This window comes from Bufo gargarizans, chromosome 4 (genome assembly GCF_014858855.1).
Source record: "Bufo gargarizans isolate SCDJY-AF-19 chromosome 4, ASM1485885v1, whole genome shotgun sequence".
NCBI lineage: Eukaryota > Metazoa > Chordata > Amphibia > Anura > Bufonidae > Bufo > Bufo gargarizans.
The window spans coordinates 314,095,294-314,167,382 of NC_058083.1; the positions used below are offsets into that span (position 1 = coordinate 314,095,294).

The following is a 72,089-nucleotide window of genomic DNA, read 5'->3' on the forward strand; positions in this document are numbered from 1 at the left end:
TATAATACTGCCTCCAATGTACAAGAATATAACTACTATAATGCTGCCTCCTATGTACAATAATATAACTACTATAATACTGCCTCCTAAGTACAAGAATATAACTACTATAATACTGCTCCTATGTACAGGAATATAACTACTATAATACTGCTCCTATGTACAAGAATATAACTACTATAATACTGCTCCTATGTACAAGAATATAACTACTATAATACTACCTCCTATGTACAAGGATATAATTACTATAATACTGCCTCCTATGTACAAGATTATAACTACTATAATACTGTTCCTATGTACAAGAATATAACTACTATAATACTGCTCCTATGTACAAGAATATAACTACTATAATACTGCTCCTATGTACAAGAATATAACTACTATAATACTGCTCCTATGTACAAGAATATAACTACTATAATACTGCTCCTATGTACAAGAATATAACTACTATAATACTGCTCCTATGTACAAGAATATAACTACTATAATACTGCTCCTATGTACAAGAATATAACTACTATAATACTGCTCCTATGTACAAGAATATAACTACTATAATACTGCTCCTATGTACAAGAATATAACTACTATAATACTGCTCCTATGTACAAGAATATAACTACTATAATACTGCTCCTATGTACAAGAATATAACTACTATAATACTGCTCCTATGTACAAGAATATAACTACTATAATACTGCTCCTATGTACAAGAATATAACTACTATAATACTGCTCCTATGTACAAGAATATAACTACTATAATACTGCTCCTATGTACAAGAATATAACTACTATAATACTGCTCCTATGTACAAGAATATAACTACTATAATACTGCTCCTATGTACAAGAATATAACTACTATAATACTGCTCCTATGTACAAGAATATAACTACTATAATACTGCTCCTATGTACAAGAATATAACTACTATAATACTGCTCCTATGTACAAGAATATAACTACTATAATACTGCTCCTATGTACAAGAATATAACTACTATAATACTGCTCCTATGTACAAGAATATAACTACTATAATACTGCTCCTATGTACAAGAATATAACTACTATAATACTGCTCCTATGTACAAGAATATAACTACTATAATACTGCTCCTATGTACAAGAATATAACTACTATAATACTGCTCCTATGTACAAGAATATAACTACTATAATACTGCTCCTATGTACAAGAATATAACTACTATAATACTGCTCCTATGTACAAGAATATAACTACTATAATACTGCTCCTATGTACAAGAATATAACTACTATAATACTGCTCCTATGTACAAGAATATAACTACTATAATACTGCTCCTATGTACAAGAATATAACTACTATAATACTGCTCCTATGTACAAGAATATAACTACTATAATACTGCTCCTATGTACAAGAATATAACTACTATAATACTGCTCCTATGTACAAGAATATAACTACTATAATACTGCTCCTATGTACAAGAATATAACTACTATAATACTGCTCCTATGTACAAGAATATAACTACTATAATACTGCTCCTATGTACAAGAATATAACTACTATAATACTGCTCCTATGTACAAGAATATAACTACTATAATACTGCTCCTATGTACAAGAATATAACTACTATAATACTGCTCCTATGTACAAGAATATAACTACTATAATACTGCTCCTATGTACAAGAATATAACTACTATAATACTGCTCCTATGTACAAGAATATAACTACTATAATACTGCTCCTATGTACAAGAATATAACTACTATAATACTGCTCCTATGTACAAGAATATAACTACTATAATACTGCTCCTATGTACAAGAATATAACTACTATAATACTGCTCCTATGTACAAGAATATAACTACTATAATACTGCTCCTATGTACAAGAATATAACTACTATAATACTGCCTCCTAGCTGTGAGGACGTGTGTAGGTGGTTCTCCTCATGTCTGGAGCTAGCCCAGGGAAGGGCCTCCCTGGGCGGGGAACTTCCCCAAGCAAGGCCCAGGCTTCCAGGCCTCCACTGGGAGGAAACTCCCAGGCTCTTTCCAGTATGGATACAAGTCCAAAAGTGAATCCTGTGACAAGGAATGGCCAGAATGGAGGAAACACCAGTGCATTAAGTGCAAGTAAGAAAGATGGAGTAACAGTTGTGGTTCCAGAAGAAAGAAGGATTCAGCCGCAGTGAGTACAGCTAAGAGATGTGATGTGAAGCAGACCTCCAGCCCAGGCCTGCAGCGTCCAGTGCAGTATAGTGACCCCCAAAAGGTATCTTCTGTGAGTGGCAATCCCAACCTGCAGGCTGCACAGGAGGTGAGACAGGGCGCAGCACATGCATCAGGTGTGCAGCTCACCCCTCCAGCACACAGGCAGCGGAGGACATCTCTGGAGAGGCTGACATTACAGCAGAACCTGCAGCAGTGTGAGGTGGTGACCATGGCACGCTTAGGCCGCACCAGGTCTCAGTCTGGAGGTGGCAGCAGCAAAAATGCTGAAAGATCTGTGGCTGTGGCACAAGAGAGGTCTGCAGAGAAATCTGATGGAGGCTCCAGGTCTGCTGAGTTCAAACAGCCTGAGAAGCTGCCCAAGACTGGATCCCAAACGAGAGAGACCCGTGCACCTGAGCTGCAGCTAGCAGAGGAGATCCCTGCCCTGGTGAGGAACATGGAGGAGCTGAAGGGACACAAACAAATGCTGCAAATGGAGATTGACTGTGTATACAAGCTAAAGACTGCAAATCCAAACTGTGCAGCCGTGTACGACCGTAAGCTACACTCACTCAGCTTGGAACTTGGTGACCTGGTGAAGCAGATGGACATTGTACTGGACAGGATGGGACCACTTGCTGAGTCCTATAGGCACCAGGAGCGTTTTGCCAGCCAAGGCCTGAACCTTGAATCTGGATTTTCTGATGCTGAACTGGATTCCAGTGTTACCCCTGAGGAGGCCCAGCAAGCGACAAGACCTGTGCTGCAAGCCGCAAAGTTTTCCTTTCAAAAAGGAGAGATTTATAAACAGGACAGTTTGCAACAGCGGCCACAAGGATCTGCAGCTATCCCTGAGGAGACACATGGACCTCAGACACCAGCACTACAAGTCCCAGGAGGCACAGTGCAGCAGGACAATGGACATCTACCTGTACATCCAGGTGATGGGGTGGCAGAGCAGATCTCTACTGCTGGGGCAGAGACTGGGGGTGATGGTGGACATGTACCTGAGGGGTCAGTGTCTGGGGGGAATGTACAGTCTGTATGGGAGATATCTGATGATGGCATAGAGGTGGACGGGCTGGAGGAATCTCCACAGAGTAATGAGGGCGATTTTCCACCTTTACCCTCGAGCACAGAAGGTGTGAGTAACCCCCCTAGTGCAGACACCCCCCCAATAAGTCAGGGCCCTGAACCCCGCCAGGTCCCCCCAGTAATGCCTGGAGCCGTGGTGCTCCATCTTTTTCCTCCGGCGCTCACTATACAGGTCAGGCCTTTAAAAGGAGAAATGTAGTGAGGTTTAAACATCGAGGCGCCAAAGAAGACCTCCCAGATCGGAGGCTTGTGGTCCGAGAACTCCTGTGTCGCCAGATGGGGTTTGTGCCAGCGGACATCTTGGCAGTCATTAATCTACCAGATAGACAAGGCTATGACGTCAGCTTCAAGGTCATGTCTAATCTGGATAGATTTTGGGCTAATTTCCCTAGGTTCAGAGGACACTGACGATTGGAGTAAATTTATTTTTATTCCAATATCCAAGCCAGATACCGTCACTGTTAATATCCTCTTCTGGAATGAAGCCGTCCCTCCCCAGGACATTGTTGTGTGGCTCAGGAGGCACTGTGACATGGTCTCTGATCTCACCAAGAACCGAGATGATGATGGTATCTGGACTGGAGGGTGGAAGGTTTTGGTGAAGCTGCGCCAGCATAATAATGTCACGTGGCATCTACCAAACTCCTTCTTCATTGGGAGAGAGAAAGGCGTCTGCTTCTACCCAGGTCAGCCCAGGAAGTGTTTTAAATGTGGCAGAGCCGGTCATGTCGCGAGTGTGTGCACTGTGGTCAAGTGCAATCTGTGCGGTGAGGTTGGCCACATAAGTGCAAATTGTCAGAACATCAGATGTAATCTATGTGGTGCGATGGGTCACCCTCACAGAGATTGTCCGGACGCATGGCACAATGTCTGTAAGGAGCTTCCTGATGAGGAATTGTTAGAGGCAGATGCTGTAGAGGAGGAGGCCTTAATGTCAGGGTCCATTCTGACCAGACAAGAAGTCCAGCAGGGATCAGGTACTGCAGCTCCAGAACATGAGGTCCCAGATACTGCACAGGGGAGTATGGAGGTTGTCCCTGAGGGCCAGCAACAGTCAGAGGTAGCCTCTTCTTCATCGCCAGCAGTATTTGAGGAAAGTAAGAGCAACAAGAGGAGGAAAAAAGACAAGTCCTCCCGTAAGCCTGAGGGTGAGTACAGCATGGCCGAGAGTGTCAGGAAGAAAGTCCATAAGGGGTCAGAGGTTATGGCCATATCCAACAGGTATGAAGTACTGTCAGAATCTGAGGGAGATTATGAGAGAGAACTGAAGAAAATAGATGATGAATGTGAAGGGGACACTGAGGATCCTCCGACCAAAAGGAAACCCTATGCTGTAGAGTCCCAGGTAGAATCAGACATGGAGACAGGTGGTAAGCAGGGCAACTCCGACTCTGACCTATGATGATGGGTATTACCTCGCTGCTCTTCCTTTTGTGTTGTGTAATAATGGCCGGGTTCTCTTTAAAAGTGCTTTCCAGCAATGTGAACAGCATTAAAGTAAGAAAGACAAGGCACATAGTGTATGACCACCTGAGATATATCGATGCAGATGTCATCTTCTTACAGGAGACGCGTCTGACCACATCAGGACTTCTACGTGAGGCTGAGAGGGAATGGAGGTCTGGTCCTTCTTTCTGGTCACTGGCTGTGGAGCCTTATGCCGGGGTTGCTATATTGTTCACCACCAATGATGTGACTGTACATAGACTGACAGAAGTTATTATGGGTCGATGTCTGGTCCTGGAGGTCACAATCCATGGTAGACGACTCCGGCTCATTAATATCTATGGTCCACAGTCAGTGGCGGAAAGGGTCCAGTTATTTAACGAGGTTAAGCCGTATCTTTTTACCTCTGTCCCAGTGGTGTTGGCTGGAGATTTCAATGTCACTAGGACATCGGGTGACAGATCCTCTGGCCGAGCAGTGACCAGGGACTCCAAGGTCCTAAATAGCATGATCCAGCAGGCAGGCCTCAGCGATGTGTTCACACAGGGTGGTAGGAAGCCAAAATTTACATACTCCTGTGCTGACAGAAGTAGTCGCATCGATATGGCTTTTGTAAACCCTACAGAAGTGGTTAGTGGGATGTGTGAGAAAATTGTCCCTTTCTCTGATCACTTGGCCTTGTCATTCTGTTTGGGATCCATGAAGCGTCCAGATGTTGGTAGAGGGCTATGGAGACTTAACTCCAGTCTCCTGGAGGATCCTTATGCCCAGGATTGTGTCCACTTTCTTTTTCAGCAACAACTAGAGAGAGTGGACTTTTATGATAGCATGGCTGACTGGTGGGAGGACGTCAAGGAGGAGATCAGATCCCTCTTGAGGAGACTGTCATTTAAGAAGGGGAAGAGTAAGTACAGCCAGTATCTCAAGCTGCGGAAAGAATTGGAGTCACTGTATTCGGCAGATGGGGGGGACCAACAAAAGATAAACCGACTGAAATCTGAGATAAGGCAGTATCAGTACAGCAGGTACACCTCCCTGGTTCTGGAACGAGATTATGGTTCCTTAGGGTCACCTGATCCCTTTGAGAACTGCCGGGAGCGTGTAGTAAACAAGGTGGTCACAGGTCTCACTGACTCCCAGGGTGTTTTGCAGGAATCTCGGGAGGGTATCCTGGGGGTGGTGAGATCTTACTATACTGACTTATTTCAGAAGAAGGTTTTGGATAAAGAGAAGATGACACAATTCTTGGAGGCAACTCCAGGCCCTGATACTCATGATTTGGACTTCTCTCCTTTAACAGCAGAATTAACGGTGGAGGAAGGTTAAAGTGGCCATTGATAAATTACATCTGAAGAAGGCACCAGGTCCGGACGGTATTACCGCAGAATTCTATAAGAAATTCAGAGACCACTTGGCTCCAATCCTCGTGGACGTGTATAAAAATTGTCTAGAAAATCACCTGATGCCTCCGTCCATGAGGGTGTCATCGCTAATTCTGCTTTCTAAAGGTAAGGAGCCTAGCGACATCAAGAACTGGAGGCCGATTGCCCTCTTGAATGTCGACAGGAAAATTCTGGCAAAAATCCTTTTCTCTAGATTAGTCTGTTTGTCCCGGGCACTGTTGGCAGGCTGTCAGTTCGGCACAGTGAAAGGGCGGAACATCTCTGGAGCAGTCATCTCGATAAGGGAGATGTTTGAGAGATGTAAAGCTCTGAGGTGTGGGAGATATGTTGTTGGTCTTGACCAGGCTAAAGCCTTCGACAGAGTAGACCACGAGTATCTATGGGCCACTTTGTCAAAGTACGGTATTCCGGGACAATTTATTGATTGGCTGAAAACCTTGTACAGAGAGGCAGAGAGCTTTCCTCTGGTCAATGGTTGGCAGGGTGGCACGTTCAGGGTTGCGGCAGGGGTGAGACAGGGTTGCCCGTTGAGTCCACTGCTGTATGTGTTTGCCTTAGACCCGTTCCTGAGGTCGCTGCAGGAGTGTGATTTTCAGGGGGGTACCGGTCCCCCACTGCTTGCCTCTGAGTGTTGTCGCCTACGCGGATGATGTGACTGTGGTGATATCTGAGCCTCGTGAGGTGCAGATGTTGTCGGCAGCCATCAGAAGCTACTCGGAGGCCTCAGGGTCTCTGGTCAACCTTGAGAAGAGTCAAGCTTTCTGGACACTGGATTCTGATCCAGACTTTGACCTGCCACAATTTGCGAAAGCCTCCACCTATATTAAGATCTTAGGGGTTAAATTTGGGAGGGACGATAACGCCAGGATAAATTGGGAGGAGAAGTTGGAAACCGGAAATGCAAAGGTTCAGCGATGGAAGAACTGGAGGCTGACCTATAGAGAAAGGGTTAAAATGCTGAAGACTTACCTGGTCCCTGTCTTCTTGTATATCTCTGTCGTTTTTCCTTTGCCAGAATCTTTCTCGGCTAGGCTCTTTAGCCTGTTCTTCCAGCTTCTTTGGGGGAACAGGTTAAACCCAGTAAAAAGAGGGATCACCTACCTGCAGAGGAGAGAGGGTGGGCTGGATATGTTAAATCCAAGGGTGTTCTTTGACTCCTTGTTCCTAAAAGTCAATTTTGGTGACCTGGACTCAGAGAACAGCTCCCTGTGGGTGAACAGTGTCAGGGACTGGATATTGCCTTTTGCAGAGTCTTGGGTGCGAGGCGGCAGTCTCAAGAGGGGTCGGTTGACTCGTGGCTTCCTCCCCCAGTACCTGAACTATGGTCTCCGATGCTTGAGAAACTGGCGGATTGATAAAGGGTGTATTGAGAGTAAGACCAGGAAAGAGCTGTACCTGACCATATGTAGGACTTTCTTTTATATACAGCCAGCATTAAAAGACTGTACAACCGTAACCTTAAAAGAAAGTCTGAGGTTTCTTAATGGAGTCAGGCTCCCTGCAAAATTTTTTGACATTGCCTGGCTGTCCTTGCAGGGAAAGCTTTATGTTAAGGGGAATCTAAAACATCTGAGTGTCTCAGAGCGTAAGTGTCCCTTAGGATGTCAACAGGAGGAGACAATGGCACATTTTATATCTGAGTGCGAGGAGGGGCAGAAAATATGGCAGGAGGTATCCTCCAGGTTAAAGATCCCTAGACTGCGGCGTCTTACATACCCAGACATCATCTATGGGGTACCAGCCAGTATACCTGACATTGACCAGGGGACCATGTACCTGATTATTACAGTCATCAAATACTACCACTGGCATACTAGAACGAAAGTGTCCGTACATAGCGAGCCGTTCCATCACAGGCAAGCGGTGACCCTGATCCTGTCAGAGCTGAGGTGGATAAAGAACTTAGAATGTAGGAAAAAGGAGAGAAACAGGATGTTATGGAGGAATGTACATATGGTGGATGTGGACTGATCCTCATAATGGAATTGTGTTTATTACTGATTTATTTACTTTATTTTCCTTTAACAGCAATGGACTATTGTTAAGTTAAAGTTATCATCATTATTATTATTTATACTGTTGGATATGTATGATTTCTGGTAAATGACCATTGTTTCTGTTCATTCAGATTGAATGTTTTGTTATGTTTGTTTATACTAATAAAAATTGCCTCCTATGTACAAGGATATAACTACTATAATACTGCTCCTATGTACAAGAATATAACTACTATAATACTGCCTCCTATGTACAAGAATATAACTACTATAATACTGCCTCCTATGTACAAGAATATAACTACTATAATACTGCTCCTATGTACAAGAATATATCTACTATAATACTGCTCCTATGTACAAGAATATAACTACTATAATACTGCTCCTATGTACAGGAATATAACTACTATAATACTGCTCCTATGTACAAGAATATAACTACTATAATACTGCTCCTATGTACAAGAATATAACTACTATAATACTGCTCCTATGTACAAGAATATAACTACTATAATACTGCTCCTATGTACAAGAATATAACTACTATAATGCTGCCTCCTATGTACAAGAATATAACTGCTATAATACTGCCTCCTATGTACAAGAATATAACTACTATAATACTGCTCCTATGTACAAGAATATAACTACTATAATGCTGCCTCCTATGTACAAGAATATAACTGCTATAATACTGCCTCCTATGTACAAGAATATAACTACTATAATACTGCTCCTATGTACAAGAATATAACTACTATAATACTGCTCCTATGTACAAGAATATAACTACTATAATACTGCTCCTATGTACAGGAATATAACTACTATAATACTGCTCCTATGTACAAGAATATAACTACTATAATACTGCTCCTATGTACAAGAATATAACTACTATAATACTGCTCCTATGTACAAGAATATAACTACTATAATACTGCCTCCTAGCTGTGAGGACGTGTGTAGGTGGTTCTCCTCATGTCTGGAGCTAGCCCAGGGAAGGGCCTCCCTGGGCGGGGAACTTCCCCAAGCAAGGCCCAGGCTTCCAGGCCTCCACTGGGAGGGAACTCCCAGGCTCTTTCCAGTATGGGTACAAGTCCAAAAGTGAATCCTGTGACAAGAAATGACCAGAATGGAGGAAACACCAGTGCATTAAGTGCAAGTAAGAAAGATGGAGTAACAGTTGTGGTTCCAGAAGGAAAGAAGGATTCAGCCGCAGTGAGTACACCTAAGAATGGTGCAGAGAAGCAGACCTCCAGCCCAGGCCTGCAGCGTCCAGTGCAGTATAGTGATCCCCAAAAGGTATCTTCTGTGAGTGGCAATCCCAACCTGCAGGCTGCACAGGAGGTGAGACAGGGTGCAGCACATGCATCAGGTGTGCAGCTCACCCCTCCAGCACACAGGCAGCGGAGGACATCTCTGGAGAGGCTGACATTACAGCAGAACCTGCAGCAGTGTGAGGTGGTGACCATGGCATGCTTAGGCCGCACCAGGTCTCAGTCTGGAGGTGGCAGCAGCAAAAATGCTGAAAGATCTGTGGCTGTGGCACAAGAGAGGTCTGCAGAGAAATCTGATGGAGGCTCCAGGTCTGCTGAGTTCAAACAGCCTGAGAAGCTGCCCAAGACTGGATCCCAAACGAGAGAGACCCGTGCACCTGAGCTGCAGCTAGCAGAGGAGATCCCTGCCCTGGTGAGGAACATGGAGGAGCTGAAGGGACACAAACAAATGCTGCAAATGGAGATTGACTGTGTGTACAAGCTAAAGACTGCAAATCCAAACTGTGCAGCCGTGTACGACCGTAAGCTACACTCACTCAGCTTGGAACTTGGTGACCTGGTGAAGCAGATGGACATTGTACTGGACAGGATGGGACCACTTGCTGAGTCCTATAGGAACCAGGAGCATTTTGCCGGCCAAGGCCTGAACCTTGAATCTGGATTTTCTGATGTGGAACTGGATTCCAGTGTTACCCCTGAGGAGGCCCAGCAAGCGACAAGACCTGTGCTGCAAGCTGCAAAGTTTTCCTTTCAAAAAGGAGAGATTTATAAACAGGACAGTTTGCAACAGCGGCCACAAGGATCTGCAGCTTTCCCTGAGGAGACACATGGACCTCAGACACCAGCACTACAAGTCCCAGGAGGCACAGTGCAGCAGGACAATGGACATCTACCCGTACATCCAGGTGATGGGGTGGCAGAGCAGATCTCTACTGCTGGGGCAGAGACTGGGGGTGATGGTGGACATGTACCTGAGGGGTCAGTGTCTGGGGGGAATGTACAGTCTGTATGGGAGATATCTGATGATGGCATAGAGGTGGACGGGCTGGAGGAATCTCCACAGAGTAATGAGGGGGATTTTCCACCTTTACCCTCGAGCACAGAAGGTGTGAGTAACCCCCCTAGTGCAGACACCCCCCCAATAAGTCAGGGCCCTGAACCCCGCCAGGTCCCCCCCAGTAATGCCTGGAGCCGTGGTGCTCCATCTTTGTCCTCCGGCGCTCACTATACAGGTCAGGCCTTTAAAAGGAGAAATGTAGTCAGGTTTAAACATCGAGGCGCCAAAGAAGACCTCCCAGATCGGAGGCTTGTGGTCCGAGAACTCCTGTGTCGCCAGATGGGGTTTATGCCAGCGGACATCTTGGCAGTCATTAATCTACCAGATAGACAAGGCTATGACGTCAGCTTCAAGGTCATGTCTAATCTGGATAGATTTTGGGCTAATTTCCCTAGGTTCAGGGACACTGACGATTGGAGTAAATTTATTTTTATTCCAATATCCAAGCCAGATACCGTCACTGTTAATATCCTCTTCTGGAATGAAGCCGTCCCTCCCCAGGACATTGTTGTGTGGCTCAGGAGGCACTGTGACATGGTCTCTGATCTCACCAAGAACCGAGATGATGATGGTATCTGGACTGGAGGGTGGAAGGTTTTGGTGAAGCTGCGCCAGCATAATAATGTCACGTGGCATCTACCAAACTCCTTCTTTATTGGGAGAGAGAAAGGCGTCTGCTTCTACCCAGGTCAGCCCAGAAAGTGCTTTAAATGTGGCAGAGCCGGTCATGTCGCGAGTGTGTGCACTGTGGTCAAGTGCAATCTGTGCGGTGAGGTTGGCCACATAAGTGCAAATTGTCAGAACATCAGATGTAATCTATGTGGTGCGATGGGTCACCCTCACAGAGATTGTCCGGACGCATGGCACAATATCTGTAAGGAGCTTCCTGATGAGGAATTGTTGGAGGCAGATGTTGTAGAGGAGGAGGCCTTAATGTCAGGGTCAATTCTGACCAGACAAGAAGTCCAGCAGGGATCAGGTACTGCAGCTCCAGAACATGAGGTCCCAGATACTGCACAGGGGAGTATGGAGGTTGTCCCTGAGGGCCAGCAACAGTCAGAGGAAGCCTCTTCTTCATCACCAGCAGTATTTGAGGAAAGTAAGAGCAACAAGAGGAGGAAAAAAGACAAGTCCTCCCGTAAGCCTGAGGGTGAGTGCAGCATGGCCGAGAGTGTCAGGAAGAAAGTCCATAAGGGGTCAGAGGTTATGGCCATATCCAACAGGTATGAAGTACTGTCAGAATCTGAGGGAGATTATGAGAGAGAACTGAAGAAAATAGATGATGAATGTGAAGGGGACACTGAGGATCCTCCGACCAAAAGGAAACCCTATGCTGTAGAGTCCCAGGTAGAATCGGACATGGAGACAGGTGGTAAGCAGGGCAACTCCGACTCTGACCTATGATGATGGGTATTACCTCGCTGCTCTTCCTTTTATGTTGTTTAATAATGGCCGGGTTCTCTTTAAAAGTGCTTTCCAGCAATGTGAACAGCATTAAAGTAAGAAAGACAAGGCACATAGTGTATGACCACCTGAGATATATCGATGCAGATGTCATCTTATTACAGGAGACGCGTCTGACCACATCAGGACTTCTACGTGAGGCTGAGAGGGAATGGAGGTCTGGTCCTTCTTTCTGGTCGCTGGCTGTGGAGCCTTATGCCGGGGTTGCTATATTGTTTTCCACCAATGATGTGACTGTACATAGACTGACAGAAGTTACTATGGGTCGGTGTCTGGTCCTGGAGGTCACAATCCATGGTAGACGACTCCGGCTCATTAATATCTATGGTCCACAGTCAGTGGCGGAAAGGGTCCAGTTATTTAATGAGGTTAAGCCGTATCTTTTTACCTCTGTCCCAGTGGTGTTGGCTGGAGATTTCAATGTCACTAGGACATCGGGTGACAGATCCTCTGGCCGAGCAGTGACCAGGGACTCCAAGGTCCTAAATAGCATGATCCAGCAGGCAGGCCTCAGCGATGTGTTCATACAGGGTGGTAGGAAGCCAAAATTTACATACTCCTGTGCTAACAGAAGTAGTCGCATCGATATGGCTTTTGTAAACCCTACAGAAGTGGTTAGTGGGATGTGTGAGAAAATTGTCCCTTTCTCTGATCACTTGGCCTTGTCATTCTGTTTGGGATCCATGAAGCGTCCAGATGTTGGTAGAGGGCTATGGAGACTTAACTCCAGTCTCCTGGAGGATCCTTATGCCCAGGATTGTGTCCACTTTCTTTTTCAGACACAACTAGAGAGAGTGGACTTTTATGATAGCATGGCTGACTGGTGGGAGGACGTCAAGGAGGAGATCAGATCCCTCTTGAGGAGACTGTCATTTAAGAAGGGGAAGAGTAAGTACAGCCAGTATCTCAAGCTGCGGAAAGAATTGGAGTCACTGTATTCGGCAGATGGGGGGGACCAGCAAAAGATAAACCGACTGAAATCTGAGATAAGGCAGTATCAGTACAGCAGGTACACCTCCCTGGTTCTGGAACGAGATTATGGTTCCTTAGGGTCACCTGATCCCTTTGAGAACTGCCGGGAGCGTGTAGTAAACAAGGTGGTCACAGGTCTTACTGACTCCCAGGGTGTTTTGCAGGAATCTCGGGAGGGTATCCTGGGGGTGGTGAGATCTTACTATACTGACTTATTTCAGAAGAAGGTTTTGGATAAAGAGAAGATGACACAATTCTTGGAGGCAACTCCAGGCCCTGATACTAATGATTTGGACTTTTCTCCTTTAACAGCAGAATTAACGGTGGAGGAGGTTAAAGTGGCCATTGATAAATTACATCTAAAGAAGGCACCAGGTCCGGACGGTATTACCGCAGAATTCTATAAGAAATTCAGAGACCACTTGGCTCCAATCCTCGTGGACGTGTATAAAAATTGTCTAGAAAATCACCTGATGCCTCCGTCCATGAGGGTGTCATCGCTAATTCTGCTCTCTAAAGGTAAGGAGCCTAGCGACATCAAGAACTGGAGGCCGATTGCCCTCTTGAATGTCGACAGGAAAATTCTGGCAAAAATCCTTTTCTCTAGATTAGTCTGTTTGTCCCGGGCGCTGTTGGCAGGCTGTCAGTTCGGCACAGTGAAAGGGCGGAACGTCTCTGGAGCAGTCATCTCGATAAGGGAGATGTTTGAGAGATGTAAAGCCCTGAGGTGTGGGAGATATGTTGTTGGTCTTGACCAGGCTAAAGCCTTCGACAGAGTAGACCATGAGTATCTATGGGCCACTTTGTCAAAGTACGGTATTCCGGGACAATTTATTGATTGGCTGAAAACCTTGTACAGAGAGGCAGAGAGCTTTCCTCTGGTCAATGGTTGGCAGGGTGGCACGTTCAGGGTTGAGGCAGGGGTGAGACAGGGTTGCCCGTTGAGTCCACTGCTGTATGTGTTTGCCTTAGACCCGTTCCTGAGGTCGCTGCAGGAGTGTGATTTTCGGGGGGTACCGGTCCCCCACTGCTTGCCTCTGACTGTTGTTGCCTACGCGGATGATGTCACTGTGGTGATATCTGAGCCTCGTGAGGTGCAGCTGTTATCGGCAGCCATCAGAAGCTACTCGGAGGCCTCAGGGTCTCTGGTCAACCTTGAGAAGAGTCAAACTTTCTGGACACTGGATTCTGATCCAGACTTTGATCTGCCACAATTTGCGAAGGCCTCCACCTATATTAAGATCTTAGGGGTTAAATTTGGGAGGGACGATAACGCCAGGATAAATTGGGAGGAGAAGTTGGAAGCCGGAAATGCAAAGGTTCAGCGATGGAAGAACTGGAGGCTGACCTATAGAGAAAGGGTTAAAATGCTGAAGACTTACCTGGTCCCTGTCTTCTTGTATATCTCTGTCGTTTTTCCTTTGCCAGAATCTTTCTCGGCTAGGCTCTTTAGCCTGTTCTTCCAGCTTCTTTGGGGGAACAGGTTAAACCCAGTAAAAAGGGGGATCACCTACCTGCAGAGGAGAGAGGGTGGGCTGGATATGTTAAATCCAAGGGTGTTCTTTGACTCCTTGTTCCTAAAAGTCAATTTTGGTTGCCTGGACTCAGAGAACAGCTCCCTGTGGGTGAACAGTGTCAGGGACTGGATATTGCCTTTTGCAGAGTCTTGGGTGCGAGGCGGCAGTCTCAAGAGGGGTCGGTTTACTCGTGGCTTCCTCCCCCAGTACCTGAACTATGGTCTCCGATGCTTGAGAAACTGGCGGATTGATAAAGGGTGCATTGAGAGTAAGACCAGGAAAGAGCTGTACCTGACCATATGTAGGACTTTCTTTTATATACAGCCCGCATTAAAAGACTGTACAACAGTAACCTTAAAAGAAAGTCTGAGGTTTCTTAATGGAGTCAGGCTCCCCGCAAAATTTTTTGACATAGCCTGGCTGTCCTTGCATGGAAAGCTTTATGTTAAGGGCAATCTAAAACATCTGAGTGTGTCAGAGCGTAAGTGTCCCTTAGGATGTCAACAGGAGGAGACAATGGCACATTTTATATCTGAGTGCGAGGAGGGGCAGAAAATATGGCAGGAGGTATCATCTAGGTTAAAGATCCCTAGACTGCGGCGTCTTACATACCCAGATATCATCTATGGGGTACCAGCCAGTATACCTGACATTGACCGAGGGACCATGTACCTGATTATTACAGTCATTAAATACTACCACTGGCATACTAGAACGAAAGTGTCCGTACATAGCGAGCCGTTCCATCACAGGCAAGCGGTGACCCTGATCCTGTCAGAGCTGAGGTGGATAAAGAGCTTAGAATGTAGGAAAAAGGAGAGAAACAGGATGTTATGGAGGAAGGTACATATGGTGGATGTGGACTGATCCTCATAATGGAATTGTGTTTATTACTGATTTATTTACTTTATTCTCCTTTAACAGCAATGGACTATTGTTAGGTTAAAGTTATCATTATTATTATTATTTATACTGTTGGATATGTATGATTTCTGGTAAATGACCATTGTTTCTGTTCATTCAGATTGAATGTATTGTTATGTTTGTTTATACTAATAAAAATTGCCTCCTATGTACAAGAATATAACTGCTATAATACTGCCTCCTATGTACAAGAATATAACTACTATAATACTGCTCCTATGTACAAGAATATAACTACTATAATACTGCTCCTATGTACAAGAATATAACTGCAATAATGCTGCTCCTATGTACAAGGATATAACTACTATAATACTGCCTCCTATGTACAAGGATATAACTACTATAATACTGCCTCCTATGTTGTCTGTATTGGCAGAATTGTTTTAGGTTAGCAAGAAGAGGAGACAGACAGAGTAACTTATCGCGGGATCAGACTGTACAGGGCTTGTTTGCACAGTAGTCTGTAACCATGGAGACACATAGGTCTGTATCGGAGCCTTATGCAGAAAGCCATAGATTTTAATCTAAACTATTAGAAAAGTTTCCTCATTTGTCTTTAAATTCATTAAAGCAATACAGATTCCTTTGCTCGCTCACAGTCTGCAGCACTGCTTTGTATCCCACATCCTTGTGCACCATTTTCTGATTTGCTTTAATCCTTTTGTTCACATTTTCTTCTAATCTTTTTAACCTTTCATCTCCTGCATCACCGCAATACACTTGCCTGACAACCGCTTATACCCACCTATGATACATGTCCCTATGTCGCATCCTCCCAAAGTGATACACTTCGTGGAAGGGAACAATTCTAAAGCAGTTCAATCACAGAATTTCTCATCAGTTGTGTTCTATTTTCTAGAAGGAGCTTCATCTTTTCTTCTTTTTCATAGATATTTTTCCAAACCGCTGGTTTTCTTGGTAACATCTATTAATTACCCCTCCCCTTAAATAAAAATCAATTTTCCACTCTATTCGTCCGGATAATGGAATTATAGGACGAATTGGAAAAAAAGCACTTGTACAAACATTAAGACATTCTATTCAGGGCGGCTTGAAGAACTAATTTCTGTAAATGTACATATTTCTTTATAGCAAGCACCATGAAAGACACAGAATGATGATGATCTGTGCAATGGGGAGGATTGTCTGGTGACAGAAACCAGTCTCTAAAGAGTCTGCAAACAGAGAAAACAGAGCTCTGGTTATACCAGCTGTACATATATAATTATATACAGGAGATGCCCAGGTTATACCAGCATGTTCCATATCACTATATACAAGAAGATGTATAACTTATAGCAGCTGTACATATATAATTATATACAGGAGATGCCCAGGTTATACCAGCATGGTCCATATCACTGTATACAAGAAGATGTATAACTTATACCAGCTGTACATATATAATTATATACAGGAGATGCCCAGGTTATACCAGCATGCTCCATATCACTATATACAAGAAGATGTATAACTTATAGCAGCTGTACATATATAATTATATACAGGAGATGCCCAGGTTATACCAGCTGTACATATATAATTATATACAGGAGATGCCCAGGTTATACCAGCATGCTCCATATCACTATATACAAGAAGATGTATAACTTATACCAGCTGTACATATATAATTATATACAGGAGATGCCCAGGTTATACCAGCATGCTCCATATCACTATATACAAGAAGATGTATAACTTATAGCAGCTGTACATATATAATTATATACAGGAGATGCCCAGGTTATACCAGCATGCTCCATATCACTATATACAAGAAGATGTATAACTTATACCAGCTGTACATATATAATTATATACAGGAGATGCCCAGGTTATACCAGCATGCTCCATATCACTATATACAAGAAGATGTATAACTTATACCAGCTGTACATATATAATTATATACAGGAGATGCCCAGGTTATACCAGCACGCTCCATATCACTATATACAAGAAGATGTATAACTTATACCAGCTGTACATATATAATTATATACAGGAGATGCCCAGGTTATACCAGCATGCTCCATATCACTATATACAGGAAGATGTATAACTTATACCAGCTGTACATATATAATTATATACCGGAGATGCCCAGGTTATACCAGCATGCTCCATATCACTATATACAAGAAGATGTATAACTTATACCAGCTGCACATATATAATTATATACAGGAGATACCCAGGTTATACCAGCATGGTCCATATCACTATATACAAGAAGATGTATAACTTACACCAGCTGTACATATATAATTATATACAGGAGATGCCCAGGTTATACCAGCATGGTCCATATCACTATATACAAGAAGATGTATAACTTATACCAGCTGTACATATATAATTATATACAGGAGATGCCCAGGTTATACCAGCATGGTCCATATCACTATATACAAGAAGATATATAACTTATACAGCTGTACATATATAATTATATACAGGAGATACCCAGGTTATACCAGCACGCTCCATATCACTATATACAAGAAGATGTATAACTTATACCAGCTGTACATATATAATTATATACAGGAGATGCCCAGGTTATACCAGCATGCTCCATATCACTATATACAAGAAGACGTATAACTTACACCAGATGTACATATATAATTATATACCGGAGATGCCCAGGTTATACCAGCATGCTCCATATCACTATATACAAGAAGATGTATAACTTACACCAGATGTACATATATAATTATATACCGGATATACCCAGGTTATACCAGCATGCTCTAAATCACTATATACAAGAAGATGTATAACTTATACCAGCTGTACATATATAATTATATACAGGAGATACCCAGGTTATACCAGCACGCTCCATATCACTATATACAAGAAGATGTATAACTTATACCAGCTGTACATATATAATTATATACAGGAGATACCCAGGTTATACCAGCACGCTCCATATCACTATATACAAGAAGATGTATAACTTATACCAGCTGTACATATATAATTATATACAGGAGATACCCAGGTTATACCAGCATGCTCCATATCACTATATACAAGAAGATGTATAACTTATACCAGCTGCACATATATAATTATATACAGGAGATACCCAGGTTATACCAGCATGGTCCATATCACTATATACAAGAAGATGTATAACTTACACCAGCTGTACATATATAATTATATACAGGAGATGCCCAGGTTATACCAGCATGGTCCATATCACTATATACAAGAAGATGTATAACTTATACCAGCTGTACATATATAATTATATACAGGAGATACCCAGGTTATACCAGCATGGTCCATATCACTATATACAAGAAGATATATAACTTATACAGCTGTACATATATAATTATATACAGGAGATACCCAGGTTATACTAGCACGCTCCATATCACTATATACAAGAAGATGTATAACTTATACCAGCTGTACATATATAATTATATACAGGAGATGCCCAGGTTATACCAGCATGCTCCATATCACTATATACAAGAAGACGTATAACTTACACCAGATGTACATATATAATTATATACCGGAGATGCCCAGGTTATACCAGCACGGTCCATATCACTATATACAAGAAGATGTATAACTTATACCAGCTGTACATATATAATTATATAGAGGAGATGCCCAGGTTATACCAGCATGGCCCATATCACTATATACAAGAAGATGTATAACTTATACCAGCTGTACATATATAATTATATACAGGAGATACCCAGGTTATACCAGCATGCTCCATATCACTATATACAAGAAGATGTATATCTTATACCAGCTGTACATATATAATTATATACAGGAGATGCCCAGGTTATACCAGCATGGTCCATATCACTATATACAAGAAGACGTATAACTTATACCAGCTGTACATATATAATTATATACAGGAGATGCCCAGGTTATACCAGCTGTACATATATAATTATATACAGAAGATACCCAGGTTATACCAGCTGTATCCAAAGGTGGAAAGCAATAGTGGAACCGCTTGTCTGGCGCTGCTTGGTACAATTCAAATTGGCATCAAGGATGAGGTTGGAAAAAAGCTTTATCTACATTTGTCAATAGTAATGGAAATAGTAAATGTTCGCGGCGGGCCCCATTCCCTTTAATGGCAGGTGAACCTGAAAAACCTTCAGGTCATATTTGCAGCCACCAAATACTTACTAGAAGCGCACAAATAGTCCCACAACATGGACAGTGATATACCAGAGGGCGATCAATGGCAAAAAATCCCACAAAAATGATGTATTTTAATCAGGGGCCATTGTTATGCGTCTTAAAGGGAAACTCTCAAAAATGTGCCCTGCTGGAGCCTAGAAAAAAATTATTTTAGGCCACGGGAGTATGATTATGTGGCTAGAGGTACATTAGGCGGTCAGTGGATAACAATTTTACTGCACGCCATTGGAGTACAGGCCCCCCAAATTATGCATTCACCTGACAGAAAAGAACTTGTGATGATGCGGCTGAAGGTACAATAGGCGATCACGGCTACAAATGTTACTGTAGGCCAGTACAGGCCCCAAAAATAAGGGATTCACCTGACAGAAAAGGAGTTTTATGCCACTGTATATACATAAGACAAGGACCATTCCTTGTTCTGGGTGGTGGCGGATATGTGTGGGCTGGCATGAGGAAATTCAATTACACATGGTCGTCACAGGTGTTGAATTCCTCCGAGATGCATGCCTCATTCATTTTTAGAAATGTGAGGTAGTCCAGACTGTCCTTAGCTAGGTGTCATGCCCCACTCTGACCATGTGCGGAGGTCAGCCAGGAAGCACGAGTTTAGTGGTTGCTTTGGAGCCATGCTGGATCCGCCTCTCTCAGGTGCACTGGGTGGGGTCTTTAGGTTAAATAGCACACTGCCCAGTGTCCTGAGCGGATTATACTGTTCATTCTGTCTGGGAAGTTTGGAGGGAAGGTTGGCTGTCAGTTCCTGCTCTCAGAGATAAGTGTCATTGCTTGTTCGGTTGTTTGTGTCTTCTTGTCCATCCAGGTTCTGTGCGAGCAGACTGCTCCTATCTCCCCACTTCACCATCTTAGGGAGTTCAGGGTTTTTGTTAGCCCAGGCTGGAGGACACTAGCACACCTACCTTCAAGGTCTGCTGTGGGCTGAGCAGTGCAGGGAAAGAGGTCAGGGATAAGCTAGGAGGTGACCCTTCCCCTGTCTCTCGTACAGAGCCTGGTTGGTGTGTTGTCTTTGATACTGGGTGTACGTCCGCCGTGACACTAGGCGAGTGCACTTATCGGTCACGATCCCCCCTGCTGCGCTGAACGTCCTTTTGGACAGGACACTCGACGAGGGGCAAGCCAAGAGTTCCATGGCAAATTGTGCCAGCTCTGGCCACAGGTCAAGCCTGCACACCCAGTAGTCCAGGGGTTCCTCGCTTCCCAGAATGTCCACATCGGTCGTTAACCCGATGTAGTCGGACACCTGTCGGTCTAGGCGTTCCCTGAGGCGGGATCCGGAGGACGGCTGTCGATGGGTTGGCTGCAAGAATGATCTCATATCCGAAGTGACCAACACATCTTAAAACCGCCCACTTCTTGCAGGCGCTGTAGGATTTGTACCCACACTTGTTTCTCTGTGGGTGGAAATTCAACTGCCAGCGCCCGCAACAGCAGAATGCAGCATCTCTCGCAGCAGGGCCTGGAAATGCTGCATTCTGACAGCCCTCTGTGATGCTGGTAACATGTCCGCCATTTTGTGTTTGTATCGGGGGTCTAAGTACGTTGCCACCCAGTACTGGTCCTTGCCCTTTATGCTTTTTATACAGGGGTCCCTCTTCAAACACTGGAGCATAAAGGCCCCCATTTGTACTAAATTGGAAGCGGTGGAGCGCCCTGGCTCCTGCTCATCGCTCAGGAGAATGTTGTCCTCCGTCTCCTCCCCCAGCCACCCCTAGCCACCATCCTCTGACCACTCCTGTTGTTGACTTGTCTCAGATGCAGTAGCCCCCCCCCCCCCCTGGGAATTCATTCAGCATCGCGACTTCCTCATCTTCCAGCTCCTGCTCCTCGACGGCTTGATCAATGACACGATGCAATGCACGCTCCATAAAGAAGGCATAAGGTACGATGTCACTGATGGCGCCCTGGCTGCGACTGACCAGTTTGGTGATCTCATCAAATGGCCGCAGAAGTCTGCATGCGTCACGCATGAGCAGCCACTGGCGCGGTAAAAAAAAAAAAGAAGCTCCCCAGAACCTGTCCTGCTGCAGAGTTCGTACAGGTAGTCGTTAACTGCACGTTGCTGCTGGAGCAGCCTATCAAGCATATACAAGGTGGAGTTCCAGCGTGTCGGGCAGTCACAAATCAGACGTCTGACGGGCAGGTGGTGTCGCCGCTGAATGTCAGCAAGGCGAGCCATGGCCGTGTAAGATCTTCTAAAATGGCCAGAGATTTCCCTGGCCGGCTGCAAGACATCCTGGACCCCGGGGTATTTGGCAACTAATTGCTGCACGACTAAGTTCAGGACGTGTGCCTTTTTGCCCTGTTTACGCACACTCAGCAGATTGGCACACTCCGCACTGCTGAGCCATGTGCAAGCGTCCTGGGAGCGCCAGATGTGACCGTGCATGGTGGATGGTTTGCTCCAGATACATTTGCAGTCTGATTTTTGCCTGTACACTGCGAGTTCTGCCTGCTTCTCCTGCTTCTCCTCCCTATCTGCTGCTCCATCTCTCCCTCTTAACTCCCCTCCTCTTCCTCTCTTGTTGGCACCCACGTGACGTCCATCGACACTTCATCATCGTCACCTTCACCACCACTGACATTAGAGATCTTGGAGTAGGCAGCAACAGCGGGGACCACCCTCCTTGGACTGATCTGGGTACTGTCGTCAGACCGCTGGGTGGCGGCCGTTGCTACCTCCTCTTCCTCATCCGATGCCTAGAATGGCTGCGCATCAGTAAGGTCTGGGAATGGATAGGAAAATAATTCCTCTGACTCGAGTGGAGGGGCTATGGTGGTGGTGGTGGTGGTGGTGTCTTTGGGGGTGCACACAGCAGAGAGAGAGGAGGGTGGAGAAACAAAAGGCTGAGTGAGCCACTCAACCAACTCTGGTGTGTCCTTTGACGTAATCGCATGCACCTTCTCCAACTTCCCACTTAGGCTCCGGCCTGGTGCACCTGCCCGACCCCTACCACCCCCGCGGAACGGCCTGCCTCTTCCTCTGCCTGTCATTTTCAAAATGACCCTGTGCCAAAGTCCCTAGAGAAGAGCAGTATTTGTGGAAGCAGGTATATCGCAGGCCTCAAACAGTATTTGGTGGAAGCAGGTATATCGCAGGCCTGAATCAATATTTGGTGGAAGCAGGTATATCACACCCCTCAATCTGTATTTTGTGGAAACAGGTATAAAAAAAACATATGAATCAATATTTGGTGGAAGCAGGTATATCGCACCCCTCAATCTGTATTTTGTGGAAGCAGGTATATCAAACCCCTTTAATCATAGTATATAATAGTATTTTGTGGAAGCAGGTATCGCAGCAGAACCGCACACAACTGCTGCACAATACAAATGCGCTATTATATACTTTCTATGTTATAAAGTATATTATAATAAGTATATCGCACCCCTCTGTGTATCACACATATCGATAGCACACCGATACCAGTCCTTAAAGGGACTTTTGTGGCCCTATTAGCTAGCGTTTGGTGTCCCTAACAGCCTGTCCCTGCTCCACACAGCAACCTCTCCCTACACTGGCAAAACACAGAATGTAAAATGGCGGCCAGCTCGGGTTCTGTTATAGGGTGGGGGTGTTTCCATGTGCTGAATTGTCTCAATTGGCTGTCCTGTCCCACCTGATGGATGTCATGGGTCAAAGTTCCACGCAATGCAAAAGAATATGGCGCATGCGAACATCGCCATATGTTCGTATGTTTGGCGAATTGCGAACAAAGTTCGCCGCGAAACGACCACCAGGCGAACCGCAAGGCTATGTCTATTTGTGAACGTGTTTCGAGGGTAGGAAAACCCTCTTCTACATATGATGCTGACCCTATTTGCGGTCACCCAGCTTTCCCAAAAGGAGGTAGAACCAGGTAGCCGTTTGATCACATTTGTGGTGCAGCAGCGGCTTTTATTAAAGGGGTTCTCCGGGAATTAAGAAAATGAAAATTCCTAAATATTACTTTGCTATAAAAATATTCCCAAATACCCTTAATTAGTTATAATGGCTCATTTTATCTAGGGAGCAATCATTAGGAGAAAAAAAACGTCCGCCGTCCTATTAGCGCACACAAAACCTGTCCTAATAACACAGCAGGACAAGTTACTTCACAACACTGAGCTAAAGAGCTGCCTCATCCTCCTCTCTGAACTATTTGATCCTGAATACAGTTGATATGATCTTCAGCTGAATCTCTGTAGGAATGGAGTTTATGAGGAGACATAAAGTACAGAGAGGAGGTGGGGATGTGAGTAATGAGCAGCAGCACTTGCAGTCTCCATTACCACAGTCTGATGAGGCAGCTCTTTAGCTCAGTGTTGTGAAGTAACTTGTCCTGCTGTGTGATTTGGACAGGTTTTGTGTGCACTAATAGGACAGAGGCCATTTTATTTCTCCTAATGATTGCTCCCTAGAAAAAACGAGCCATTATCACTAATGAAAGGTATTTGGGAATATATTTATTATAAAGTAATATTTCAGTATTTTCTTAATTCCCGGAGAATCCCTTTAAGTACACACGACTTTTCATAGAATCCCCCACTCGCACCTGTGATATTTTATGGGGCCATAAAACCGCATGTCGGATCTCGCCCAAGACGCTAGAATTTATTGGCTTCAGTAATTGAATTCACTTCTTAAAATTTTGGCAACGTCATCGGCAGAGAAGGGACCTCAATACTGCGAGACACCGGGGCCATAATTTAATGAGTGGGATTCATTGGGGGGGGGTGGCGAGGTGTGGCGGGAGAGGGGTCATGCGACCCTCAGAGGAGCTGTTTCGGATTTTAATATAGAAGGAAGACGTTGCTCTGATGGAAGGAGGTGCTAAGTCTTGGTCGCTGGGGCGTGCGGCACATTAAGTACATGCTGAACGAAGGTTTTGTGCCTCTCTGGGGGGGAGCCTGGATCCTGTCTCTAAACTTTATATGATTCGCAGCAATCGGGGGGAGCACTGAGTGTCAGGGTATTTTATGTGCGGCAAGAAGGAGGTGACGGTTTATTAAGGAACGTTAAAAAGAAAAATGACCGGAAAGGAAACTACTACTACCAGGTGAGAACATGGAGGATGAGGGTAGGTGTCACGGTAAGTGCACCTCCTGGCTAAATAACCCCTACCCTATCAGACTGGCTGCTCAGTGGTATGCAGGCTTTGGCTCTCCAGCTTTTGTCAAACTACAACTCCCAGCATGCTGTAGCCGTTGTATCAGCTTGAGGGCCACAGGTTAGGCATCGCTGGTATAGAGTTATCATCTGTTCATTCAAACTTGATATTTCATGAGGCTGCAGTCTAGTCTCCTGGTCTACTTCTTAGCTTACAAGCTTGTACCTGCAGCTGCATGTTCCCTGAGGTCTCTTTCCCCTAGTCTGCAGCTGTCAGGACATGCTTGGAGCAGTGGCATCAATTGGAGGGTATTCCATAACATCTGTTCATTCATGACCAGAATGAGTTCTTCAAACTTAATATTTCTTGAGGCTGCAGTCTAGTCTCCTGGTCTACTTCTTAACTTACAAGCTTGTACCTGCAGCTGCATGTTCTCTGAGCTCTCGATCCTCTAGACTGCAGCTGTCAGGACATGCATCGATTGGAGGGCATTCCATAACATCTGTTCATTCATGACCAGAATGAGTTCTTCAAACTTAATATTTCTTGAGGCTGCAGTCTAGTCTCCTGGTCTACTTCTTAGCTTACAAGCTTGTACCTGCAGCTGCATGTTCCCTGAGGTCTCTTTTCCCTAGTCTGCGGCTGTCAGGACATGCTTGGAGCGGTGGAATCAATTGGAGGGTATTCCATAACATCTGTTCATTCATGACCAGAATGAGTTCATCAAACTTGATATTTCATGAGGCTGCAGTCTAGTCTCCTGGTCTACCTCTTAGCTTACAAGCTTGTACCTGCAGCTGCATGTTCTCTGAGCTCTCGATCGTCTAGACTGCAGCTCTCAGGACATGCATCAATTGGAGGGCATTCCATAACATCTGTTCATTCATGGCCAGAAGGAGTTCATCAAACCTGATATTTCAGGAGGCTGCAGTCTAGTCTCCTGGTCTACTTCTTAACTTACAAGCTTGTACCTGCAGCTGCATGTTCTCTGAGCTCTCGATCGTCTAGACTGCAGCTCTCAGGACATGCATCAATTGGAGGGCATTCCATAACATCTGTTCATTCTTGACCAGAATGAGTTCATCAAACTTGATGCATCATGGGGCTGCAGTCAAGTCTTCCGGTGTGTTTCTTAGCTTACAAACTTGTATCGGCAGCTGCCTGTTCCCTAAGGTCTATTTCCTTTCGACTGCAGCTGTCGGGGAATGCTGGTGTGGTAGCATCGATTGGAGGGCATGCTTTAAACATCTACATCTGTTCATTCATGGCCATAAAGAGTTCTTCAAACTTCATACATCATGGGACGGGACTTCTGGTCTTCTACATATCTTACAAGCTTGCATCTGCTTATGCATGTTTTCTGACCTCTCTGCTCTCCTAATCTGTGGCTGTCAGGGTATGCTGGGAGTGGTAGCATCAATTGGAGGGCATGCTATAACATCTGTTCAATCAAGAGTTCCTCAAACTTGATATTTCATGAGGCTCCTGGTCTCCTTCTTAGCCTACGAGCCTGTATCTGCAGCTGCATGTCCCCGAAGGTCTCTTCCCACCTCCTCGTTTTCCCTCAAGTCCTACCAGTGTGTGAGTATTGAAACCCACAGTCATGCGTGAAGGTATGGCGGGCGGGGATGGGGGGGTTGTTCGACCTCCAGGATCGGTGGTGGTCCCAATGGTCAGATCCCTAACTATCAGAAACTTGCATGAGGCCTTATCCACACGTTGATCATTCTCTGTTGTTACTGGCTGCATTATAACATTTGCCTCTAGAGGGAGTCAGAACACCCCAGGAGCGGGACAAGCATAGCCTCTGCCAGACCTGCAGTTATCAGCAAGCTTCGGCACTCCAGCTGTTGTGAAACTACAACTCCCAGCATGCTCTTTCTACTTGTGGGAGTTTAGAGAGCAGCCAAGCAAGTGTGCATGATGGGAGGTGTAGTTTCACAACACCTGGAGTGCCGGAGGTTTCTGACCCCTGAGCTATAACAATACCTCCCCTTCTTCCTCCTTTCATCAGACTCTGCTGGGACTTGTAGTTCCACCGGGGCTAGAATGAGCAATAATGTGAACATGTAGAAGAGGTGAAACCCAATAACTATTACCTTTACAAATCACAATTTTGGGACTGTCCTGTTATGCTTATTGCTTGTTTGCAGGCAGCCCTTGGGCACTCTACTCAGCTGCTCTGCCTGAGTATCTTCTATGCTTCAATATAGCTCTGTTATTATATGCATGCACCAGAAGGCTCAGGATGAGCACATCTACTGTCCCTCCCATAGAAGAGGGAACTGCAGCATATCGTGTTGTGGGAATTCAGGGTACTATGGCTGAGGTTAAAGGTATAAGTGCCCTTAGGGCAGAAACGGGGGCAGCTCCTGGTTTGTGGGGCCCCTGGGTGTCAGATTCACATGGGCCCCCTGTTTAGCCCATACTCATGTACAGAAAATTTCAATGGGCCCTCCAAGCCCATGTATTCTTGCAGCTCATCCCAGGCGTGAGCAGAACTGTCCACACAGACTTACACGTGTGGATATATTTTACGCCACAGATTTTTATGCGCATTTAATCGTTAATTTCTAACGATAATTTGTTTTCCCTTAGTCCTAACAGCAGCACAGATGGGGTTAACTGCCCCTGTGGACTGGTAGGACCGGCGGAATTTTAATGAGCCCAAGAACCAATAAACGATCTTCAGCTCCCTGAAAGGGAGGAGATCACCCCCCAGCCCACCGTGTCTTTAACAAGTATGATGTAAGTTAGGGAGGGATATTTGTGTGCTGCTGTTAGGACTAAGGGAAAACAAATTATCGTTAGAAATTAACGATTCCCTTACGTCCTACCAGCAGCACAGATGGGGAGATAGCAAGATAAAACCCCTAGGGAGGGTCCTCATGCCTGGCAGAAGTAAGAACTGTCTGCCCGAAAGCCGAAAACTCTGCCATCCTAGCATCTATCCTATAATGGGAGATGAAGGTTGACTCAGAGCTCCAGGAGGCCGCCTTACAGATCAACTCTAAGGGGAGAAGGCTTCTTTCCGCAACCGAGGTGGAGACCGCCCTAGTAGAATGGGCTCTCACAAACTCGGGAGGATCTAAGGTTTGGGAGACAAAGGCTTCCTTAATGGCCTCCTTGATCCAGCGACTAATGGTGGCTTTAGACGCTTTACGGCCTTTAGACTTACCGGCAAACAGGATAAGGAGATTCTCATCTATCCTGAACTCTCTGGATCTATCCACATAGATCTGGAGGCATCTAGAAATGTCCAGCGGATCTCTGGCTGGAGTATCAGAGGAGGAGGCTGTAAACAAAACTGGTAAGGAGATTACCTGGTTGATATTTTGAAAAGTAGGCACCTTAGGTCTGAAGTATGGTAAAAACTTCAGGAGTACTCTGTCCTGTAAGAAAATAATATATGGATGAATTGCAGAGAAAGCCTGCAATTCAGAGACTCTTTTGGCTGAGGCTATAGCCAGAAGAAAGACCATCTTTAGAGTTAAATATTTGAAATCAACCTCCTCCAAAGGCTCAAAGGGGGGAGATGCTAGACCCCTGAGCACTACTGAAAGATCCCACTGGGGAATGGGTTTCAGTATAGTAGGCTTTAGTCTTTCCGCTCCCTTCAAGAAGCGTCTGATGAGTGGGTCCCGAGAGTATGGCCTGTTGAGACAGGCCGAGATGGCACACATTTGTACCTTCAAGGTAGCTGGAGATAGGCCTCTATCTAATCCGTCCTGAAGGAAATGTAGTATCGCAGGAAGGGGCGGATCTGCAGACGCCACCTGTTTGGAATCACACCATGCCACGAAGATTCTCATGATCCTGGAGTAGGCCTTGTTTGTAGACTCTGCTCGGGAATGCGACAAAGTTCTCAGGACCGACTCGGAAAGCCCTTCTATGTTGGGAAGGGGCTGATTAACCTCCAGGCTGTCAGGTTGAACCTGTGCAGATCTGGGCAGAGGTGAGTGTCCCACGACACCAGGGTCTGCTCCGGGGGGAGTCTCCAGTATTGTCCCCGACTCATCTGAATGAGCTGGGTAAACCAGGATCTTTTGGGCCAAAACGGTATGATGGCTATTACCGAGGCCTGATCCTGACGGATTTTCATCAATACCCTCGGTATCATGGAAAAGGGAGGGAAGATGTAAGCCAGCCTGAACCTCCACGGTATCGACAGAGCATCTATCGCCAGGGGGTTGTCTTCCCGGTACAGGGAACAGAACCTCAGCACCTTGGCGTTGAACCTGGTTGCCATGAGGTCCACCTCTGGCATACCCCAACTGTGAACTAGCTGCCTGAAGACCTCCGGATGCAGAGACCACTCCATGGTCGGTAATCCTCGACTTAAGCGGTCTGCTATCATATTGAGGGAACCTCGGATATGAACGGCAGATAGATGGGAAAGGTTCAGCTCTGCCCACCGAAGGATCACCCCGATCTCTGATAGAAGGGGTAATGACCTTGTGCCTCCCTGCTTGTTTATATAGAGAACCGCAGTCATATTGTCTGACTGGACTTTCACCGCTTTGCCCCGAATCTGAGGGGCGAAGTGAAGGAGGGCTAGCCGGATAGCTCGCATCTCGCGAAGATTGGAGGAAAGATGCCGCTCCAGGGGGGACCAAGATCCCTGCACTTGGGATCCGTCCAGGTGAGCGCCCCAGCCTACAAGGGACGCGTCTGTAGTCAATATGACCCAAACTGGTTGGGTCATAGACTTCCCTGCTGGCAGTCGAAACCACCATCTGAGGGAATTCCGGGTTTGACCGGACAGGGAGCACAGGGAATCTAGCCCCGCAGGGCTGCCGTTCCATAAGTGTAAGACCTCCGACTGAAGAGGACGGAGGTGCCATAGCGCCCAAGGGACTGCGTCCGCAGCCGCTGACATGAGCCCCACCATCTTCATGAGAGTCCGAATAGAGACTCGACGAGGGACATGAAGGACCTTTGCCAGGTCCTGAATCCGTGCTTTCCTTTCTTGAGTCAACCGGAGGGACATCTCCACAGAGTCGACCACGAATCCTAAATATTGGATTGAAGATGATGGGCTCACATTCGACTTCTGCCAGTTGATGATCCAGCCTAGGCGGAGAAGAAAGGAGATTGCGATCTGAAGATGGTGGGTAAGGATCGGAACTGAAGAGGCTATGAAAAGCCAATCGTCCAGATAAGGAATGATAGTCAGCCCTTGGAGTCTCAATGCTGCCACCACCGATACCACCACCTTGGTGAAGATAAGGGGGGCAGAAGAGATTCCGAAGGGGAGCGCGGTGAACTGAAAGTGCCTGCGAACCCCTGAAATCTGGACCGCGATCCTGAGAAATTTCCGGAAGGCGGAATGGATCGGAATGTGAAGATAAGCATCTTTGAGGTCCAGAGTAGCCATGACATCCCCGAGGTTGAGGATATGGGTGACTGACCTTATGGTTTCCATGCGAAACCTTGTTTTCCTTATAAATCGATTGAGAAATCTCAAATCGATGATAATCCGGAGGTCTCCCGTCTTTTTGGGAACCAGGAACACTGGTGAGTAAATGCCTAGGCCTCTCTCCCCTGCCGGCACCTCCTCTAGGGCTCCCTTGGAGATATAATCCTGGATGTAAGATTCCAGGACCATTTGTTTGGCCGGCCCGAAGTTTCGTGTAGCGACGAATCTTTCTGGGGGGAGAGAGAGAAAGTCTACCCGGTACCCGACGGAGATTAAGTTCAGAACCCAAGGGTCTGCGATCAACTGACTCCAGGAGTCTTTGAAATGGGAGAGACGGCCCCCCACGGGCGTTTGGGGGAGTGGTGTGGGAAAGTCTAGAGGAGACACTGCAGGGACAGCAGGGCTTATCCAAGAGCCTCGAAGAGGCCCATAGTCAGGAGGGATTTGCCTCCTTAGCGGGTTTACGGGAGCGCCTCGAATACTTACGAGACGGTCCCCCCCAATCTCTGCGCCTAGATTGCTGCCCCGGACGTCCTTCGCGCTTCTTTCCCTGCCTGGGGCGTCCCCGAAAGGGCTGCTGGGGGAGGCTCTTCCCCTTTTTGTCGGAGAGCCCCTCCATGATTTTATCCAATTCGGACCCAAACAGCCTGTCTGGTTCGAAGGGGAGCCCACAAAGATTAAACTTGGACGCGTTGTCCGCGACCCAAGGTTTCAGCCAGAGTGGTCTGCGGGCAGCCGAAACTAAGGCCATGGTTTTGGCGGCCAGCTTCAACTGCATCTGGGTGGAGTCGACTAAGAAATCCATAGCCAGGTTGGCTGACTTGAAAGCTGCTAAGATGTCATCCCTGGATACGCTCTGGTCCACATCTGTCTGGATCTGATTGAGCCTAGAGCGTAGATAGGTGGCCACTTCAGTGGCCGCAATTGAAGTTGATGCGGAGGCAGCGGCCGCCGCATAACTCCTTCTGAGGGTGCACTCTGCCCTCCGATCTAGAGGGTCCTGCAGGCTAGACCCATCATCTGCAGGGACTAGAGTGCGCCGGGACAACTTGGCTATCGCCATGTCCACCTTGGGAATGGAACCCCACGATTCCACCAAGGGTTTAGCCATCGGGTACATGAGCTTGAACTTCCTAGTGAGAACTGGGCCTTTCTCAGGCTTTCGCCATTCTGTGCGCATCACAGAAAGAAGGGTCTCATCCGCTCTGAAGACACGCTGTGTCCGTACGGCGGGATCGGAGGACTCCCCAATGTCAACATCATGGTCCCCCGACCTGATGGACTTAAGTAACTTCTGCGTCTTTTCTGGAGGGAAAAAGCAAGAAGTGATCTCTTCTTCCTCAGAAGAAGACCCCACCGAACAGGGGGTGGGTCTTTCGGGTGGTGCGGCTGAAGCGGCCACATCCATGGGAGTCTGAGAGGGTCCTGGTAACCTCTCATTCAATAAGCGCACCACTCCCTTAATGGAATCATCCACATATGTCTTCGTCCACTGAAACATCTCCTGCATCGTGGGATCCGTGGACGCCGTGCGACAACTCTCACACCTAGAATAGGGACAGCCGTCGTCTAAGGGCGTGTTACAATCAAAGCACGCCAAATGCTTCCTCTTGGTCCCGGATTTTCGCTGATCCGGATCGTTGGGGGAAGCCATAGTCTGTAATTGGAAACAAAAAAGACAGGTCATAACACCAACAAAAAAATTGGAGGTGGAGAAAACGAGACCTTAAGGGGGCCCACCAGCACTAGAGAAATATAGAGCTGCAGAAGGAACACACAAACCCACGGTCAAGTAATATATAAGGATATTACAAGGCACAGGGAACTCTGGAGCTAGTTTGTCAAAGCAATGCAACCAGAGCACTGAATGACAGGCTCTGGGCGCTTAAAAGGAAGAAGCCCCGCCCCCTGGGCGGGTCCCAAATCGTAAATATCCTAAGATATAAGAGGGCTAACAAAACCAGCTCAGCCTGCTTTGGATAGCTGCCCCGGGTCATCCTGGATCACAGGATATCTATCGGTAAATAATTCTTAAAAAAGGGGGGAGGATAGGACCTCAGCCGCTGCGGAAAAAAAACGGAAGTGACGTAGCGCAGCTAGTGCGCGTCACTTCCAGAAGATGGCGGCGCCCATAGCGCCACGTGTGTGTGGCGATGGGGGAACGGGAGACCAGGAGAAAACTGAGAAGAAGAGGGGAGGGGGACACCCCGCTCCCCGCGGTCCCCAGGTATAGCAAATCGCCGCGATCCGCCTGAAAATAAAGGCAAAAGAGAGAGCCATGTAAAAAATCGGGGTGATCCTTTACATTAGAAAGAAAAAAGGATCCCCTAACTCTCAGCTCCAAAAGGGAGCGATACGCCAGTCCAACCTGTCCAAAGGACAGAAAAAAACACGGTGGGCTGGGGGGTGATCTCCTCCCTTTCAGGGAGCTGAAGATCGTTTATTGGTTCTTGGGCTCATTAAAATTCCGCCGGTCCTACCAGTCCACAGGGGCAGTTAACCCCATCTGTGCTGCTGGTAGGACGTAAGGGAATGCAAGATTTGCAATAAATTTGTAAAAATCTGCATAAAACATTTTGCTTGGAGTCAAATTTCACACGTGAGCCCTAGTGGGCAGGGTCCTCTCTCCTTCTCATCTTGTTGCAATAGTTTTTTCTTATTATGTACGTATACTCCTTATCATATGTACATGGAATGAATGGCGCTTTAATAATAGATAACAGGAGCCAAATGAGTGATGTCTGCTGCCACCCACAGGCCATTTGTAGGTACTGCACCCTATACAACTTGCACCCAACTGTTTATTTTCAGTCACTTTTGACCAAAGCATTTTCCAATAATTAACCCCCATCCAGACCTTAACCTATCAGATGTAACCTGCAGGAATCCTGCCTAAGGGGGCGACACTGAGGTCTCAGGGGGGAAAGAACTCAATCTGCAGTCTCAGCCATCGCTCCTTCGCAAGACGAGCAAAAGATTTTGGTGTCTCTTTAGGCTGAGCGATTCACAGAAGCGGTAATTTATCACGCCGCTCTCCACCTCCTATCATCTTAAGGAGCTGGAGGTGTGTAAGTGCTTTAACTAAACGGTGACAAGTAATTCGGATGCGGCGCCCTCCTTCCTTCTGCCGCGCCATCTGTTCGCTTGCACACACATCTTTTTTGACAAATGATTTTTGTCAGCTGCAAATTTGAAGTTTTCAAGCCAGACGCTCACGTCAGCTGCATCCGTGGGAGAAATCGCAGTGATTTCTGCAATGAAAAGAAAAAAAAACTCTAAATCTGATTGTGCAATAGCCAGCGTAAATAGCCCCCAGTCATGGCGGATGCCATTTCGGAAACCTCTGCACTACGGAATGACACGTGTTCACATAAATTATTGAATATTTCGCCGCTCTCGCCTCCGCACTCTGCTGCATCTGCTTTTACATTGTGTTATAGATGACGTTTGAATATCTGTCTCCTCGCAGCACGAGTTATTCTTTTCCCTTCTTTCGCTCTCATTTACACCCCCCCCCCCCCTCCCTGCAGATTCCTCGCTGTCAGCGGCACTGAGCGTAGTGCTGCAATCCTACAAGTCTGCAAAAGATGTCTCTGGGCAAAGCTGGCAGCATAAAGAGCTGGTGGAGCACGGCTGGAGGAGGCTGCCACCTGGTGGCCAAAGCCTGGAAGTCACTGCAGAGATCAGAGGTTTGTACAAACATGAGCTACATTGATGGGTGTTTATAAATAAGGAAGAGAAAAAGAAACAATGAAGGGAAAGAATGTGGGAGGGTGGGCTGTAATATGTTATAAATTATAGGGGAAAGGGGGCATCTAATCAATACGTGGTGGGTTAAAGGTGCAGCACAGTCTGCAACAATGATATCAATTGTAATTGTAGATTATAGTATGACTATTCTGATAAAAAGGGAATTATAGTAGTTATATTCATGTACATAGGAGCAGTATTATAGTAGTTATATTCTTGTACATAGGAGGCAGTATTATAGTAGTTATATTCTTGTACATAGGAGGCAGTATTATAGTAGTTATATTCATGTACATAGGAGCAGTATTATAGTAGTTATATTATTGTACATAAGAGCAGTATTATAGTAGTTATATTCTTGTACATAGGAGCAGTATTATAGTAGTTATATACTTGTACATAGGAGGCAGTATTATAGTAGTTATATTCTTGTATATAGGAGCAGTATTTTAGTAGTTATATTCTTGTACATAGGAGCAGTATTATAGTAGTTATATTCTTGTACATAGGAGCAGTATTATAGTAGTTATATTCTTGTACATAGGAGGCAGTATTATAGTAGTTATATTCTTGTACATAGGAGCAGTTTTATAGTAGTTATATTCTTGTACATAGGAGCAGTATTATAGTAGTTATATTCTTGTACATAGGAGGCAGTATTATAGTAGTTATATTCCTGTACATAGGAGCAGTATTATAGTAGTTATATTCTTGTATATAGGAGCAGTAGTATAGTAGTTATATTCTTGTACATAGGAGCAGTATTATAGTAGTTATATTCTTGTACATAGGAACAGTATTATAGTAGTTATATTCTTGTACATAGGAGCAGTATTATAGTAGATATATTCTTGTACATAGGGGTAGTATTATAGTAGTTATATTCTTGTACATAGGAGCAGTATTATAGTAGTTATATTCTTGTATATAGGAGCAGTAGTATAGTAGTTATATTCTTGTACATAGGAGCAGTATTATAGTAGTTATATTCTTGTACATAGGGGTAGTATTATAGTAGTTATATTCTTGTACACAGGAGCAGTATTATAGTAGTTATATTCTTGTACATAGGAGCAGTATTATAGTAGTTATATTCTTGTACATAGGAGCAATATTATAGTAGTTATATTCTTGTACATAGGAGGTAGTATTATAGTAGTTATATTCTTGTACATAGGGGTAGTATTATAGTAGTTATATTCTTGTACACAGGAGCAGTATTATAGCAGTTATATTCTTGTACATAGGAGGCAGTATTATAGTAGTTATATTATTGTACATAGGAGCAGTATTATAGTAGTTATATTCTTGTACATAGGAGGTAGTATTATAGTAGTTATATTCTTGTACATAGGGGTAGTATTATAGTAGTTATATTCTTGTACACAGGAGCAGTATTATAGCAGTTATATTCTTGTACATAGGAGGTAGTATTATAGTAGTTATATTCTTGTACATAGGAGCAGTATTATAGTAGTTATATTCTTGTATATAGGAGCAGTATTATAGTAGTTATATTCTTGTACATAGGAACAGTATTATAGTAGTTATATTATTGTACATAGGAACAGTATTATAGTAGTTATATTATTGTACATAGGAGCAGTATTATAGTAGTTATATTCTTGTACATAGGGGTAGTATTATAGTAGTTATATTCTTGTACATAGGGGTAGTATTTTCAGGCCTAGAGTTGAATGACATTCAAAACTGACAGCCATCAATCTAAGCCAGAAATGTGATCACTCCCCGTCCCCTGCTCTTTGTACGGTATCTCATGCATAAATCATTAAAGGGGTTGTGTCACTTCAGTAAGTTGCATTTATCATGTAGAGAAAGTTAATACAAGCCACTTACTAATGTACTGTGATTGTCCATATTGCTTCCTTTGCTGTCTGGATTCATTTTTCCATCACATTATACACTGCTCATTTACATAGTTACAGACCACCCTATAATCCATCAGTGGTGGTCGTGCTTGCACACTATAGAGAAAAAAAACGTGAGCCTCTCTGGTGGCCGGGACCATAGGAGCACACATAGGCTAGTGCTTTTTCCTACATTCTGCAAACACGACCACCACTGATGGATTGCAGAGTGGTCTGTAACCATGGAAACAGGTAGTATATAATGTGATAGAAAAATGAATCCAGCCAGCAAAGGAAGCAATATGGATAATAACAATACATTAGTAAGTGGTTTGTATTAAAGGGGTTCAGCTCTGAACCCGGACATTCCTCCATTTTCACCTAGGCAGCCCCCCTGACTCGAGCATCGGAGCAGTTCATGCTCCGATGCTCTTCTTTTCCCTGCGAAAGGCGGCAGCCTGAGGTATGACGGGAGGGACAGTTACAACTCATGAATTGGTGTTTGGTAAAAAAACACCTCTTCTTGTGGTGATGATATCTGTCATGACTTGAGCAGCTCTTCAGACATTGGAGATCCAGTCACCTTGACCGATGAAGGACAATGCTTTTTGCAGAAATCTTCCTAGAACATTGGATTCCATTATTTCTTAACATAACTGTCTGCTCAGAATGTAGTTTCCAGGTCACTGACCGCGGACTGCACATAAGGGGACGCTGCGCACACGGCTCCCGCAGTCCTACATTCTGATGGAAAGGTCCATCAAGGACAATGGCAGAAAATACCAGGTTGTGCGGGGCATCATAGGAGCTGCTATAAGAACTCTATCTAACGACAGTACGACCACTGACAAGACCAAACTAGTCGCTCAGCACATGATGAACGCCTGACGCATTTTCAGTTTTTTTCTTCTAGATTTTTGTAGACAGGGGGCAGTGTTACCTGCGTCCTATTCAAACCCCAGGGAGACAAGAAATGCTGACGGCCAACATAAATGACATTTCTGCACCAAATTTATTAAAAAGTGACTAAACTTTTGAGTAAAATTAGAATAAGGCCGGGTTCACATCACCGTTATGGATTCCGTTTTTGTTTTCTGTTATAACAATGTTATAACGGAATCCATAAGACGAAAGTCAAAATGGAAGCCATTGTGAGAGATTCCATTTTGCTTTCTGTCATAATAGAAGTCTATGGGCAATCCTAACAGATCCGTCTGGTTTCCATTATGCAAGACAGAAAACCAAGGCCCGTCGACAGGAAACCAGACGGATCCGTTATGCGTCCCATAGACTTCTATTATGACGGACAGCAAAACGGAAAGTCTCTTAACGGCTTCCATCTTATGGATTCTGATATTTTCCGTTATAACCATGTTATAATGGAAAAACAAAAACGGAATCCATAACGGTGATGTGAACCCGCCCTAACAATAGTTTTTCTAATGTACTTTATTCGTGGATTTTGTATTTTTATTATAGTATTTTATTACAGTCTCGCACTCACGCGGAGTGCTGTCCGCATCTTTTGCGGCCCCCATTGAAAAACTGCGGCTCGGATGCGGATCAAAACAACGGTCGTGTGCGTGAGGCCTTAGTGATTTGTTGCTTGAGTTTCCATATGTAAATGAGGAGTTATGTGCCCAAGGGCCACCTTCTGTGCACTGAAAGGGGGTTCAGCTCTGGACCCGGACATACCCATATTTTCACCCAGGCAGCCCCCCTGATGTTCACCCAGGAAGCCCCCCTGCTCTCATGGTCCGATGCGCTGCCTTGCCCTGCGCTAGATCGCGTAGGGCAAGGGCTCTGAACCCAGACAACCCCTTTAACTACTCATTTGCATCATGATGAAACATGTTGGTAAATGAGGTCCGTTTCCCATTGTAGTGAATGGGGTCGGACAGAATTCCAGCAGGGCGCGGCCGCAACGGATCCGCCGGGCAGTTCCCAGCCAGAACAGTCTACCGGATCTGCTGAACGCTGATGTGATACAAGCTGAGCCCAACAAGGCACTGTACCTGGTTTTAGGCTATTTCAGAAAAAAATTTTATGTAGTTTTTGACAGGTAAAGCCAAGAGATTCCAAACGTAAGACTCTGCCTTTCCATGGCTTCAAAAACTGCATCGAAAAACCTGAACATGTAAACCCAGCCTAAGGGATCATGCACACGAACGTAGTTTCTTTCCGCTTCTGTTCTTTTTGCGGACCGTATGCGGAACCATTCACTTCAATGGCTCCGCAAAAACAACGGAAGGTACTCCGCGTGCATTCCGTTTCCGTATTTCCATTCCGCAAAAAAGTAGTGCATGTCCTATTGTCCGCAAATCACGGTCCGAGGCCCCATTCAAGTCAAAGGGTCTGCAAAAAATACGGAACACAGATGGAACACATCCGTATTTTGCGGAGCCATACTGTAGAAATGCTATGCCCAGCCCATATTGCTCATGTGTTTGGTGATTAATAAGTTACTGTTTCCGATCCGCAAAAAACAGATCACATACGGATTTGTTTTGCGGAATAACAGAACGGAAGAGGACTTAAATCAGATGGGGGGGACTCCGATATGGAACAACGGATCCGTGAAAAACGGACCACAAAACAAGAACAGTCGTGTGCATGAGGCCTAACCGTGGACTTCCTGGTGAGATTTCCTTAACATGGCTGAAGCCACCCAGCCAGCAGTCCAGCTCTGCGAATACTCAGAGACGTCCATAATTAAGTACTGCAGCGTTTTACTGCTTTATCAATACAACAGCTTCACTAATTGAACATTAGTGAAATCATTTCAGTCAGAGCAAAATGAGATTTATACCGCACCTTACAGCCGGGGAGCCACGTACACCGGGCCGGAGGAGGAAATCTGTACCAAGACCACATGCAAATGATGAAATTTACTTTGCATCCGATCTACATCACTTACCCTGTAATATACTCCAGAGCTGCACTCACTATTCTGCTGGTGCAGTCACTGTGTACATACATTACTTATCCGGTACTGATCCTGAGTTACATCCTGTATTATGCTCCAGAGCTGCACTCACTATTCTGCTGGTGCAGTCACTGTGTACATACATTACTTATCCTGTACTGATCCTGAGTTACATCCTGTATTATTCTCCAGAGCTGCACTCACTATTCTGCTGGTGGAGTCACTGTGTACATACATTACTTATCCTGTACTGATCCTGAGTTACATCCTGTATTATACTCCAGAGCTGCACTCACTATTCTGCTGGTGCAGTCACTGTGTACATACATTACTTATCCTGTACTGATCCTGAGTTACATCCTGTATTATTCTCCAGAGCTGCACTCACTATTCTGCTGGTGCAGTCACTGTGTACATACATTACTTATCCTGTACTGATCCTGAGTTACATCCTGTATTATACTCCAGAGCTGCACTCACTATTCTGCTGGTGCAGTCACTGTGTACATACATTACTTATCCTGTACTGATCCTGAGTTACATCCTGTATTATACTCCAGAGCTGCACTCACTATGCTGCTGGTGCAGTCACTGTGTACATACATTACTTATCCGGTACTGATCCTGAGTTACATCCTGTATTATGCTCCAGAGCTGCACTCACTATTCTGCTGGTGCAGTCACTGCGTACATACATTACTTATCCTGTACTGATCCTGAGTTACATCCTGTATTATACCTCAGAGCTGCACTCACTATTCTGCTGGTGCAGTCACTGTGTACATACATTACTTATCCTGTACTGATCCTGGAGTTACATCCTGTATTATACCTCAGAGCTGCACTCACTATTCTGCTGGTGCAGTCACTGTGTACATACATTACTTATCCTGTACGGATCCTGGAGTTACATTCTGTATTATACCTCAGAGCTGCACTCACTAATCTGCAGGCTTTAGAGCAGGGCTGGCCAACCTGTGGCTCTCCAGCTGTTGCGAAACTACAACTTCCAGCATGCCAATTCACAGCGCTGCTCTATTAGGGGCGTGCCCGACAAGCTTGCTGATTGTTTCCAATCACAACCAATACAGTTGGGAGCGCAGCTCTAGAGTAGCTGAACCTTTCATTTAGATTTGTTACATATATAAATGTAGTAACTGCACATACACTTAGTGCACATTTTACCGCCACCCCCAGGTTTTCTATGGTCTTCGTCCTGACGCGCTGCGGTTCCATAGCCGGACATACAGAACCCATGATTGCTGTGTGCAGGAGGAAGCCTGTCGTTGTGGTTAGGAGACACAAAGACTTTAACACACATACACGCCATTAATAAAAAATCTACACGGACACTCATTTTATTTACTGAAGATACCGTAGCTTTAAATACAGAGCGAGCAGGTGCTGTACCCAAGGGCAAAAAAGGGAATCCTGCCGATACATCACCTGATCGGACAAGAGACATGTATAAAATACAGGACGGGTGGAGACAAAGTGCAAAGCTGGAACGTCACAGACCTCAAGTCCTTCACAGGATCTCTTCACCATGTAAGATCACTGCTTCCTGTCAAGGAATATTCTCTCTTATCTGACCGAGTACTGCTCACACATTAGAAGTTTGTTACAATGTATACAATCTGATAAATTGTTACCAACCCTCAACTGTGTTACATGACTCAATATGGATTGTTTTCACTCTCTGGCTGTAAAGAAGAATGGTCCCGTTCACTGCCAGCAAGCAGAGCTCCTTAAAAAAGATACTTTGTATCAACTATGCATGTCACAAAGTTGCAGCAGCTTTCACACAACCGTGATTATAAAAGACTGAACCTGGCAAACTCTAGTCATTGATTAATATGCTGTGAGGATCGAGGAATATTGCACAGCGCAAGCGCTATAGGCTTACAATATCTGCCTCTATACTGAAGTCTGGCACACAGACAGGGCCTTTAAAGGAGCTAAATATTATAATAAATATTCTTATTTACCAGCAGCGTGGGGGTGGCACCCCTCCCCTACTGCCTATTTGGAAGAAAATTCTCATGAAAACTGGGAAAAAAAAATCTGTAAAATTTTGTATAACTTTTATAAAATTAAAACAAAAATATGGCAATATAAAACAGGTTTCATAATTCAGCCAGCAGTGTAAGGAATGGGGGACCGATCACATCTGCACATCACACCTCAATCCCATTCATTTCTAGACACAGCATGTAATGCTCGTTTTCTCCTGTGGGGGTGCTGCAGGGAACATGAAGGCAGACTGCGGCTGATCAATGGGGATCTCAGCAGAAAGCAGATGAATTTTGAAGGGGCCCTTCCAACAAACAGGGATTGTCCAAATCAGTCAACCGCCTGTGTGAAGCTTCCACTATTCCCAGTGCTCCCAGTATAAGGGCAGATGAGCGCTTACAAAGAACACGGTGCAAAATGCAGTAAGAAACAGTCATATGTACAATGTGCAATTGAAGTCATTTAAATAGGGTAACTGAGATCGGCCAGTGAGAATCAGGCGCGCGGCGGTCAGGAGCTCGGCTTAAAAGAGGAACGTCCCGAAGCTTCCCTTCCCGTTGCGCTTAAACTGGTTATTGGCGATGGAGACGAACATCTCCTGGGACATGATCTGCTCGTCCTCGGCTTTGGTGATCCCCAGGGTGCTGAGTCTTTTCTTGTGGATCATGGTCTTCCTCCGGCAGTTTGCGGTCAGTTCAGACACAATGGCCTGGTTCCCGTCCACATCTTCGCTGGCGATGCAGTAGTCGCTTGCGCTGTGATCTACGTCTGCGGGGAGGAGGTCGGCGTCACCTTCTGGCACCAGCTCAGACGATACTGGGGGCTGGTTATCCTCATCCTCTGGGTGCACCACCTCCTCAGATTCCTGCTGTATCACATCCGAAGATCCGTTATCTTCCACTAGATTAGCATCCATATTGGTAGCTGGGGGGGAATGAAATCTGGTTAGAACTATGATATAGACCCAACATAGTCCACATCACAGAACAGAACGCACTTACATGGTTTCCTGTCCCCGGGGGGCTTGATCGTAGAGTGGTTACACAAGATTAGAAATGGGTCCTGCGCCAAGCCCCCCCCGCCTCCCCCCAACGCGGTAATTACCACTCCGAGTGTGTGAACGAGCCCCGATATGTAAACCCTCCCCCCAAAAAAAGCAGACTGGCTAATTGGAACTCACCCTCCTGCCCGGTCTCTGGCCTGAGTCCATCCGTTACAGCCCCCGGCTTCACCAGCAGAACAGCATAGCCCTCGTTGTTATGGATGACGTTATTTTCAAGTGTGATTTTGGGAAGATCGTGCACCTCATCGATAAAGTCCTGAAAAATAGGAACACCAGGTCCAACCTGAATGTAATAACTAAACCAAGATACTAACCCTTGATATAGGGCAATGGGTGCTCCTATTTTGCACCGAAGATTTAAAGGAACATCAATCCTAAAATCACATGCAAAACCATCTATGCCGCCCAGGCGCCAGCGGATGCTCAAGGTGCCCAGGGATTTTTATTTTTTTTTAAGACTCAATCAATATCAACTCAGAATCAATGACCAGGGGAGAAGTTGAGCCAAGTCCCGGCACTATATTGTTACAGAATAATGCCCCTTTAAATGGGGTTGTTTATTTGAGGGGGAAGAAAGCGTGACCAGGTACCAGGTATTGCACAATCGCCAGCTTCTCAGCTATAACATGGGGGGGGGGGGGGGGCTTTGCCAGAGGAGAGCAGATTGCATGTATGTAGAAGAATTGTGTGGACTGACGGGCCATACCTTGATGAGGATCCCATCTCTGCAGTGGTGAATGCCGTTGTCAATCAGGCTGCAGTTACTTCCGGGATAGATCTCCACCCCGGCACCCTGGATCAAAGAAGAACATCGTGAACCGATATACAGGCAAGAAAGGGTGTAACCCAGTGACGAGGATTACTGTATCAGAGGAGTAACACTTTAAAGGGTTGCCCAGGATTAGAAGACTCAGTTCATTAAGTGAAGGGTCTAAGCTGTAAACCAGACATGGCCCAAGGGGGGTGCCAGTTCTGGAAAAAAAAAAAAATTTTGTTTCCTCATCCTGTCCAAGTGACTTCTGATACACTCATGTGGTGACCACACATAACATCGCTGTATACGGGCCGTCGCCCAGCCGCCATTTGTTATTTTTGTTTATTTTTTTTACCTTGGCTCCATAGAGGTCGCAATACTTCATCACCAGTTCGGCCGATTTCTTCACTGTGATGCCAGTTGTGTCACATTGTAACACGCAGTTCTCCAACTCGGTCTTACCCCCGAGGATACCTGAGGATCACATATAAGAAAATCAGCCCAAACAAACAGAGGACGGGCCGGGGGAACACAGCAAAGAGAGAGTGCAAGGGATTCGGTGAGGAATATTTTTTTTAATGGGCTATAAATAAAACCCACACGCACCCCAGTCCCCTCCACTCCGGCACCAGTCCTGTCCCCGTTGCTCATTTCCTGGTCCTGGTTTCACACACTGGAAAGGCCGGTTAGCCAATCACTACCCCTGGTGGCACCGGACCAGCACTGTGGAACCAGTCAGGGTGAACATAGTTTACTTTAACCCTTTGTAGCACTTTAAAAAATAAAATAAAAATACATACATATGTTTCCAGAAAATTATTGTAAAGAATTCGTCCTCTCCTTTACAAGTGATGGCCTGTCCTCAGGATAGGTCATCAATACCAGATCGGTGGGGATCTGACTCTTGGCACCTCTGCCGATCAGCTGCTTGAAGGAGGCGATGGTGCTAGTGTACGATTAAGGTTTCCGCTCTCATTCGAGGAATTGGAAGAAAAAGCTGTAATTACCCTGCACCACGGCCCCTACAAACAGCATTTAGAGTCGGACAACCACCAATCTGATACCGATGACCTATCCTGAGGATCGGACATCAATATCATGAAACCTAACAACGCCTTTAAAGCACAGGGTTGCACTAATGATCAGATTCCATACACTGACTTTCCCACGTCGCTTATGGGGGAAGGATGGAGCCAATAGCAGGCCACGACGGGGACTAGCCTTCCTAGCATCGCGGGTGATGCTAGGACGGCTCGTCCTTGTCGCGGCCCATTGGCTGGCATGTCGCCCGTGAGGCTCCGTGCACTTACTGACTATGCCTTCCACTGCATTGTGCTGGATGATCTTCATGTTGGAAATTTTCACAAAGGCCCCGGCACACTCCACAAACTTGTCTCCTTTCCCATTTTTTTCTATGATGATGTCATCCGGCATGCCATAACCTGGAAAAGGCAAAAGGTAATTAGGAAAGCCCCATTAAATAACCACAGGACAGAGGGCCATAGATCTGGCCCCTTCTAGGGATTGTAGAGAGTCTCGCTGACCATACGAGAGTGCGCTGACTGCTCCCTGCTGATAAGTGCCAATCTCATCCCATCAAAAGGACCACGTGTTATTACCTTCTATATGTATAGAGTCCGCAATGCAGATCTGACCGTATACAACGTATTGGCCGGGACAGACCAAGACCAAATCTCCATCATAGCATGCATTCACAGCCTCCAGGATATCTTTATGGAACTGAGAAAAGAAGAAAAATATCAACGCTCACATTTCTGTACTAGGTAGGTGAACTCGACCAGATCTACTGAACATTATGCGTGCATTGGCTCTTGTGATGATGGCAGCGTTACTAGTAACCTAAAGGGTTTGTCTCACCACAACCTTTTTATATTTTTATGCATAGTACATTACATGGTATAATAATGTATGTTGGGGCCTGCACTCACTCTCATACAAATTAATTGGGATGTAAGGTGAACTGTCTAGCTGGGAAAACAGCTCTAAATAGAAGCAATGTCTGAGAGAAGAGACGAACCATGGGAACTGTAGCCCTTTACAATGGTAATGCCATCAACAGCAAGCCCTGGCAGCATCAAAACAAAGGTGCAGCAAAGAAGTGAGCATGATCTACTTTTAGCTACAGTGGCCTCAGCTGTTGAGAAATGTGGGGGTCTGGTGCTCATGCAGCCATACGTCATATAAATTCATAGGAGGATTGGGTCGTGGATGTTGGGCAAAATATCTAGCCACAAATAGACTGATGATCAGTGGGGCTTGGACCACTAATATTCAAACAATGATGGCTTAAAAGGGGTATTCTCATCTTAATGATTACTGTTAAATCGGTTAATGATTTGACAGTCATAATTTTTCTAAATACATGTTATTAGCCAATTCCCACCCTTTATTAGAAAATAAGTCCCCTCTTACCTGATGTTGTCTTTGGTCTCCCCTAGGTTACGGCCACCTCTCCTGTCGAATGCCGCCGGGCCGCGCTTGCGCAGAAGACTGAAGATTCTCTCCCCCAGCCGGGCAATGTCCTAACGTGCACGCGCCATGATGACTTCTTCCTGGCCAGTATAGTACAGAGCCGCGAACGCGCACGCCGGCTCTGTACTATACAGGCCAGGAATAAGTCACCATGGCGCATGCACGGCGGCAGAGTGCGCGTTCAGGACATTGCGTGGCCCGACCGGGAGAAAATCTTCAGTCTTCTGCCCAAGCGCGGCCCGGCCGGGAGAAGAATCCAGGAAGTGAACGTTGCGCTCAAGGAAGGTAAGTATGAAAAGGGAAGATGAGAATACCCCTTTAAGGATAGTCCATCAATGTTTTAGTCATGGTAAAAAATTCCAAGAAGGAAGATCTCTTCCCCATCTCTGGAGGCAATCTGTTTCCCATGTTTGGCAGCAGACAGTGTAGAGTAGGTGAAAGAGCAGCAGAGTAAAGACACTGACTAATTACAGCACCACCTTATACCTTGTAGTAAAGTCTTTAAGAGAGTAACCATTGGATCTGTAGTCCTTTACATTGGTAATGAAGCCCACAGTAAGCCCTAGTAGCATCCAAACAAAGGTGCAGCAAAGAACTGGGCAAGATCATTAAAAATAAAAGTAACTATTTTCCAGCTATTATGGCTTCACCTGGTGAGCATTCTGGAAGATTTAGGTACTTTAATATAAAAACCCTATAAGGCAACTTTCAAACTTGCGGTAGCCTTTTCCGGCAGGCTGTTCCAGCGGGGGAACAGCCTGCCGGATCTGTGCTACCACAAGTCCACCATAGGTTTGCTCCGGCCCCATTCACTATAATGGGGGTGGGCCGGAGGTCCGGCCACAGGATGCAAACAAGAAGAGAGGCGGCCGGACAAAAGCCGCAGCGTGCTGCAATTTTCGTCCAGCCGCCCCTCGGCAATATAGCGGATGGGGCCGGAGCGGACTTCCGGCGGCATAGTGGACTTGCAGTAGCACGGATCCGGCAGGCTGTTCCCCCGCCGGAACAGCATGCCGGAAAAGACTACCGCAAGTGTGTAGCCCAAAGTAGGCCAATTGGAATCTTACCTGAATTTCCTGACTTTGGTTACAAGACTGTGGCATCAGACGATCCCTGGTCAAACTGGTCAACGTTTCAATGGACATACTTGTAGATACAACATGAATGATACATTCTCCTGTAGGTCGAGGGCCTTTCTTTTTCAAGCTACAAGACTCTGAACTTTTCTGATAACAGAAGAGATACCTACAAATACAACAGAAGGCACCATGAGTGTGTGTGAGGTCCACCAGCTCAGCCACCAGGGAGAGCCACTCAGCAGTTAGCGCCAATACCTCAGGAGGGGGTTCTCAATGAGTTTCAGTTTCCTCTTCAAATTCTCCAAATCGCTGTCCATCTTCATGCCTTCTACCATGGAGACGTTGTCCAGCTCGCAGTCTGAGTCAGAGTCCCTGTTGGATAATGTGTTCCGGAGATTGCTGAACTGGGAGTAAACTTGTTCACAGCGAGTCAGGAGGGATTGATATTCCAACACCAGCAATGATGGGATCCGATCTTCCAAAATGTCATAATATCTTAAAAAAAAAAAAAAAAAAAAAAAAAGAGAGGGGGGACCTTAAAAGGGGTTCTCCACTTTGTTTAAACTGATGATCTATCCTCTGGATAGATCATCAGCTTCTGATCGGCGGGGTTCAGACACCCTTCTCACCGTTTACCGCAGGGCCAGTGACATCACGACTAGTATCACTGGCCTGGGCGGGGCTATGCTCCATTCAAGTGAACAGAGCTTAGCCGCGCCCAGGCCACTTGATACTAGTCGTGACGTCACTGGGCCTGCGGTAAACAGTGAGAAGGCCTTGGCGCTGCTGGAGCGCCGCCGCCTTCTCAAACAGCTGATCGTCGGGGGTCCCGGGTGTCGGACCCCCGCCGATCAGAAGCTGATCTAATCAGAGGATAGATCATCAGTTAAAAGAAACTGTAGAACCCATTTAAGTGATCAAACACACAGATAACACCCTCTCATTCTGTACCCCTCCGTGCGGTCCTTACAGGCGTAACCGAGGTTCAGCGAATCTCGTGAAATAATCAAAATAATCCTCTTCCTCGTCATCCCAGGAACGCCAGATGTTCTGGTAGAAGAATCTGCAATGGAGAAGGCATGGACAGTTACATGCAGCCACATACGCTAGCTATCAAGAGCACCGCAGGAAAAGCAAAGTCCTGATAGACTCCAATTACCAGAACTACTAAAGCTATAAAAGGAATTAAAGGGGTTGTTCAGATTAATACAAACATGGTTGCTTTTTTTCCCCCCAAAAAACAGTGCCACACCTGTCCACAGGCTGTGTGTGGTACTGCGACTCAGCCACATTCACTTCAAGGCAGTGGAGTTGCCATACCACACACAACCCATGGGAGCAGCCATATTTTCCTAATCTTGGATAAACCCCATCACATTCCCTGTAATGCATATAAAATGAAAAAGGAGTAACTTTACAATTAACAATGTCCTGTAGGTCCGTTCCTACCGCTCATCTGCAGTCTATGCATCTCCATGGTAACAGACAACAAACACTGTAGTCTGAGCCCACAGCCATATTTCCTTCTGTCCGTCCTCTACTTCTGGCTAATCTACCAGAACTACAAACAGAATAAAGTACGAGACTCCAGGGTCAGACTACTCAGACTTTGTAGTCTGTTACCATGGAGACACACAACCTGCAGGGGAGCTGTAGACAGAAAACAATAGGAAATGTAAGACCTACGGTGAAGTTGCTTCATTCCTCATTTAGTTTGGTTGCAGAGCTGAGCATTGCCTTTATGGAGGAGTCAGCGGCAAGGAGTATACGTTGCGATCAATGTACCGGACTCGTCCGTACGCAAGTTAAAGGTTTCTCGTCACCAACCTGACATGTTCTATAGCCATCGCAGTCTGGGCATACTCCGGCGAATCATCGAACACCAAGTGGAGCTCCTGGAGAGGAACCGTCTGCTCCTTCACCTCCAGCAGGTCGCGGATGCTCTGTTCATTAACGCATTCCACGAAGCACTCGCACAAGAAGGGCTCACACGGCTGGACCACCGCCTTCCGGCTGGAGCAGGACACCTCCGTCACCTGCCGAGGTCAGAGAAAGGGCTCGATGAGATGACAGCATGGGTTCTCCGCTCCGCAAGTTGCGGAACTGCAAAACACGGATACCTGCAAAATGCGGTACGCCCCATCATAGAAATCCTTATTCGTGCCAAGAATAGGACATGCGCCATCTTATTTTTTGGAGAGGCCACGGAACAGAAGTACGGACAGTATGTGCTGTCCGCATCTTTTGTGGCCCCGTTGAAGTGAACGCATCCGGATGCGGACACAAATACGGTCGTGTGAGTGAGCCCTAAGTAAAACTTGAAATTGAAAGGGATTTACAGTGTCATAAATGTAACATAAAAGTATCACTGCTGGGGGGTCCGACCACTTGGCCGATCAGTGATCCCAAAACAGGGGGGGTCCCAGAGCTCCTGTGTGAACGGAGTGGAGGCGGGAACGTGACCACCACTCCATTCACTTCTATAAGACTGACCAAGTACAGCGCTCGGCGATCTCCATCAATCCCATAGAAGTGAATGGAGCATCGGTCACAAATGTACCCCCCCCCCCCCCACCAGTCCATTCACACAGAGGACCCCTGTTCTCAGGATCGCTAGGGGCCCCAGCGGTTGATCCTGTGAATTGGTAATAAATGTTCTTTAGTGGAATTCCCTCTCTTTTTTGCAACTTTCTGCTCCGGGCCATCATTGCTTTCAAGATCTCTGCTTGCTCTTAGAAAAACCCTGGTTACAATGTATCAATATTCGTGCAAGAGAAGGAGATTGATGCTGTAAATGTATCTAGCGCTTGATTTATACACTGCAACAACACATCAGCTGTCTGACAGTAGAACAAGCTCTTTACAGGTTTTCAGCCTCTGAATGGAAACAAGAATGTCACCATTCACTGAGAGCTAGCAGAGCTCTTTCATTTGGTGAGGAACTGAAGCACAAAAGAAACATATTCAAAATGTTGCAGAACTTGATTATACAATGATTACCAGATGACCTGGGCCTTATATTCTGCAGTCAGGGGGACCCAGCAGACCCCCGACTGCATCTGATCGGACAGAGCGCTCATAAAGCGGTCTGACTAATCATCAGGGCGGTAAAGAGTCCGAGAGGACCTGGCGAGTGGAGGCATGAAGGCTATCGCTGCCACCTCCACAGGTAGGAGGCCGTCAGAGCTGGGTCTGCAGTGACCACAAGTGCCCGGTACTTTGTGTGGACAGCGGCTGCCCTGTACGGTGGGCAGGACGGCAGATGCCAGGGAGGCTGCTCCGTGTACGGGGAGAGGGGGGCGATCAGCTCTGCTGCGCTGTATAAATGGGTCAATGATTAGGCAAATTAATCAATCAATATTTATGTACTTTGGTAGAAAGATCTGTTGCCTTTATTTTATTTGGGGGGGGGGGGGGGTGCAGCGATCGCTCCGTTATGTGTGTGATATCCCGGCTGACAGGCGGCTTGCGCAGGTAGTTCCTGTGTTGGGTTTTTTACAGAGCGGAGGGGGGGGGGGGTGTAATTGTATTCCCCTCTTTGCTAAGTTTAGGGATCGTTCTGTATTAGTGTGGGGGTGGTGGGATGAAGGGGAGGGGAAACGTGCGGGCTGGGAGAGATGATCAGTGATGTTAGGCTACATGCACGCGACCGTTGTGTTCTGCTGTCCGCAGATCCACTAAACACGGATGGCATCCGTGTGCGTTCTGCAATTTGCGGAATGGCACGGACAGCCTTTAATATAACTGCCTATTCTTGTCCGCAAAGCGCAGACAAGAATAGGACATGTTATATTTTTTTTTGCGGGGCCACGGAACGGAGCAACGGATGCGGACGGCACACGGAGTGCTGTCCGCCTCTTTTGCGGCCCCATTGAAGTGAACGGTTCCGCATCCAAAGCTGCCAAAACTGCGGCCGTGTGCATGAGGCCTTACACTGTAACGATGTCCACAGTTTGGGAGTGGAGCGCCGCTCACCTCCCAAACTGTGGACATCGTTACAGTGTAAGGCCTCATGCACACGGCCACAGTTTGGGAGGTGAGCGGCGCGCCACAGTTTGGGAGGTGAGCGGCGCGCCACAGTTTGGGAGGTGAGCGGCGCGCCACAGTTTGGGAGGTGAGCGGCGCGCCACAGTTTGGGAGGTGAGCGGCGCGCCACAGTTTGGGAGGTGAGCGGCGCGCCACAGTGTCTACCTTAGTCTCTCACCCAGTTCGGGGCGATATATGAATTTGGATGCTTCCATAAACACACAAGACTGGACAATCCCTTTAAATAAAAAGAATCTCACAAACCTCCACGAGAACTTGGAAGATGTCGGTGTGCCATACTGCCTTCCAGCCGCAGGGTAGCAGGGCTTGCTCCAGGTACTCCGCTATGAACTCCCCCACCTCCAGGGGTTTACAGTCACCTGTTAAGGAATCATGAAGAGTTACATCACTACCCTGCTTAAAGGGGTTGTGCCACCAAGGCGTTACTGACGCAAAACGCAGCGGCCCAGATTTACTAATGTGTCTGCACTACTGCGCAGCCTAGTATCAGTTAGAGTACATGCCGCGCGCGGCTCTCAGCTCAGAGTCCCTCCCCGCCACCAATGAAAAGATAGCACTGAGGAGGAGGAGGAGGAGGGGGGGCTGGTGCCTCTGCGCCTCCACGATGAATATAATTAAACCATTACTATAAATGTAGGCTGCAGGTGCCGGCGGTGTCACATACTCGGCCTCTATGACAACGTGCGGCGATCTGACGAACCCCAGGGGCTAATTGATGGGGATCTCATCGCCCTGATACCGCCGGTACCCACAGCCTACATTTGCACAGGGCAGCAGGGAGAGTGTGAGGTCCTAGAGCTCTATCAGGGTGAATAGGACGGGGGATGAAAAGATCCCAAAAAAGTTAAATTAAATAAAAAATCCAAAATATTTAAAAAGTTTCAATTACCCCCTTTCCCAATTTTACATATAGAATATATAAATAAAAATTTAAAAAAAATTATGTATCGCCATGTCCGAAAAAAGTCCAAACTATTAAAAAAAATTATCAAAATATTTCCTATGCAGTGAACGTCGTCACAGATAAAAAAATAAAAACAGCACAATTCACCATTTTTTGTCACCCCCCCCCCCCCCCCCAAAAAAAAAAATAAGATAGGACTGTTCTATTATGGGCCGGACGTTCCACAAAATGCAGAATGCACACGGATTTTTGGGCGTTTTATTCTTTTCGCGTGGCAGAGTATTGCAATACTTTATGGTATCGAAATCAATGTCTATGGGACTGACAGAGATAACCAACTGGCAGAATAGCCCTTTAAAGGGATTCTGTCATCAGATTTGTGCCCTATAAGCTAAACATATGGCCATGTCGGTGCTAATAACATGAATCCTAAACTGCCCTTATTAAACCGCCGCCTCCTCAATCCACCCGTCCCTCTGCCAGATCCTGCGCCTGCGCTTGCGCACTAGGCTCAGCCTGATGCGCCGCGGACTCCTGGCAGCTGCTTCATTGAGCGAAGTGCGCATGCGCCGGCCTGATGCGCATGCGCACTTCGCTCAATGAAGCAGCTGCCAGGAGTCCGCGGCGCATCAGGCTGAGCCTAGTGCGCAAGCGCAGGATCTGGCAGAGGGACGGGTGGATTGAGGAGGGGGCGCTGAGGTGAGGAAGGCGGCGCTGGGCACCAGACGGCGAGGGGTGCAGGCGGGCATCCTGGATTAACACAAAACCCCTTGGGCACCTTAGGTAGGTGAGTGACAGCTTATAAAAACCTGTTTTTTGGGCTAATAGAGCCACAAGCCGGTTTAATAAGGGCAGTTTAGGATTCATGTGATTAGCACCGACATGGCCATATGTTTAGCTTATAGGGCACAAATCTGATGACAGAATCCCTTTAAAGGGCTTCTCTCACTTCAAGAAATTGAATTCATCAGGTAGAGAGAGGTAATACAAGGCACTTACTAATGTACTGCGATTGTCCATATTGCCTCCTTTACTGTCTGGATTCATTTTTCCACTACATTATACACTGCTGGTTTCTATGGTTACGACCACCCTGCAATCCAGCAGTGGTGGTCATGCTTGCACACTGTAGGAAAAAAAAGCCGGCTTATACACAGTCCAACAGTCCCATCCACCAGAGACCGGAGCCTTTCCCAATAACGAACAAACATGACCAAAGGGTGGTCGTAACCATGGAAACGGGCACGATTAACGCCACTTGCTGAAGTGAGACTACCCCTTTAAGCTTCAGTCAGTACTCACCCAGCACATAATCCTTGTAGGCCTCGAACCTTTCGTAGAAGAGGAGGTTGCCGGTCTGGAAGACGTCCGGGAGCAGGACGTTCCCAGCTCGGACACGTTGCGGAGATACCTTGCCGAGTTTCTTGTGGCTGCCGTAGTCACTGTCCTCATCCTCCTGAAACAAGACTGGAGAAAAACAGGACAAGTGAGAATTGTGTCCTATAGGACGGCTCCTCGGGTCCCAAGTGTTCCCCCAGTGTGCAGCGCTCAGCAGGGGCGGGGCTGCCAGGTGATTGACAGCTGTGCTCCTAAAGCTACAGAGCCTGTTATGGTCAGGAGATCACTGGACACAGGTCTCAGGCGGCAGAGAATGCTGGGAATTCTGGGAGTGTTTAACCCTGAAGTGACAGGAAGATGGATGTGACGCGTGCGGTAAGAAAATCCCTCTGCCGGTCACTACCAGGTGCGGCTCACGTCAGTCACTGGAGATGTATACGGCAGTTACAGCCACTACGACATTCATTATAGTGCCGTGGCCCCTTTAAATCTGACTTCTGTCAGAGACTGTCAGTGTGGGGGCGTGTCCTCTAAGAACGTGGCTATGACCAGATATGGACTTCAGCTGCAGCCGTGTCATTCCCTACAGGTGCACCTGTTCTCCGCCCAGCCACGGCCACACAGAGCGCCCCTGTTCTCCGCCCAGCCACGGCCACACAGAGCGCCCCTGTTCTCCGCCCAGCCACGGCCACACAGAGCGCCCCTGTTCTCCGCCCAGCCACGGCCACACAGAGCGCCCCTGTTCTCCGCCCAGCCACGGCCACACAGAGCGCCCCTGTTCTCCGCCCGGCCACGGCCACACAGAGCGCCCCTGTTCTCCGCCCAGCCACGGCCACACAGAGCCGCCCCTGATCTCCGCCCAGCCACGGCCACACAGACCGCCGCTGATCTCCGCCCAGCCACACAGACCGCCGCTGATCTCCGCCCAGCCACACAGACCGCCGCTGATCTCCGCCCAGCCACACAGACCGCCGCTGATCTCCGCCCAGCCACACAGACCGCCGCTGATCTCCGCCCAGCCACACAGACCGCCGCTGATCTCCGCCCAGCCACACAGACCGCCGCTGATCTCCGCCCAGCCACACAGACCGCCGCTGATCTCCGCCCAGCCACACAGACCACCGCACGTCATGACAACAACTTTCTAGTAGACTGTCTCCGTACCTCAGTCACTAGTGTCAAGACTTCTGCTTGCCACCAGTGAATGGAAACACTGATTACATCCAGAAGCTGACAATCGCCTCCCCACCCTGCAGCACTGTAACACAGTCCCATAGCCATGCTGGGACTTGTAGTTCTTAGAGGCCCCTCTCCAGCTGAGACAACAGCTGTGCCAGTCGCCATAGGAGCCTCCACTAGGGATTGCTGGCACTTGTAGTCCCTATGCAGGGCTGTGGGGGCCACAAGTGCCAGTGAGCTCGAGCAGAGACTGACAGGAGTGACTGGGACTTGTAGTTCTCCCGATCTGCCAGACGTTGACGAGACTAGTTCCTTACCCTGCTTCACGTCCTTCATGTAGCCCCGGTCCTGGGAGCTGTCGGTCTCCTCCTCGTCCAAGAGGTTCTGCGGCAGTCTGCCCAACATGACAACGGCAGAGTCCGCCCGACCGCGCCAGCGTTCAAATCTCCCGGCCACACCCTCCTCTGACGTCACGGCCGGGCCGCCCGCCTATTTACCACTCAGAGCTGCGATCAAAGAGATGGAGTTTTCGTGTAGCCAGAGCGCCGGCAACAGCAGTGCGCCAGCTACGGGCCGAAGTGCTAACTGCACCACGCCGACTAGCGGCAGGAGGTCGTCACTGCGGGCGGGTGTAAATCCGAAAGGGACAGTACACATAAATGACAAAGTAAAGTGGTTCTTTATCCCATTTAACGTTTTTTTTTTTTTTTTCTTCACGCATGAGGACTTATTTTATTTTTTTCAGCACCATTTACTCTTGCATATAATGTATTGGAAAGCTGCAAAAAAAAATCCAAATGGGGTGGAAACGCAATTCCGCCACAGTTTTATGGGTGTCACTTGTACGGCTTTCACTACACAGTAAAAAGGATCTATTCTCTTCATTTTCCAGGTCAGTACGATTACAGCGATACCACATATGTATAGTTTTTCTTTTGTTTTAATACAAAAAAATATATAAAAAAAATAAAAAATAATACAAATAATAAATAAATAAAAAAAAAAAATATATATTCTTTTCATCTCCATCTGACCCTAAACCTTTTTTATATTTCCGTCCATGGAGCTGTGTGATGGCTCATTTTTTTTGTGGAACAATTCCATTTTGGAGCGTATATGAGTTTTTGATCACTTTTTAATTAATCTAAGTATTTACGGTAGATTCTTTTTTCCATGACGGCGTTCGCCATACAGGATAAATACATTTATATTTTGCTAGTACAGACATTTTGGGACACGGCGATGCCGATAATCTATATTTATTATCAGGAAAGGGGGCTGATTTGAATTATTTTTTTTTAATTGTTTTATATTTTTAAAAACAATTTTTTTTAACCTTTCCTAACCCCTTCTACCTCGGGCCAGTTTTCGCCCAGTTTTCGCCCAGTTTTCGCCCTTCTGCCCAGTTCATTTTTTGCAAATCTGACATGTGTCACTTTATGTGGTAATACCTCTGGAACACTTTTACTTATCCAAGCCATTCAGAGATTGTTTTCTCGTGACACATTGTACTTCATCACAGTCATAAATTTGAGTCAATATATTTTACCTTTATTTATGAAAAAATCCCAAATTTACCCCAAAATTTGAAAAAATCGCAATTTTCAAAATTTCCATTTCTCTGCTTTTAAAGCAGAAAGCGATACCTCATAAAATATTTATTACTTAACATTCCCCATATGTCTACTATAGGCCTCTTTCACACGAGCGAGTTTTCCGCGCGTGTGCAATGCGTGACGTGAACGCACAGCACCCGCACTGAATCCGGACCCATTCACTTCTATGGGGCTGTTCAGATGAGCGGTGATTTTCACGCATCACTTATGCGTTGCGTGAAAATCGCAGCAAGCTCTATATTCAGCGTTTTTCACGTAACGCAGGCCCCATAGAAGTGAAAGGGGCTGCGTGAAAATCGCAAGCAAATGCGGATGCGGTGCGATTTTCACGCCCGGATGGGTGACGGTTTTATTGGTACCATTTTGTTAGACATACGCCTTTTTGATCGCTTGGTGTTGCACTTTTTGTGATGTAAGGTGACAAAAATGGCTTTTTTCGACACAGTTTTTATTTCATTTTTTTTTACGGTGTTCACCTGAGGGGTTAGGTCATGGGATATTTTTATAGAGCTGGTTGTTACGGATGCGGCGATACCTACTTTCTTTTTTTTTATTTCACTTTAACACAATAATAGCATATTTGAAAGAAAATAATGATGTTTTAGTGTCTCCATGTTCTGAGAGCTATAGTTTTTTATTTTTTGAGCGATTTTCTTATGTAGGGTCTAATTTTTTTCAGGATGAGGTGACGGTTTTATTGGCATCATTTTGTTCGACATCTGCTTTTTTGATCGCTTGGTGTTGCACTTTTTGTGATGTAAGATGACAATAATAGCTTTTTTTGACACAGTTTTTATTTTTTTGTGGTGTTTATCGGACGGGGTGGATCAAGTGATAGAGCCGGTTGTTACGGACACGGCGATACCTAATATGTGTGTTTTTCCTTTTTTTTCCTAATTATGAAATCTGGGGAAAGGGGCGTTTTTTTCTTTTTTTTACTTGAAACGTAATTTTTTTTATTGAAAACCCTTTTTTTTTGCTTTTTTTTTTTATACTTTATTTCTGTCCCACTCTGGAACTTTAACTTTTAGATGTCTGATCCCCTCTGCAATGCATTACAATACATCTGTATTGTAATCCATTGCCTTTTAGTGGATTACACCGAGTCATACACTAACAGGTTGCCTAGGAGACAGGCCTGAGGCTGGACAGGTTGCCTAGGAGACGGGCCTGAGGCTGGACAGGTTGCCTAGGAGACAGGCCTGAGGCTGGACAGGTTGCCTAGGAGACGGGCCTGAAGCTGGACAGGTTGCCTAGGAGACGGGCCTGAGGCTGGATCTCCTCGGCCCCCGTAGAAGGCAGGTCCCCATGCCGTGCAAGGCATTGGGCAGCCTCTGCACGGCATCTGGCTGACTTGTCACCCATCGGGTCCCCTCCACAGCAGAGCGGGGACTTGATGCTCCGCTGACCGCGGCATAGAAGGGGTTAATCCGCCAGCATCACTGTAAACAGCTACAGCAGGGGCCCGGCTACGAGGGACTGCCGGACACCTGCAGTGATCGGGCGCGAACCACTCCAACCGATCACTATGACGTACTATTACATCAAAATGCAGGAAGCCACATGACTTCCATGACGTAATAGTACGTCACATGTCGGGAAGGGGTTAAGGACTTGGATAGGTTATCTTCAGAGCGCTTCTCCCTTAGGGCTCATGCACACAAACATATTTTCTTTCCGTGTCCGTTCCGTTGTTTTGTGGACCGTGTGCAGAACCAATTAATTTAAATGGATCCACAAAAAAAAACGGAAGTTACTCTGTGTGCATTCTGTTTCCATGTGTCCGTTCCGCGAAGGGGTAGAACATGTCCTATTATTGTCCGCATTACGGACAAGGATAGGACTGTTCTCTTAGGGGCCAGCAGTTCTGTTCCGCAAAATATGAAATACACATGAATGTCATCCGTATTTTTTGCGGATCCGTTTTTTTGCGGACTGCAAAATACATAAGGTCGTGTTCAGGGATGCACCACCAATGAGGCCAGGTGAGGCGATCAGGCAGCACCAGGTAGGGGCAAGAGGGGGGCAGCGGAAGGGCCATGGGCAATGAGCAAAACAGTTAAGTTAAGAAATTGACATGGGGGGGCAGCTGGCACCGTTTTAGTTTTCGCCTCAGGCAGCAGAAAGGCTAGGTGCAACCCTGGTCATGTGCATGAGCCCTTACACTGCAATGAATTACTATTGCAGTGTATGGGAGATTCCCTATTTTCCTAGGGAGCCCTGCCACCTGCAGGCCTCCATGGGAACTACAGCTGTAATAGCCTGGCATCATTCAGACAGATCCAGGCTATTACAGAGAATGAACGGCTTCCCCCATCTCCACATGGGGAAACAGTTCGGTCCCAGAAGCCACCTCAGATGCCGTGGTCACAACTGACCACAATTAAATGTCTGCGATCGGGATAAACAGCAGAAACTCTGTGACCGTTTTTAACCCCTTCTGCTGTACGGCGGCGGTCCTGAAGGGGTTGCATACAGAGATGTTAATACCACTTACATCGGACAAGGGTCCGCTGACATCAGTCTCCGGTGCCATCATAACATTTTGAAAGCATCAGCTTAGTTGCCCATAGCAACCAATCATTCCAAAGGAGCTGTCCAAAATGAAAGGTGGAATCTGACACTAGTTTTGACAAATGTCTGAATTACTTGCATTTTTTAAAAGACACCACAAGATGGCGATATTATACCACGGAGCTGTCTTTGATATGTGGAAGCTCAGGTTTCGGCTGGTGGGTCCTGCGCAGCGCCCCAATCCATGGAGGCCCGCACCGAGCAAATTACAGGATCTGCTGCCGGATACCGCGGGACGCCTCAGAGGTGTCGGGGAGTCCCTGCCATGATGGGTCAGAGCTCTTCTAGTTGCACAAAGGGAGCTGCATCATATTAGGCCGGTGGTTTTAATGTTATGGCTGGCTTAATGGGCACCTGTCAGCAGGATCAACCCTGTTGCTGTCTGGTAGGGTTGATCCTGATCGTTTTTTATGCAAATGAGAGTGAGCCTCTGCTCTCCTGTTTTCCAGCACTGGCCACGGCCCCTCATTTGCATCTTTTTTATTATTTTTATTATTATTATGAACATCACAACCAATTCTCACCAGGCAGCTGTCAGTTTAATCCGCAGGATCAACCCTACCAGGCAGTGTGTCTGGTTTAACAGGGTTGATCCAGCTGAAGAGGTGCCCTTTAAATGTAGCAGAGTCCAGATGGCACAGTCCCTAGTAATCCCCAGCCTCCCTCTCCCCTGCCGTCACCCTACACTTAATGGAGAATTTCAGAGCGGCGCAGAATCAGCGTCCCTGTCACCTCTGCTTAACACCTGTCTCCCCGCTAATCGTCCAGACGTCAGCGGCTCGCACCGCGGCGCGGCTAAGTGACCGCCTGCTACCTGATCCTGTAACAGCTCGTGACAGCGAGGAATGGCTCCTTTTTTGGGGTTTATGGGTGGAAGTAAGTGAAAAGTTCTGCCCTAACACACTGCAACGGCACTGCTGCTGCGAAGCATCTCAAGCACAGGAGGATGAGATGAATGCTGGTAATAGATCCGTCAATTCTGTACCAAAAAGCCTTTGCTTGCTGTCAGTGACTAAAAATCAGCACAGACCTAATCAGCTGAGGGGTTTGTTACAACTGTATCCACTGCAGACAACCCTCTGACAAATCTTTCTCCTGTCCTGATAGGTTGCTACAATGTATCATCGCTGTTAAAATGTATCCATCCCAAGTCCAGGTGGAGGCCACGTCTCCTGCCCACTTTTATCATCGCTTTTGAAGTGCAAAATGTTGCAAATTTAGAACGAGCTTGGCGTGCGCCAACACTCTTAAACTGGCATAAGTCTATTGATAAATTCCCTCGAGTTTTTTTTATTCATTGGCAGCAAGCAGAGCTGTTGAAAAGTAGTAGGAATGTAAAGATAAAGCTTATAAAAAATGGAATTACTTTTCATTGTAGCCGGAATAGAAGCAAACTGCGGAGACACAGAGCGATGGGGCAGGTAGGTGGCATCATGGCTGCAGGACCGGCGAGGACCACTGAGGTGGCGGGGGGGGGGGGGGTTAATGGGTAAGTACGGGTTGTCAGATTATTTCCTGCCCGAAGACCCATGGGAGGCACAAGACTCGTTCTGCCACTGTATAGCTTCCAGCACTGGCGGCTGCCCAGCTGTGGGGGTGCAGGGTGTCAGACCCTCACCAATCTGATATCGATGAACTATCCTGAGGATAGCACTTCAATATCTAAGTCCTGGAAACTGTAAATTCTCTGGGCAGTGAAATGGTTAATTCGGGGATTTTCGGCCATTCTTCTCTGCAGATCCTCTCATGCTCTGTCAGGTTGGATGGGGGCCGTCGGTGGACAGCCATCTTCAGGTCTCTCCAGAGATGTTCCATTGGGTCCAGGGCTCTAGCAGGGCCCCTCAAGGACATTTGCAGAGTCGTCCCCTCAGCCGCTCCTGTGTTGTCTTAGCTGTGTGCTTAGGGTCATTGTCTGGTTGGAAAGTGAACATTTGGCCCAGTCTGAGGTCCAGAGCTCTGGATCAGGTTTTCATTAAGAATATCTCTGTACTTTGCTCCATTAGTCTTCCCCTCCACCCTGACCCGTCTCCCTGTCCCCCTAGCATGATGCTGCCACCACCAGCCTTCACTGTAGAGATAGTCCTGGGCAGGTGATGAGCGGTGCCTGGTTTCCTCCAGACAAGAGGCTTAGAATTGAAAGAGTTCAAAGGTTCAATCTTGGTTTCATCGGACAAGAGAATCTTGTTTCTCACAGTCTTAGAGTCCTTTAGTTGCTTTTTTTTCATACTCCAGGTGACTTCTATGTGCCTTTTACTGAGGAGACTCTGCCATAAAACCCAGATTGGTGGAGGCTGCAGTTATGGTTGACCTTCTGGTTTCTTCCATCTGGAGCTTAGTCTCAATGACCATTGGGTTCTTGGTCACCTCTCTTACCAAGGCCCTTCTCCCCCAATTAATAAGTTTGATGGGACTGCCAGCTCTAGTAAGAGTCCTGGATGTTCCAGACTTCCTCCATTTAAGAATTATGGAGGCCACTGTGCTCCTGGGAACTTTCAGTGCAGCAGAAATGTATTGTCCCCTTCTCCAGATCTGTGCCTCCACACAATCCTGTCTCTGAGCGCTACAGGCAGTTCTTTCCTCCTCATGGCATGGTTTTTGATCTGATATGTTGTCAGCTGTGAGACCTTATATAAAGAGGGTGTCACCAACTTACCTGTCCGGGCTTCAGCGCTGCGGTCTAGGGCTGCAGCATGGCTGTGCCGTGTTAGACGCGATGCCAGGCCACACACCCCGTGATGTCCTGCCCAGCCAAACCCCTGGTAATGCGAGCGCATCCATGTCAATGGAGCGCTTGCTCTGTTTCTCCCTGCAGCGCTTGCACGCTGGGGGAGACTGTCATGGAACCATGAACCAGACGTGCAACAGAGATAAGTGGAAATAAGAAGGCTTTATTGAAAAGCAAGCTGTAAGCAAAAGTCCAAACGGATGGCTAAACCGAAGCAGGGTCTTGCGTAGACAGAGGTCAGGAACCAGCAGGGTAGTCAGACGAAGCCAGGATCAGGAACCAGCAGGGTAGTCAGACGAAGCCAGGATCAGGAACCAACGGGGTAGTCAGACGAGGCCAGGATCAGGAACCAGAAGCAGCAGCAGTCTTAGAAGCATGTGAACACAGGAGGACCAAGCAAGGAACTGAAGCCACAGACCTCCTATATATATGAGCTGGGCATCCAGCTCCTCCCAGTGGGAAGGAGAAGCCGCAGGGTGGGAGGCTACAAGAAACCCAGAAACCAAGATGGCCGCCAGCACATGTCAAACGAAGGAGAACAGTGAGAAGGTAAGACCATGACAGAGACTTAGTGGTTTGTTTAGCTTAGGTGTGTTGGCTTATGATGCAGGCTGAGTGACTGCTACTGTCTGGGCCACTGTGTTCTGGTCTAATGGGGCACCGAGTTCCTGGACCTATCAGTTCTGATCCAGGTACTCGGTTGGTGCTCTATTTAAATCCATACACCTTTTTCAGTTATAGGTTTTACTCCCTTGCTGTGCTCCCGGCTCCGTTCTGTGCCTACTGGATTGCTATTTGTTTTGACCTTGGCTTGCCTTTGACCACTCTCTTTGGTACTGTGGCTGCCATCTGGTTCTGACTTTAGATTGACTATTCTGACTACCCTCTGTCTTCTGATTTAGTACCGTATTGTCCGCCCGGTTCCTACCCATTCCCATATGACCACATTTTTGTGTTTTCTCGTCTGTCTATGTGTGTTCGTCTTGCACTTAGCAGAGCATGGAACGTCGACCAGTTGCAGACTTGTTGCTTAGGGCTTGCACCACAAGTAGAAAGGGAAAGCGGGCAGAGTTCCAGTCAGGGCTGACTGTCTGTGCTGACACAGGGCTGTGTTTTTCCAAATCCTGTCCAGTCAGCTGAACTCTAATCAAGATGGAGAAACATCTCAGAGATGTCGAAGAGCAATGGGAGGCCCCAGAGCTAAAGGTCGAGGGTCTGAAAAATCCATGCGAAATTTAATCAATTTGCAAACTTCGAACATTCCGTTTTCACTTTCTCATTATAGGGCGTTGAGTGGAGGATGATGGGGAAACTTGATTTTTTGTGAAAAAAGTGAAAGGGTCTGAAGCCTTTCTGAATGCACTGTGTGTACGGGGGCACGGCACTCTCTGTAGTTCCCTTATACAGAAGTTTAGTTCCTTTTTATCACTGCTGACAATCATGGCAGTGACCGCGACCGCTCATGATGGCGAGCCGTACAGTACTGCCCCAGCAGCGCCCCATTGTCTGCCGCCCTAATTATTATCTACATTCCAATCACTAGAAAACACGGCTCTGCTGCATTTTCTATGAATGACTAAGGTCGTGTGCAGCAGCTCGCGGCGTGCATTATACGGGCGAGAGCGCAGCGTACATTATACTGTATAATTAGATGACATAATTACCACAATTGATGTCTTTGTTCTTTGTGTTCTCGGTTTATAGTGAAAAGTAATCATCAGATGAAATGCGTTTATTACCAGAAACCGCTGCGGCATCAGAACATCCGAACCGGAAATACCAGAGAAATCCGCAGCAAAACCTGCAGCCTAAGCACAAGTCCTGACAGAGGAACCTGGACAGAGAGTGAGACATGAGGTGCCTCAAACCTTCGTACCTTAAATCCCATTCGCACACCTCACTCCTCATCATACTTGACACGTTGTACCTTCTACCTCACTCTTCGTACCTCATACCTGACACCACGGACCTCACACCTCATTGACTGCAATAAATCACTGTGAAAAAACAAGTTCACTTTCTCAGCTTTCCTCCATGTTGTCCATGAGAGGCCAAGTGCACCCTCTAAGTATTTGCACTGGCCAAACCGTGGTGCAGAGTCGAAGGGGGTCTTTGGTATAAACTCTCTAACCTCCATAAAGTGATTTACAGTCACGACCTAAGAAAATGTAGTCAGAAACTGTCCGGTCAATGGCAACTCAGCAAAGTCCAGATGAACGCCTCGGTCTAGACCAGAGAAGGACTAGAAGAACCAAAGATCTGAAAGGGGAAAGACAGAAAAGAAACACAAAACCAAACCAGAAGTAACACGGGTGAAGCAACACCCTGATCACAAGGTGGCGTCCAGCAGCAAATAGGCCACCAGGAGTGCACCACCCATGAGGCCAAGTGATGCGATCACCTCAGGCAGCACCAAGTAGAGGAAAGAGGGGGGCAGCGGAAGGGCCATGGGCAATGAGCGCTTTCATTGTGGCAAAGGGGTTAGCTTAAGAAATTTGCATTGAGGGGGGCACCATTTCAGTTTTCACCTCAGGCAGCAGAACAGTTAGATGCACCCCTGTAGGCCACCTGATACGGAGTTATCTTCTGGCGCCACTTGCCCTGGTAACTCAACAGTGCTGAGTAGGAGAGCCATAAAGCACCCTTTGAATGGGAAGAGAGGATTGCATAGCAACCACATGCAGCAAGCCCCTGAGGAGCCGGAGCAGAGAATGGGAGTGGTAGTGTCAAGGTCATATTGTTGTTTGATTGTGATGCGGTTGCCGTGCAGACTGGTTGCTGGTGGCAACGTGTTGTTGTCGGTTTGCACGTACATTTCCCCTTTAAGGTGTGTCTCCCTGCGGTTTGGTGAGCGAGGGGTTAATCCTCTAGCTAGTGGGGATTTAGGTGTGTCCTGGGTGGGGCACTAGCCTGACTTTACCTGTGGCTAGAGGTGAGGTGTCAGTGGTACTCCAGCCATGGTGTGTGCTGGAGCTATGTTCCTGGTCTTCGTGTTTCATCTCCCAGTGTGTGGGCCTCCTAGTGGGACATCGAGGTCTCCAGCGATGTCTTCCCTCCCTTATATGTGTTGTATGTTTGGTGTGGGGTTATGATTTGGTGTGTTATGTCTAGCTTGGTGTACCATGTCTGGTATGTTTGGTGATATCTTTTGATATGTTTGTTGTCTTCCTCCGGAAGGGGGCTGGTTTCCTGGAGGGGTGAACCAAGTCTGTATGCTGCGCTGCCCGGGGCCGCCATGCATCTTGCTGCATGGGGGTCCAGGCAGTTACTGGTGAGCTGGTTTCCTGTAAATGACAACATCGGGTGGAAGGATCCAACCCCTTACCACTTTTGCACATACAGAGTTACAGCAAGTCACATAAAGGCATGTATAAAGCATACGAATGCAACATATACACGTGAACACAAGACAATGTACACTGAAGCTTACATCGGAATGTTTACAACTCTGATGAAAACAAGCAAATCCTTGCAAAGTCATATTATACATTGTAAGGTTCTATCGGGTGCTGTCAACTAAAGGACATATTGTGCAAAAGACGCAGGAAGACAGTAATTAATAGACATCTGTTAAGTGCAGGTCGTGCGGATCATATCTGTCCCTATGTTAGCCAACTAGGAACAACCTTAGGCATCATTGGTAAGGAGAAGGCCAAAACCCAAACTAGGGTGGGAAGGTGGGGAGGGGGGGGGGGGATGGGAAACTGCATTCCTGCAACTTTGTATTGAGTTAGGAGGAAAAAAAACAAAAAAAAAAAAACGGGGTGAACAGGCCCCCAAATGAGGCCCTCCTGTGCACGCTTTCGTTTAAGCGTTCTAATCTAAGCATTATCCTAGCAGACGCAATTGAGATCAAATGGCATTGTGGTGAGACCACAGGGGGATCACAGGTTATGTCAGGCTAACTTGCCTCACCAATGCTCGGGGGATCCGTGCCGCCCTCTCTGTTGTTACGAAATGTCAGCCATGGTCCCCAGACTTTTAGATATTTCTCGTGTTGTCTGGCCTCCCAACCGGCCAACTCCTCCAATCTGCATATCTGATCTACTTTCTGCTCCCAATGTGGAAGTGTCGGTGGATCTTCGCTGAGCCATTTCTGCGGTATGAGTAACCTCGCTGCCTGTATCAAATGCGTTGCTAAGTTCTTTTTGGATGGTGTGAAGGTCGGTGTGGGGAGCCAGAGAAGCACCAGTTCAGGCGATAGCTGAATACAAGTGGTCATTACTTTATTTATCGTAGCTGAAACCCCGTCCCAGTACCGGCGGAGCCTAGGGCAGGACCAGAATATGTGTGTTTGCGTCCCTGACGCCTCCTTACACCTCCAGCACGTGTCACACTGACTAAGACCTTTCAAGAACAGTGGTTTAGGGGTCTGATACCACTGGGTCAGCACTTTGTATGAATGCTCTTGCACTTTCACACATCTTGAGAATCCGTGGGAGTGAGCATGTATGCGTAATACGTCTGTTTCCGAGAATTCTAAATTGAGCTCCGATGCCCAGGTTTTCAGGTACTGTGGGACCCCCATAGGAGTCTGGACATTAAGAGCCAAGTATAGCTTAGATATTATTTTGCTAGGGGGGGATTTTAAGTGCAGCAACTTCTCGAACCATGTCGTTTCTGGAGTGGGCTGTCTAGAAGCTAATAATGGTTTGCTGACGGAGTTATATTCTATGGTATCCAGAAAGTTGCTAGAACATAAAGTGTGATTTAGGGGGTGATGTGCAGGGAGAGCACCTGATGCCCCATCCAAGAACTCTGTGACGGTGTAGTTACGTAGCTTATTCCACACAGGTGACACCGTGTCAGCAGTGGGCCTCACGATGAATGGAGCAAGGTCAGCCGGTGTCAGCGGTGAGAGAGTATGCAACAAGCCTTTGTCCTTGTTCAGTTGTCTGATAACAGCCGCCGTGCCTTTAAGCAGCGCATGTGAGTGAAGTGAGGATGAGTTCAGACCCCATAACCCCGCTCTCTGTTTTTTGTCGAGCTGGGATATCTCAAGCTCCTTACCCAAGATAGTAGACCAGGGGGCATGGATATGTAGCCACCTCTTCAGGTGAATGGCCTTGTAGTATAACTGAGCGTCAGGCAGTGCCATACCTCCCTGATTCTTCCTTAGAATCAGCGTGCGATGCGCCAGTCTCGCTCCCCTCCCCCCCCCAAAGAAAGGTGCTGAAGAGCCTTCTAATTTGTGTAAAGAAGGAGGAGGGGAGAAAGACAGGCAGCATCGGCATGACGTACAGTATCTTGGGCATAATAAATGCTTTTAACACATTTTTCCGGCCCATCCAGGAAACATACGGAATTCTCAGCGTGTGCAGCTGTTGTTGGGCGTCGTTCAGCAGTGCAGCGTAGTTCAGCCGGAAAAGCTCGTCCATTCTACAAGGAATCTTAATTCCCAGGTAGGACAAGTGAGACGTTTGCCATATGAAAGGGGTTTTCGTTTTCAGCAGGTGAATTTGTCTGGTCGGAGCTGAAATATTCATGGCTTCTGATTTTATATTCTTGTACATAGGAGCAGTATTATAGTAGTTATATTCTTCTACATAGGAGGCAGTATTATAGTAGTTATATTCCTGTACATAGGAGGCAGTATTATAGTAGTTATATTCTTCTACATAGGAGGCAGTATTATAGTAGTTATATTCTTGTACATAGGAGGCAGTATTATAGAAGTTATATTCTTGTACATAGGAGGCAGTATTATAGTAGTTATATTCTTGTACATAGGAGCAGTATTATAGTAGTTATATTCTTGTACATAGGAGGCAGTATTATAATAGTTATATTCTTGTACATAGGAGCAGTATTATAGTAGTTATATTCTTGTACATAGGAGGCAGTATTATAATAGTTATATTCTTGTACATAGGAGGCAGTATTATAGTAGTTATATTCTTGTATATAGGAGGCAGTATTATAGTAGTTATATTCTTGTACATAGAGCAGTATTATAGTAGTTATATTATTGTACATAGGAGCAGTATTATAGTAGTTATATCCTTGTACATAGGAGGCAGTATTATAGTAGTTATATTCTTGTACATAGAGCAGTATTATAGTAGTTATATTATTGTACATAGGAGCAGTATTATAGTAGTTATATCCTTGTACATAGGAGGCAGTATTATAGTAGTTATATTCTTGTACATAGGAGCAGTATTATAGTAGTTATATTCTTGTACATAGGAGCAGTATTATAGTAGTTATATTCTTGTACATAGGAGCAGTATTATAGTAGTTATATTCTTGTACATAGGAGCAGTATTATAGTAGTTATATTCTTGTACATAGGAGGCAGTATTATAATAGTTATATTCTTGTACATAGGAGGCAGTATTATAGTAGTTATATTCTTGTATATAGGAGGCAGTATTATAGTAGTTATATTCTTGTACATAGGAGGCAGTATTATAGTAGTTATATTCTTGTACATAGGAGGCAGTATTATAATAGTTATATTCTTGTACATAGGAGCAGTATTATAATAGTTATAGTCTTGTACATAGGAGCAGTATTATAGTAGTTATATCCTTGTACATAGGAGCAGTATTATAGTAGTTATATTCTTGTACATAGGAGCAGTATTATAGTAGTTATATTCTTGTACATAGGAGGCAGTATTATAATAGTTATATTCTTGTACATAGGAGGCAGTATTATAGTAGTTATATTCTTGTATATAGGAGGCAGTATTATAGTAGTTATATTCTTGTACATAGGAGGCAGTATTATAGTAGTTATATTCTTGTACATAGGAGGCAGTATTATAAGAGTTATATTCTTGTACATAGGAGCAGTATTATAATAGTTATAGTCTTGTACATAGGAGCAGTATTATAGTAGTTATATTCTTGTACATAGAAGGCAGTATTATAGTAGTTATATTCTTGTATATAGGTGGCAGTATTATAGCAGTTATATTCTTGTACATAGGAGCAGTATTATAGTAGTTATATTCTTGTACATAGGAGCAGTATTATAGTAGTTATATTCTTGTACATAGGAGCAGTATCATAGTAGTTATATTCCTGTACATAGGAGGCAGTATTATAGTAGTTATATTCTTGTACATAGGAGGCAGTATTATAGTAGTTATATTCTTGTACATAGGAGGCAGTATTATAGTAGTTATATTCTTGTACATAGGAGCGGTATTATAGCAGTTATATTCTTGTACATATGAGCAGTATTATAGTAGTTATATTCTTGTACATAGGAGCAGTATTATAGCAGTTATATTCTTGTACATAGGAGCAGTATTATAGTAGTTATATTCTTGTACATAGGAGCAGTATTATAGTAGTTATATTCTTGTACATAGGAGGCAGTATTATAGTAGTTATATTCTTGTACATAGGAGCGGTATTATAGCAGTTATATTCTTGTACATATGAGCAGTATTATAGTAGTTATATTCTTGTACATAGGAGCAGTATTATAGTAGTTATATACGCAAATTGTACATGGGTGCAGTATTTTATTTTATTTTTATATACAATAATTATTGTCCGTTATCTTTATTTCCATCCCGCTGTAGTCTCCATTTTTCAGTTACCGTACTCCCTCCTCACACCGGATGGATGGATAAATTCTAAAACCAGCAATTTTCTTCAGTTCTTTTTGTCCAGTCTTGAATAGAATAGTGAGCTGCAATTCTCTATTTCCCGGCCATATTCTGCAAAGCACTAATTTATGTGTGGGCTCATGCATGCTAATTGGATGTATTGAGAACATAAATTCACATACACATTGAAACTGAAATAACCACCCTCGCAATATAGGGAAAACAACAAATGTACTGTGATCTCTTCTCACCGCTGCATCCTGATAAACAAGTCAGTTAACAAGTGACATTCCCCATTGACCGACTGCCCCAGGTCTGGTGGGAAAATACCTCAAGAAATATGCAAGCTCCTTAAAGATATTTATAGATGTAATTACTGGCGGTTCTATAGATATCCATTCAGCTTTTTCCTAGTCATATCTGCTCCTGGAAAAGCTGTCTGGCTTCGGATCCGTCATGAACACAATTGAAAGTCAATGGGGGACGGATCCGTTTTCTATTGTGTCAGAAAAAACCACATGGCGCGTTTTGATGTCCGCCTCCAGAGAGGAATGGTGACTGAACGGAGGCAAACTAATGGATTCTGAGCGGAACCTTTTCTATTCAGAATGCATTAGGTCAAAACTGATACGATTTGGACCCCTTCTGAGAGCCCATGACGGATCTCACAAACGGAAAGCCAAAACGCTACTGTGAAAGTAGCCTAAAGCTGTTATTGAACTTCATCACAAGGTCTGGACTCAATTATTTCTTCAAATCTCTCGATTACTCCCCCTATTTGCTCTGCTTCGGACAACAACGCCTGGGTTCCAGCATATCCGGGTAGGAGCACCGTGACATGTGCACAAAAACATTAAGGTACAGATGGAGCAGGGTTAGCACTCCAGCTCTTAACTCAAATTTCTTAACTCATCGCGTTATCTTGAGACAAAATCCATTGAAAAGCAATTGAAGGTGTTAGCTTAGATTACATAACACAACTCAGAAAGCAGGAGTGCTAACTCTACTACATCGGTACATTATAAACCACCCTACACCACTCTGGCATTCCTACACCTGGGTACCATCTACTACATCACTAAAAGGGGCCCTGTGCCCTTGTTGCTTCACTGCAACTGGGATCATGAAAAACATTTGCTTTAAGGGACCCATGGCCATCGCTGTGCATCGCACTTGCAATAAACTTAAGTCTTTCAAACAATATTTGAACTTTCTCTTGGCTCCAGCAGGCTAAGGGTAAACTGACAGGTAATCTTGAATACTTTGCTTTGCCCCTTTGCTGCTGGGCTGATCTTTGGCTTTAGTTTGTTTACTGAACTTTCCAGCAGGTCTGGTATCGTTGAGTGGGGTGCCTTTGGCCGTTGAACCCCTCATAATACTTAGTCTATGAACTTCCTGGATCCAGGGTGCTCTGCAAGCTGCTTACCCTGGAAGACTCCTGCTGCAAGAAGGGGGGAAACGCTCCCCTCACTGCACCATGTCTGGTCCCTTTGGACTCTGAACACAACTCCCTATACAGCGTCCTGCAACCCTTCCCTTGGTAGAAAGCAGGACTACCCCACTTTGCCCAAAGGGGGGGAGGGAATGGAATGGTAAGGTACATTCTATATAAGTGCACTCTGCCAGATACACTGCCACCTGCAGGACAACCAGACACACGCCTGTTTTATTTGCTTCATGCATTCCCCATATAATAACGATTCTGGAGCATCTATTCTTCTGGCTCTATGTTGTGCCATTCCTTTATTATTTCTACTAGAAGTCTACAGTCTGCAGTAAGGGTACAGAGGGGAGGTAACCAGTTTGGGGTGTGTACCTTTACAGACTCACTCTATCCAATCAGTGCTGCCATTATCAGACTGTGCAGGTACACTCCCCCCCCCCCCCAACTGGTTACCACCCTCTGTACCCTTATGATGGTGGGGACAGTAAGAGCGAAGATTGGAGTCATAAGAGATAAAAAAAATTCGGGATGAACTGACAATAGAAATGAGCAAATCCAAAGAAGCACTGTACGGCGCGAAGACCCTGTGGGCGGGGCCAGTCCATTACCGCATTAAATTTTCCAGGATAAGTCTGCAACCCGGCATCCGAGATGATGTATCCGAGGAAGGGTACGGTATTTTTCAAAGATGCATTTTTTCGAGTTTGGCATAAAGTCGATTCTCTCTCAATCACTGTAAAATTAAACATACATGCCTCCGGTGAGTGGTCAGGTCTGGAGAATAGATCAGTATATCATCCAGGTACACTATCACGCAGACATAGAGCAGGTCCTGGAAGATATCGTTTACCAACTCCTGGAATACCGCGGGAGCATTACACAGACCGCATAGCGAGATACTCGTAGTGACCGAGTGGTAAGAGCAGTCTTCCACTCATCGCCCTTTCGAATGCGGATAAGGTTGCATGCACCAGCAGGTCTAATTTAGTGAAGACCTTAGCTCCCTGGATCCTGTCAAAGAGTTCGGAGATTAGCGGAAGAGGGTATCGATTCTTGACCGTGACCTTATTTAGACCTCAATAGTCAATACAGGGCCGTAAGGATCCGTCTTTCTTCTGTACAAAGAAGAACCCGGCGCCGGCTGGTGAAGTAGATTTCCAGATAAACCCCCTCTCGAGATTCTCTTTGCTGTAATCAGACATCGCCTGGGTCTCAGGAAGCGAGAGTGGGTAGACTCGACCATGAGATAGAGTGACTACTGTAGGCGAGGAAGCAGGTCAGACCTCCGATAAGCAGGTGGACTGACAGGATAATCCCCAATGCAGAGTCTGACCGGTCCTGAACTGGAGTATGCTGACACAGCCAGGGTAGACCAAGGATAACCGGATTCAAGGACGCTGGTAGTACATAGAAGGAGATCATCTCTGAGTGCAGAAGCCCTATTTGCAACTTAAGGGGCATAGTAACAGAAAGCACAGGTTCAGGAAGTGGCAGTCCATTTACGGAAGCCAAAGACAGAGGCCTTTCTAGACGGATGGTAGGGAGCCGGTACTGATGGACCAGAGCTTGCTGAATGAAGTTACCGGCTGACCCAGAGTCCGAGAATGCAACTTCCTTGTGAGAGAGAATCACAGGAACTGAAAGTTTCCGAGAGGACTTCTTGTTGTCTTGGACCACCTCTCCAACTGATCCTAGACATTGGCGTTTCCCGGCTTCTGTGGACAATTACGCACAAAGTGGGCCCTGCCTCCACAATACAGACACAGGTTCTCAGCTTCGCGGCATAGACGTTCCTGGTCAGACAATCAAAGGCGCTCTATATACATGGGCTCTTCAGATGGGGTGGACACTAGAGGAAGAACCGCTCTCTGGAAGGATGGAGCCAAACAAGGTGGTCTTCTGGTGCATGCGACCTCCTTAGAACGTTCCCTGAAACGCATATTTATTCTTGCGGCCAAGAGGATCAGGTAATTCAGAGTGGATGGACGGTCGCGACCAGCTAATTCATCCTTAATATCTGGTTGTGTCCCACTCAGGACACGTGGGAACTGCAAAATTAATGTAAAACGGCATTATCTTATTGCATGTCATTTTGTATTACAACACCTGTTGTATCCCTGTTCATAGGCTGGTCTGGTGTAATTTATACATCCCACCACTAGATGGGGATAGTACTTAGGTCATATAAATACCTAGGTCAGGCCTAGTGAGGCGGATTTGGAGAGGGTGTGGAGTTAGATTAGAGAAGTGAGGAGATGAGATGAGCGTTTGTTAAGCTGAGGCTACACACCACGGAATAGTGGGTGAAGCCAGCTGCAGAAATGAGGTAGAGCCAAGGTATGAGGCGCAGGAGAGCGTTTTCCTTCTGTGACCCAGCCGCCACAAGCACCCTAAACACCACTGCCACCAAGGGCATCTTGGCTGATGCTTCCCTACCACCGAGCGGAGGATTTCGTGCTGTCCACCTCAACACTGTGCTGCCGGCCCAGGGAGGCTTTCTGCTAACCGCGAGTAAACCGATGAACTGTGTTAGTGTTTGGCCCCTCATCGGCCCACCGTGCACCTCACGTGTCGCCCCTGCGGTTCTGTCCGGCAGCACAAGCATGCTG

At 46.2% G+C, this 72,089-nt stretch overlaps 1 protein-coding gene across 1 annotated transcript; it reads right to left on the bottom strand.

The window, feature by feature from the left end:
• Nucleotides 1-40,016: 40,016 nt before the first annotated feature.
• Nucleotides 40,017-54,017, bottom strand: LOC122934709 (SHC SH2 domain-binding protein 1 homolog B-like). The gene is made up of 13 exons (XM_044290364.1): nt 53,872-54,017; nt 52,340-52,504; nt 50,377-50,492; nt 47,914-48,122; nt 47,057-47,149; nt 46,342-46,581; nt 46,075-46,252; nt 44,134-44,254; nt 43,825-43,956; nt 42,870-42,988; nt 42,467-42,553; nt 41,878-42,016; nt 40,017-41,621 (listed from the first exon to the last, which is right to left on the bottom strand). Exons 1-13 carry the CDS (start codon nt 53,957-53,959, stop codon nt 41,221-41,223), a joined length of 2,088 nt encoding a protein of 695 aa, XP_044146299.1. The 5' UTR covers nt 53,960-54,017; the 3' UTR covers nt 40,017-41,220.
• Between the last annotated feature and the right edge of the window lie 18,072 nt (nt 54,018-72,089).

Excerpts from the sequence above, each read along its gene's own strand:
- LOC122934709 (XM_044290364.1), bottom strand. The coding sequence starts at position 53,959 with ATGTTGGGCAGACTGCCGCAGAACCTCTTGGACGAGGAGGAGACCGAC. Across the intron at positions 52,505-53,871 it reads CATGAAGGACGTGAAGCAGG|TCTTGTTTCAGGAGGATGAG; the intron begins GTAAGGAACTAG and ends GTTTTTCTCCAG. Across the intron at positions 42,989-43,824 it reads TGCAGTGGAAGGCATAGTCA|GTATCCTCGGGGGTAAGACC; the intron begins GTAAGTGCACGG and ends TGTGATCCTCAG.